The 61,761-nt window shown below is 45.4% G+C and overlaps 1 protein-coding gene, 1 non-coding gene and 1 pseudogene across 6 annotated transcripts; 2 read left to right on the top strand and 1 right to left on the bottom strand.

Moving 5' to 3' along the window:
• The first annotated feature begins 15,338 nt into the window (after positions 1-15,338).
• Positions 15,339-16,729, top strand: LOC121015231 (elongation factor 1-alpha 1-like; annotated as a pseudogene).
• A 4,163-nt stretch (positions 16,730-20,892) lies between these two features.
• Positions 20,893-20,965, bottom strand: TRNAR-CCG (transfer RNA arginine (anticodon CCG)). The gene has a single exon. It is a non-coding gene; the product is annotated as a tRNA-Arg (tRNA).
• A 4,360-nt stretch (positions 20,966-25,325) lies between these two features.
• KPNA2 (karyopherin subunit alpha 2) lies at positions 25,326-35,737 on the top strand. Of its 5 annotated transcripts, none has more exons than XM_040452141.1 (11): positions 25,326-25,438; positions 26,792-26,868; positions 27,022-27,159; positions 29,127-29,215; positions 30,018-30,286; positions 30,780-30,874; positions 30,971-31,234; positions 31,941-32,174; positions 32,434-32,616; positions 34,155-34,304; positions 35,387-35,737. In XM_040452141.1, the coding sequence occupies exons 2-11, from the start codon at positions 26,794-26,796 to the stop codon at positions 35,477-35,479; spliced, it is 1,590 nt and encodes a 529-aa protein (XP_040308075.1). In that variant the 5' UTR covers positions 25,326-25,438; positions 26,792-26,793; the 3' UTR covers positions 35,480-35,737. The 5 variants fall into 5 exon arrangements, with proteins under 5 accessions (XP_040308075.1, XP_040308072.1, XP_040308076.1 ...); XM_040452138.1 differs by having other exon boundaries at positions 25,328-25,442; XM_040452142.1 differs by having other exon boundaries at positions 25,330-25,442; positions 26,771-26,868.
• Positions 35,738-61,761: the final 26,024 nt, after the last annotated feature.

Below are 61,761 nucleotides of genomic sequence, written 5' to 3'. Positions count from 1 at the left end.
GGCCTCGGCTGCGCGCGGCCGCCGCGGGGCCTCAGGGACCGGCTGCGCCCGGGGCCCCGGCGTCTCCTCCGCGCTCGGGCCGCCGCCGGGGTCGGGCTTCCTGTTGTGGGGCGGCGAGGCTGTAGGGGAAAAAGAGGAGAGGCCGGGGAGGCCGTCAGGGGAGGAAAGGCCGGAAGGGGAGAGGAGACTCTGTGGGAAGGGGAGGAGAGGCCGAGTGGGGACGGGAGGGGAGGAGGGGGCCGAGAGGGGAGGGAGACCCAGTGGGAAGGGGTGGGGAGGCCGAGTGGGGAGGCCGGGGAGGTTGAGGGAGGTGGGAAGGCGGGCTGAGCGACGAGGCTGCGGAGGGGAGGAGAGGCCGATGGCGGGGGCGGGGGTGGGGGAGAAAGGGCCCTGGGGGAGGAGAGATGGGGGACCATAGAAACTTAGCAGGCACCTGCGAGAGGAGCGATGGGGAGGCCGGGAGCCCTGGAAGTGAAGGAGAGGGAACGCGAGGGGGAGACGAAGGCGCCCCTGTGATGAGGGGAGTGAAGCCTCCCCAGCTTCAGGTCCGAGCGGAGCACGGGTTTCCTAGGCCCCGCAGGAAGACCGAGGTGAGGGTCTTGCCCTCTGAGAACGAGGCCAACCAAGGAAGAAGTTCTCACCACATGGGAACATTGCATTTTGTTAGGGGACCTTTTCAAATCTATAGCTTTTAAAATTGCACCAACCTATCTGTTCTAAGGACTAAACACAACTGACGGCTGTGGTTAACAAACTCTTTTTGCCGTTTAATATATATATATATATATATATATATATATATGTAAACATCCGCCTTTTTGCTATGTACAGTTTGTTGAGAAAGTACCAAGAGCAAACCCCAGGGGGAAAGGTCTCATATTACAGGTTCTCCTAATTGTTTGAGCGCCCCTGACAACAGAACTATTTGGTTTTCCCATCCGTGTTTACACTGTCATCTTGGTCTCTGTGAGTGGATTTTTATCTGGCTTCTTGGACACCACATACTAGTAAACCACAGCTACGAAAGATTTTTAAAGCATGGCTGGGAGGCAGAGGTCCCTGGTTAAGTATAAAAGCACACACACATCACTTACATTCCCCACCCCCCCCCCACCTCCCCGCCCTGCCCTGGTGGAGGAAAACCGACAAACAAAAAAATATCTTCAATGATTATGGCATGAGAACAAATTTTTAGAATTATTAATGATTTCCCCCAGCTCTGCAGACAGGTTAGTGAGCAAACTTCAGCCAGCCTGGGAGCTGGGCAGCCTTCCATGCCCAGTTACACAATATCACCTCCCCGTTTGCCTGGGTCCCAGTGCCCCTCCAAAGGAGGCACAAGAACCAGTCTTTATTTTTCTTTTTCAGTTGTTTCAACGGCTGGTTTTTGGCATTTCTCTCCTCTTGCATTGAGGAGCTTGGTCTGCTGGTTCGCAGCTCTCGCAACACCTCATTTAAAGTGATTTATCTTGCCCAATTGACAATCTCCTTTAAAATCAGCTTTCACCCAGCAATAATAGCTGGTTACAGCTCATGTTTTGCAGAGAGGTTGATTCTGACTCATTATGGTCAACGCTGTGCCATACACAGCTGAATAAAGTTCTGGTAGATATCCAATTCCTGACTGTCAACTGTTGACCTCGCAACTGCTTCCCCATTGATATCACCATCTGTTGTCATGGGAAAGATTGTCTGATATTTGGGTTAAATGCCACTGAAGTCATTCAATTTCCATGTGGAAAAATAACCCAAAGTAAATTGCCCCCGTGAGGTGCGGAAGCTATTTTTCCCAGAGATAGTGAATCGAAGAGAACATCCAAATAAAAGCAAAACAAAAACCTCTCCCTGCAGAGAACCCCTGTTTCATACCCTCAGCAACTTATTTTTCATCTCATGCATGAACTTTTGTGTGTGTGTGTGTGTGTGTGTGTGTGTGTGTGTTTTAAAGACTCAGGTATCCCTGGGCCATTCGTTGGGGCTGCAGTGAGAGGGGAGAAATGCCCGATTTGGGCTCCCCGTCGCCCTCAGCCCCGGCGGGCGCACCCAGCGCCTCGGATCGCCCGCGGGACCCGGGCCCGGGCGCAGGGCGGACCCCGCGCTCCTCGGGGCGCCCGCCGCCCGCCGCGTCCTGCGAGCCCGGCCCGCACGGCGCCCGAAAGGCACGCCGCGACCCCTTTTGACACTTTCCCTCCTCTGCGATGGAGCAACTACTTAACATGCAAAGTTTTCTCCAGCCTGCCCGGCTCGCTCGAGATCATTTCAGTAGCTGAACTGGCTTCTTTCCGAAAAGGCTGCCAGGACACACAAAATCCTGGGGACACATTTTGCTCCTTTCGAACACGAACGCGGACCGGGAGTCCCCTCTCCTGCAAACTCTGACCCCTTTCTCGTCCCGCCCTTCAGCGCGCCCTCTCCCCAGTCCCCCCACCCCCCACCCCACCCCTGCTCCTCTCCCAGGACTCAGCATTTCACCGATCTTACCTTTTCTCTCCGCCACTGGGGCTTCGGGAGATGATCCAACGATCAAACAGAGGAGCCAGAAAGCTCTAGCTGTCATTTTCGTAGACACGGTTCCCAGGCTCTAAAACGGAGCCTGGGCTTCTGCTCTTTCTCTCCCCCCACCCCTTCTCCACACCCCCACCCCCGTTCATGCTAATGAGGGGCAGCCTTTGGGGAAACGGGAATCACTCACTGAACAGACCATTGGAACAAAACCGAGCTGCAGGGATTTCTCCCACTTCCTAAGGGGGGACGAGCACATGGCCTCTCAAAGTTGTCCCTGCGAATGTCCGTGGGCAGTGACAACATCAAATCCTAAACCTGAAACCCGTGTGGGTTTGCGGACTGGGGTGGGGGGTGGGGAGAGGGTGGGGTGGCAAGTGGAGGGAATAAGGGTGTTGAGGGGCTAAGGGACAGGGTGGGGGGGGGGAGAATGAGTGATAGGAAGTTTTTGCCAGATTAAGTCAACAAATAGGCAAATTAGTGCTGAAGACAACTTGGGCTTGTGGCAAGGGATTCAAGATGACAGGGAGGAATTCATCCGGGAATGTGTCAGGGATTCTAAGAGAAACCAAACCTAGGTTTGCTTAAACTATTTTACTATATATGCCATTTTTATATTCTAGAACCAGAAGGAAAAACAGCCTTAAGCAAGATAGCTTTTCTTCTCCTTTCCTTTGCTTCCTTCCTTCCTTTCTTTCTCTCTCTCTCTCTCTCTCTCTCTCTCTCTCTCTCTCTTTTTTTCCTTCTCTCTCAATTGAAATTGGTATCTCCTTGGCTACATTCATCAAGCCCATGCTGAGTGCCTTTTACCCAACCAGGTGCTAGGAGATAAAAATGAGGAAAACACCTTCCCAGGTCTCTAACGATGGCTCCTCTCCCCGAGAAAGGTAGGTCGGTTTCTCTCTCTCTTTCTCTCTCTAAGAAAAATATACTCATTCACAGCTTAGGTCTGAATTCTCAGAACAGCTCTACATATCAGTCCTGAGCTAAGGACCCTCTTCCTCAGACTGAACAGAAACAGCATTCACCAAAGGGGGCGCTCCCCAAAGGGGGACCTTCCCCAAAGGTAAGCCTACAACCTTGCCACTGTGTATCTCATTCCAACAGCTTCAAATCCAAAAGGAAGGGGAAATGCACTGAGATGAATGCATTTCAACTGGAGCGTACGAGCCAGCAGTGAGATGTAGCTGCTAAAAGAAATAACAAACTTTTGCTGCACCCGTATCTCATGTCTCAAAAATAATAGTGCTCGCGGGCTGACCAGATTCAGGGGGGATCACGTTTTCCAGAAAGATCCTGGGAGGCCGGGAGAACAACAGGGGAGTGAGAAGGCTTGATTCCACCACCAAGTTCCTTCACAGGAACTGAGGCTAAGCAGCTGAGGGACGCAAAAACATCTGTGATATTTTGTGAAAGGACCGGTAGGCAAAAGTTGTAAGGTGACAGGCTTCATTCTACTTTAAGAAAAGATATCCTTAAGATCCTTGAGGATCAAAAGATCCTCAGGATCCCACCCAAGATCTCCTAGAAAGCAGACCGCTTTGAAGGGTTGTGAGACCACGGAACCACGGGAGGCATCCAAAGAGAATGTGATTCAAGGATACCGTAGAACAGGGACACCTGGCTGGCTCAGTCAGAAGAGCACGCAAATCTTGATTTCCAGGTGTGAATTTGAGCCCCATGTTGGGTGTAGAGATCACCAAAAATAAATAAACTTTTTTTTTTTTAAAGGGATACTGTGGAACAGTTTCCTGAATTCCGCTTATTGTGGTTTGAGGGAGACAGTGAGGTAAATACGTTCATCTAGAGAGGAGCTGGCCGGCTAGTCACAGGCTGACAATATGTTGGAGGGGATCACTATCTTCTGCCGTCCGATCCTCAACTTTCCTCAGCTTGAAACTCACTTATGTCAATGCATCAGATTTGTAGGACTGACTCACATTAACCAAACTCATAAAAAGAAGATGTATAAACCAGAATGTCATTTACTAATTTGCAATGGAGAGGATACAGTAAAGAGGATTCAGAGATCTAATTACTAACCACAAGTTTTCTTGTTGAGCGCAACACTGAAATGCAGCTCATGGTGGGCTAATCTTCCTCATTCGGGTTTTAGAGGGGTGAGTTCTCTATTTCCTCCAAAAGAGCAAATCTCTCCAGTTACTGCAAGGCCTGTGTATACCAGCGTCAATGTCTCCAGCCTCTGGCCAGGACCGGATAAACACTGTGAAATTTGTGTTCTCGAGGTCCAGTTTACAGGTGTCCTCAGATCCCCCTTCTTTCACGTGTTCTTTCTTTAAGTCAAGTGGAATAAAATTAATTAGGCTTAAGCTTTCTCAGTTACAACCACATCTCAGACATACCTGCTTGCATGAGATTATATTCAAGTCTCCCAGATCCAATTTGGGGTGTTCCCGAAACTCTTCTGTTGCAGGAATGTTGTGAATGCCCTGAAGCCCCACACCCTGAAATGTAGAGGCAGAGAGACCTGGCTGGCTGGCTCCCACGGGCTCCTAGAGGCTGCTGGGGTGGCACCAGCCTGGAAGAACTTGCCAGAGTCCAGGGTTGGGTCTGGGGCGGCATCTGACTCAGAAACCACACGAATGGTGCAGGGCACACAGAACTCAAAGAGACTGATCCGTGTAAGCCAGGATGCCACTTAATTAATTTCCAAGGACAAATCAACTCGGGCAGACACACACTGTCATGTCAGCCTGGCTAGCATTGTCTTCCTATAAACAAGTCACATGAGAAGTCAAATTATCATCAGGGTACTCGATAATAGAAACCAGAACAGGGGGAGTTTGTCATAAGATTGGAATGTTTAACGGTATTGGGTTTTTTTGTAGCCTAATGTGTCCGTCTTCGTAATAGGTATATACACTTGTCAGGTGGCAGAGTCTAAGAGCCTAACTGCCTTTCTCTCCCCTGCCAATTTCAGGTATGTTTAGTGTATCTTTCCACTTAGCAAATATTTATTGAGCGTCTACTGTGTGTTGTATAATGAAGAATTTGTGCCAGGTTCCTGGCGTGGAGCTTCTAAACCCCTTGGAATTTCCCAAGCGATAGAAGTGTCTTAGTTATTCATAAGCTTCCTGGAGCACACCTAAGTTTATCCTAATGAGGTGACTCTTGGAGGGCCCCTTGAGAGCTCCAGGATGGGAGCTATCACCAGCTTTCACCAGAAAGGCCAACCCTGCCATTTAGAGGGTCAGGATTTTGAGCCAGCCTGACCTCCAAGGGAGGGAAGAGAGGCTACAGATTGGGTTCAGTTCGATGACCAATGATTTATTCCACCCAGCCTGTTTAATGAGACCCCAAAGAAAATCCATTGGAGCTTCCTGGTTGGTGACCACACCCATGTGCCGGGAGGGTGACGCTCCCTAATCCTTGGAAAGAGAACACTGAAGCTACACATGTGGGACCCTTCCAGGTCTCACCCTCTGTGTCTCGTCATTTAGCTGGTCCTGATTTGTACCCTGTATAATAAAATTGCAGTCATAAGTATAGTGCTTTCCTGAGTTCTGCGAGTTGTAGAAAATGATCGCACCTGAGGGAGATCATGAGCGCCCCGAGATCTGTAGCCAGTTGGTCTGAATTAGCAGCCGTCTTGCTGTGGACCGTGCCCTTTAAATAGTGGGGTCTGCACTAACTCTGGGTGGTCAGTGCCGGAATCAAATTACAGACCACTGGTTGTTATCAAAATACTTTGTTCCAGACACTGTTTTAGAAGCCAGAAATACCAGTCATAATCATTCTTCAAAAAGAGTACATAAAATATTTGCTTTAGTTTCCATTAGGTAAATTACGGTCATGTTCTAGTTCTTTGATTTCAGGACCATCTTGTTGGAGACCGGGGTCTCCCCAGATTCGTCAGATTTTCAAAGACAACTGCTAGGTTTACTCCCCCCGGGGATTAGGCTAGGTCCTGGGATATTAGGGCATAAATCCTCCCTTCACATGGCTCACAGGCGCTTGTGGAAAAATAACATTCAGTTATAGTGTTAAATGCAATATTAAAAAGCTGTACCCGTTAGAGAGAAAGGAGTGGTTGGTAATGTGGAGGGCAAGTTAGGGTGGCTGGGGACACCACATAAACTCTGGTTTGAAGAATGACTGGTTGGGGGTGGGGCGCCTGGGCGGCTCAGCCCGTTAAGTGTCTGACTCTCTATTTCGGCTCAGGTCATGATCTTGCGGTTCGTGAGTTTGAGCCCCGTGTCGGGCTCTGTGCTGACAGCTCGGAGCCTGGAACCTGTTTTGGATTCTGTGTCTCCCTCTCCCTCTGCCCTTCCCCTGCTTGGGCTCTGTCTCTCTGTCTCTCTCTCTCTCTCAAAAATAAATAAACAGTAAAAAAAAAAAAAAAAGATTTTTTTATTTTCAGGGCACCTGAGTGACTCAGTTGGTTAAGTGTTCGACTCTTGATAACTGGCTCAGCTCATGACCTCATGGTCATAAGATCGAGCCCTGCATCAGGCTCTGAGCTGAGCATGGAGCCTGCTTGGGACTCTCTTTCCCTCTCTCTGTCCCTCCTCCCCTCAAAATAAATAAATAAACTTTTAAAAAAAAGATTTTTTATTTTCAATTTTATTTTGTTTTGAGTAGGCTCCATGCCCAATGGGGGTTCGAACTCATGACCCTGAGATCAAGAGTCACATGCTCTGCCCATTGAGCCAGCCAGGCACCACTAAAGATTTTTAAAGAATGTCTACACCCAACGTGGGGCTCAAACTCACAACTCCAAGATCAAAAGTTGCATGTTCTTCCAACTGAGCCAGCCAGGTGCCCCCATGGTCATTTTTAATGACTGAATTCCTAGGCATTGTATTGCTGAGTCGAAAGATACGATAATTTCAATATTTTTGCCACATATTGCTGAAATGTCCCCCAAATATTTTGTACCAGTTTACGCTGACCGACAATCAGGGTAGGTAGGTAATAATGACTATTTCTCCTCATTGGGACATCAAATCATCATTATTTGATATCCTTGCTGTTTTAAAGAGTTGTTTTTTAAAGGGCTTCTTTCTGGGGCACCTGGCTGGCTCAGTTGGTATGGCATGTGACTCTTGATCTTGGGGTTGTGAGTTTGACCCCGTGTTGCATATGGAGATTACTTAAAAGTAAAACCTTTAAAAATAAAAAAACAAATAAAAAGGTTTCTTTTTGTTTTAATTTGTATTCCTTTGAGTGCTGGTGATATTGTATGTCTTTTCATGGATTTATGGGCCATTTGGATTTCTTCTTTGATTAAGTGCCTGTTCTTATTATTTGTCTCTTTATTAGGATTTCTTTTATGACTTTTAAGAGCTATTTCTAGCCCAAGAATTTTAACCCTTTGTCCAGTATATATATATTGCAAATATTTCTTCGCAGAATTTTCGTGATTTCTAACCTGTTAGTGATTTTTTTGCCATCAAACTTTTAAATTTTGTACGGTAAAATACATCGGTCTTTTGTTTAACGATGTCTGTAGTGTCTTTTATATCATACTTAGACTTAGAAATATATATATATATATATGTATATATATGTATGTTTTTTTCTAGTGCTTATAGTTAAACCTTGATTCCATCTGGAATTTATTTGGATATGTAGTATGAGGTAAGAATCTAATTTATTTTTTTCTAAAATAACTAGAAAGTTGTCTCACTCAATTGGCCAATAAATCCATCCTTTCCTAAATCTGAGATGTCACCTTTAACATAGAGAGTATTAACATCTAATAAATTTGAGTCTACTTCTAGATTTTCTACTCTGTTCTGTTACTCCCTCTACTCTCGTGCCTATATGCCCACATCAGGACATTGTTATAATGTTATGATATTGTGATATTATAATATGTTTTTCTTTTCAAAAATTGTCTATCACTGTGTTTTGTTTTCCAAATTGTACTCTGCTAAATTTTTAAAATTTTGTTGGATTTTTTTCGAATTTGCTTTAAAATTTTTTTTTTATTTGACGTTTATTTATTTTTGAGACATAGAGAGACAGAGCATGAACGGGGGAGGGTCAGAGAGAGAGGGAGACACAGAATCGGAAACAGGCTCCAAGCTGTCAGCACAGAGCCCTATGCGGGGCTTGAACTCACGGACTGTGAGATCATGACCTGAGCCAAAGTCAGTCGCCCAACCAACTGAGTCACCCAGGCGCCCCTTGAATTTGCTTTAAATGGATAGATTCATTTGTAAAGGAAGTATAGGACAACTGTCCTATATTGTCCGTTGTCCATGAAAATGGCGTATCTCTATATTTGAGCCTTTTTTTCCCTCTGTTAGAACATTATCATTTTCTTCTTCTGCGCTCTAAACATACCTTGTTAAATTTATTTCCTGGATATTTTGTATTTTTGATGTAATACGGAAAAGATCTTTTTGTCTTCTACATATTTTTTTAATGTTTATTTATTTTTGAGAGACAGAAAGAGTGTGAGTGGGGGAGGGGCAGGGAGAAAGGGAGAATCCGAAGCAGGCTCCAGGCTCTGAGCTGTCAGCACAGAGCCCGACTCAGGGCTCGAGCCCATGAACTGTGAGATCATGACCTGAGCCAAAGTCAGACGCTTAACTGACTGAGCCACCCAGGCACCCCTGTCTTTTGCATTTTCTAACTAGTTTTGGTAGATGTATAGAAAAGCTACAATTTGTATGCCCATATATTTTGTATATCCCAATTTGTGTATATCCAAAAATATTCCAAACTAGTCTCAACTGATTCCCTTGGGTTTTCCCAAAGAAACCATGTAATCTATAAAAAATATTTCGCCTCCTCTTCTCAAATTTTATGTTAACTTTTTTATTGCATTAATGAGAACTTTCAAAACCTTGTTGAATACTATCGATCATAGTCCTCCTCTTTGTTCTACTGATATTCACCATGTCCAGGGGCACCTGGGTGGCTCAGTCGGTTAAGCATCCGGCTCCGGTTCAGGTCATGATCTCACAGCTCATGAGTTTGAGCCCCGTGTCCAGCTCTGTGCTGACAGCTCAGAGCCTGGAGCCTGTTTCAGATTCGTCTCCCTCTCTCTGTACCCCTCCCCTGCTCGCGCTCTGCCTCTCTCTCTCTCTCTCTCTGAAAAATTTAAAAAAAGTAAAAAAAATATATTTTTTAAAGATATTCACCATTTCTGAACAACACTTCAAATGTTTCTCTTTCAAGTGGCTAAAAACTTGATTTTGCTTCAGGTGCATTGAGCTGTTTTTATCTGTACACCTACACCATTTTCACCTTAAGAATCTGCCAAATATTCCTACTGTCTTGTTAGTATTTTAATATTGATCTTCTTTGTAAGTTCTGTGCCCAACTCGGGCGCAACCCCACAATAGAGAGCACATGCTCTTCCGCTGACAGCCAGGCGCCCCTTAATAGTGCTCTTCTGATCATGTCTTCTGCATATTTTATCTTCTCGGGGCACCTGGCTGAGTCAGTTGATAGAGCCTGTGACTCTTAATTTCAGGGTTGTAAGTTCAAGCCCCACAGTGGGTGTAGAGATTACTTAAAAATAAATAAATAAATTGATTGATTAATTAATTTTGTCTTCTCTATCATCATTTTTATCTCTTTATCTTTTTCCTTTCTGTTCTAGGAGACTTGCTTGAATCTGCACGTCATGTCACTGATTTCACATTCAGTATTATCTACTCTGCCTTTGGCTCCTTCCAATATGGATTTTAAGGTTAGAGAATTCTCAGTTGGTTTCTTTTTTGGTCCATCCTATTGTTTTTTCATCTCAATCTACTGCCTTCTTGTAATTTCCTGATTACAAGGATCATGTATGTCTTGTCATACTTTCCTGAGAATGCGTAACTGTTTCTTAAAATTGTCTTCAGAGTTCTGTCATCATTATTTGAGGTAATGCTCTTCCCCTGCACATTTTTAAGGGAAGAGCTATATATATTTTAATGTTTATTTACTTTTGAGACAGAGACAGACAGACAGAGCATGAGCAGGGGTTTGGGGTCAGGGAGAGAGGGAGACCCAGAATCTGAAGCAGGCTCCAGGCTCGGAGCGGTCAGCACAGAGCCTGACACGGGGCTCGAACCCACAAACTGCAAGATCATGACCTGAGCAGAAATCGGAAGCTCAACTGACTGAGCCACCCAGGTGCCCCTAGGGAAGATATTTTTTATTGTTATTGAAATATTGATATTGAAATATTACACGTATTTAGAAAGTTATTGAGAATAATACAGTGAATATTCGCATATACATGACCCAATGTTGTCAAATCATAACAATTTTTTTCCATACTGGCTTCATATTTTCTTAGTATTAAAAAATTACTCTCCTTTTCCATTATTCCAAGAATTTTAATGTCCAAAGCGAGGTCTAAGTAAAAAAGAAACTACTGGTTAGTTAATACAATTTAGGTATCATAATTTCAGAGTAAACATTTAATTTTTAAAAATTATAAATAGGGGCGCCTGGGTGGCTCAGTCAGTTCAGCGTCCGACTTCAACTGAGGTCATGATCTCAGAGTTCATGGGTTCAAGACCTGCATCGGGCTCTCTCCTGTCAGCACAGAGCCTACTTTGGATCCTCTGTCTCCCTCTCTCTCTCTCTGCCCCTCCCCCAGTCACACTGTCTCTCTCTCTCCCTCTATCAAAAATAAATAAACACTAAAAAATTATAAATATAGTTGGTGGTAGTCAGTCTCCAAGATAGCTGGCCCCCAGTGATACCCACCTCCTGGTATTCACACCCTGAGTAGTCCCTCTCACATTGTAGCAGGACTGGCCTAAGTCACCGACAGCATTTGGAAGAAGTGATAATATACACTACCAAGATTAAGTTACGGAAAGTCTGAACTCTTATCTTGGGTGTGCATTCTCTCCTTCTTTTAGATCATTTACTCTGGGGAAATCCACTGCTATGTTGGGAGGGCACTCAGGCAGTCTTTGACAGGCTCATGGGATAAGGAACTGACAGCTTTGGCCAATAGCCAGTTAGAAACTGAGGCCTGCTAACAGCCAATAAGTGAGCTTGAAAGCAGATCCTGTCCCAGTTGAGTCTTCAGATGAGACTGCAGCCACAACCTACAACTTGACTGAAGTCTTTGAGAGACCTGAGCAGAATCACCCAGCAAAACCACTTCCAGATTCCAGGGCCACAGAAAGCGTGATTAATAGTGTTTATTATTTTAAGCTGCTAAATTTGGGGGTAAGAATTTATTTTTGCAGCAGTAGGTAACTAATACACAGTTGAAGCCCCTTATATCCTTCCTAATCCAATTTCCTTTCCTTCCTAGAGGTAATCATTATGCTCAACTTGGGGTTTCTACCATTCTCTTGGATGCTTTCTCCTATCATGACTATACCAACTACTATTGTAAAAATAAATAAATAAATAAATAAATAATTTTGAAGGTTAAAAAAAATTCTGATTCCAAATTTTTGGAACACCCTATATAAACATATACTTGTAGTTCAATAAATAATCTTTTTAAAAAGTAGGCCCCATGCCCAGCATGGAGCCCAATGCAGGCCTTGAACTCATGACCCTGAGATCAAGACCTGAACTGACTGAGATCAAGAGTCAATTGTTTAACTGACTGAGCCACCCAGGTGCCCCTCAAGAAATAATCTTTTATTTTATTTTTTTAAATTCTTTTAAATGTTTATTTATTTTTGAGAGACAGAGGGAGACCGTGTGTGAGCAGGGGAGGGGCAGAGAGAGAGGGAGACACAGAATCCAAAGTAGGCTCCAGGCTCTGAGCTGTCAGCACAGAGCCCAACCCAGGGCTCGAACTCACAAACTGTGAGATCATGACCTGAACCGAAGTCTGATACCTAACCGACTAAGCCGCCCAAGTGCCCCAATAAATAACCCTTTAAATTAATGATAATAAAATTGAGAAAAGTGTCCTTTCTTAATTTGAGGACTTCCTTGTCTAATGTTACAATGAAATAAAAAAGAACATCTATTGTTAATAATGATTGTTAATAATGATGATTATTTTTAATTAAAAAATGTTTAATGTTTATTTTTTGAGGAGAGAGAGAAAGAGTCGCCATCCTTATGACCTCCTCTAAATCAAATTACTTCCCAAAGGCCCTCCTCCTAATACCATAACATTGTGGGTTAGGGCTTCAACATACAGATTTTGGGGTAACATAAACATTCAGTCCGTAACAGTGACCCCTTTGTCTGTGTATGATTCAGCAGCGTGAGGAATCCTTAATGGCCAAGGGGCAGTCTCAGCTTCCAAATGAATGGACCAGTGACGGTGTTTCTTGGTCTGAACATTTCCCCCTTGGGCACTAGGACCTCTAGACCCACTGAGTCCCAGATTACTGGCCAGGAAAGCAAACAGTTCTTCAGCAAGTATTTAGGGGTCATAATAGGAGGGGCCACTCCCATCTCTCCTTGGTTCCTGGACTAGTGGGTCCTGGCAATGTGTAAGTCCAGGAATGGTGGTGCGAGCGGACACACGGCAGGCAGGGAAGGCAAACCTATACCCAGAACATGGATCTGTCCCTATGAGGACGAGTCGCTGTCCACACACCCCAGTCTTGTCATTGCAAACAAGGGATTATTGTTTTGCTTCTCGGGTTGTGACCCTCCCTTTGGAGAAGCGCCCTCTGCTGGCCTTTCCTAACATCTGCGGCCATGAGCATCCTGTAATCTGTTCCTCACTGCTTTTGGTAGCCCTTTCTCCTTTTACTTGAGGGGTTTCAGATGTCTCCTCCTAGTTTCACTGATGATGTTGCATGTGGTTCTTCTTCTCCTTCCTCTTGTTGCTTTTGTGAGGCTTCTGAGAAGAGTAGAGAAAAATGTTAACTTTACTGTAGTTTTAATACTGGAATCTGGTAAATTTCAAAGTATGATAATTCCGAATATTAATATTACTGGATTGCATTTTAATATGAACTCTGGTCCTTGTTCTGACATTCCTAAATGAATTTTGAAAATTCAGACTGATACAATACTAACAAATAGCTGTGCTTAATAAAATCTTTAAAAATTTTAAATTCCAAAGCGATCCAGTACAAAAAGAGGCACAACTAACCAAGGCTGTTAGAAATAAGGCTACTGGTCACCCTGGAGGAGGTAGTGATTGGAAGGGGTCAAGGGGAGGGGGGCTTCTGCAGTGAGTAATATCCCCTTTCTTGATCTGGGTGCTGGTTATACAAGTGTGCTCAGTTTGTGAACATGGTTGAACTGCATGCTTACGATACATGACTTTTCTGTTTGTAAGTTATATGTTGGTAGCAATTATGTTTTTAACCCCCAAATAGAACAGCCTATAATTTAAAATAAATCAGGATGCCTGGCTGGCTCAGCTGGTGGAGCATGCGACTCTTGATCTCAGGGTCATGAGTTTGAGCCCCACATTGGGGGTAGAGATCAAAAAGTCATGATCCAGGGGCATCTGGGTGGCTCAGTCGGTTAAGCGTCCAACTTCGGCTCAGGTCACGATCTCACGGTCCGTGAGTTCGAGCCTCGCGTCGGGCTCTGTGCTGACTGCTCAGAGCCTGGAGCCTGTTTCAGATTCTGTGTCTCCCTCTCTCTCTGACCCTCCCCCGTTCATGCTCTGTCTCTCTCTGTCTCAAAAATAATAAATAAATGTTAAAAAAAAAAAAAGTCATGATCCTGGCGAAAGGCTGGTATTTGTCTAACTCAATTAAAAGGAAAGGGAGAATTTTATGCAAAAAGTTCAGATATCTGAATTTTGCCATATTCTTCCATTTATTAAGGAGGCTATTGTAGATTCTAGGTATAATATATCTTTTCCATGGGGAACATGGATTTCTCTAAATAACTGGGCCCACAGTAATATAATGCCAGTGGGTACAAACATCCCCGCTTATGTACTACACAACAAATTCCAGCATTTTTGGGTTCTGCCATTGTTGCCTCGCATGCCAGCCTGCCTCCCATGGTGATGCTGGGGCTGTACAATCAGGCACTAGACTCAGCAAGGGCCTCAGCAAGGGCAGCTTCCTACCAAGCTTACTCTGAGCACCCCCAGATGCCTATTTGGAAACACCGTTGACCAACTCCTCAGTTTGTCCCTGAGACTGTTTGGGGACAAAGGAAAAATGATAGGAAATGGGACAATTGGTGAAGCCCTGAAGTGTTTTTTTCGTAAGTAACACCAGTAACATATTCAGACCATCCCTGTTTGTCAAGCCTCTAGGAGAGTTCTTAGATTTGGGCAATATTAGGGGCCAGATTATTCTTTGTATAATGTCAAGGACACACACCTTATATTCTGAAACGTAATGAGAGTCTGTGATCTTTAAAAATTCACAATCTAGTGGGTTTTTTTTTGGGGGGGGGGGGCAAAAGTTTACTGCCAGGAAACAGGTGTCCTGAAATCCACCACTAAATCTAAGCCAAAACGGGAAAGGAAAAGACTTCCATCGATATCACCATGATCGGACGTGTAGATTTGGGCAGGTGATTCACTCCTGGGCCATTGAAAACTTTGAGAGGGAGTCTGCTGAGACGGGAAAGGACTCCTTCAACTATGCCTGGGTCTTGGATAAACCGAAAGCTGAGTGTGGTATCGCCATTGAAAGCAGCAAGTATTAGGGGTGCTCTAATATGGGGGGGCTCAGTCAGTTAAGTGTCTGACTTTCGGCTCAGGTCATGATCTCATGGTCCGTGAGTTCGAGCCCCGCGTCGGGGTCTGTGCTGACAGTGAGGAGCCTGCTTGGGATTCCCTCTTTCTCTCCCTCTCGTTCTCCCTGGCTCCTGCTCATGCTGTCTCTGTCTCTCTCAAAATAAATAAATAGATTGTAAAAAAAAAAAAAAAAAAAAAAACCCAACAACCAGAAAACAGCAAGTATTAGGTTACCATCGTTAATGCCCCAGGGCACAGAGACTTTATCAAAAACATGATCACAGGCCTATCGCGGGCTGACTGTGCTGCCCTGATTGTTGCTGCCAGTGCTGGTGAATTTGAAGCAGGTGCCTCCAAGAATGGGCAGACCGGTGAGCATGCTCGTCTGGATTACACCCGGGGTGCAAAACAACTAACTGTGGTGTTAGCAGAGGGGGCCTACAGGACCCTCCCTACAGCCAGAAGAGATATGAGAGCATTAAGGAAATCTACACCTACATTAAGAAAATTGGCTCCAAGCCTGACAGTGGCATTTGTGCCAACTTCTGGTTGGAATGCTGACAGCACGGTGGAGCCAGGTGCTAACGGCTTGGTTCGGGGGGTAGAAAGTCCCCCATAACAGGGCAGTGCAGGGGAACCTCATCGCCTGAAGCTCTGGGTCGCCTCCTGTCACCAGCTCGTCCAACTGACAAGCCCTGGCATCACCCCGTCTACATCTGCAGGACTCGTGGTATTGATACTGTCCCTGTGGGCCATGTGGAGGTTGGTGTTTTCGAAGCCGGCCCGGCAGGCACCTTTGCTCCCGTCAATGCTATGACTGAAGTACGGATAAGTAAAGTAAAAGAGTAAACCGTTGAAATGTACCATGAAGCTTTGAGTGAAGCTCTTCCTGGGGACAACGTAGGCTTCAATGTCAGGAACATGTCTGCCAGGGGCGCTTGGGTGGCTCAGTCGGTTGAGCGTCTGACTTTGGGCTCAGGTCATGATCTCGCGGTTAGTGAGTTCGAGGCCCGCGTCGGGGTCTGTGCTGACAGCTCAGAGCCTGGAGCCTGCTTCCGATTCTGTGTCTCCCTCTCTCTCTGCCCGTCCCCTGCTCGTGCTCTGTCTCTCTCAAAAATGTGTCTCCCAAAGATGTCCATCACGCCAAAGTGGCTGGCAACAGCAAAAATGATCCACCAGTGGAAGCAGCGTGGCTTCATGGCTCAGGTGATTATCCGGAACCATCCGGGTTCACCTGTGTGCATAGGCACCCGGTGCACGTTGCTTGTACATTTGCCCAGCTGAAGGAGAAGGTGGATTGTCTTTCTTGGAAAAAACTGGAAGGTGGCCGCAAATTCTGGAAATCTGGGGATGCTGCCGTCACTGATACGGTTCCTGGCAAGCCCGTGTGTGTTGAGAGCTTCTGTGACTATCCCTGTCCAGGTCGTTTTGCTGTCCGTGACGGGAGACAAACGGTTGCTGTGAGTGTCATCAAAGCAGCGGACAGGAAGGAGGCTGGCAAGGTCTCAAGTCTGCCCAGAGGGCTCAGAAGGCTAAGTAGATATTATCCCCAATACCTGCCACCCCAATCTTAATCAGCAGTGGAAGAGTGGTCTCAGAACTCTTTGTCTCAATTGTCCATTTCCGTGTCATAGCAAAAGACTAGTTGCAGATAATGATGCATCAGAAAACCTTCAGAAGGAAAGGTGTGGACCATTTGTGTGTGTGTGTGTGTGTGTGTGTGTGTGTGTGTGTGTGTGGCAGTTTTAAGTTACTAGGGATTTTTTTTTAGTGTTTATTTTATTTATTTATTTATTTATTTATGATTCTTAACAAGTGGCAATTTTTTTTTTAAATGCTCATTTACTTTTGAGAGAGAGAAACAGACAGAGCTCGAGCAGGGGAGGGGCAGAGAGACAGGGAGCCATAGAGTCCGAAGCAGGCTCCAAGCCCTGGACTGTCAGCACAGAGCCCCACATGGGGCTTGAACTCACAAACTGCAGATCATGACCTGAGCTGAAGTCAGACATTCAACCGACTGAGCCACTCAGGTATCCCTATTTATTTTTGAGAGAGAGAGAGAGAGAGAGAGAGAGAGAGAGAGAGAGAGAGAGAATCAGACAGGCAGAGATGGGGAGAGAGAACCCTGTGCAGGTTCCACACTGTCAGCGCAGAGTCTGACGCAGGGCTCAAACTCACGAACCGTGAGATCATGACCTGAGCCGAAATCAAGGGTTGGGTACTTAACGGACTGAGCCACCCAGATGCCCCAAGTTACTAGTTTTTAGAATCAGCAATTTTTAATGGAAAGGAGTTGCCCAAAAATCTGTCTCAGAATTTTGAAACCCATTAAGACAAAGTTCAATGAGAAAAAAAAAAAAAAAAAATCCTGGTCTACGTCACCTAACATCAGCAGTAGTGATAGACCAATTAATATGGATTACTAAAATCGAAATGTACAAATTTCATGCTGAGGAGAGGTCGAGGGGCTTCAATGGCTAGCCAGCACCCGTGCCTCTTTTTCCTTGTAAGGAGTTACCTCTTTGCCTTAACGGATGACTTGGTGGGAGGGTAATTCCCCTGTGGTAATTCCTCCGGCAGGAGGAAGATCCATGCCCCGAGCTGGGCCCCAAGCACTTGGCCGGAACCTGGATTCTGGAGCAGGTGGCCGTAGGATGAGACTTATCACAGCTCTAGCCAAGTGACAAGTGCCAATGATGACAGCAGTGGCGGCCTCCTGACCCGGTGCTTCTGGCTCTGAGAGTCGCTGTGCTTTCAGCTTCTTACTTTTTGGGGGGCCGTTCGTGTGTCTTTGATTCTTGCCGGCCCCCAAGCGGGGTGGTCCAGCTTTGCCCCGCTATTTAGCGAGCACCTCTCTTCCCCCATGTCTTTCCCAAGAATTATCATTTGCTTGGCTTGGGTTGAGCTGGTTGGTTTCCCTTGTTGGCACCTAGAGGGAACTGGCAAAGGAGCCTGAGAAGTTGTTTGGGAAACTGAAGAAATGGGATTTCCTGGAAGTCTGGGGAAAGAATGTGTTTCCAGAAGGAAGGACTGGTCAGGGCTCCTGGTTGGCTCAGTTGGTAGAACATGCCAAGGTCGTGAATTCAAGCCCCACGTTGGGCACATAGCTTACTTATAAAGAAAAAAAGAATCATATTAAAAAAAAAAAGGAAGGATTGGTCAAGAACTTCAAACTTGGGGGTAAAGTTAAGGAAGATAAGAATTGGAAAGGTGTTTTTTTTTTTTAAATTTTAAGTTTATTTATTGAGAAAGAGGGTGGGTGGGGGAGAGGCAGAGGGAGACTCCCATGCAGGCTCCGTGTGGTCAGTGCAGAGCCCTAGGAGGGGCTTGATCTCAGGAACCACGAGATCAGGATTTAAGCTGAAATCTAGAGTTGGACGTGTAACTGTAGTCAGACGCGTTATCCATTGCGCCACTGGCCCTGTAGAGTTGGACGTGTAACCGACTGAGCCACCCGGGCACCCCAGGAAAGGTGTTTCTTAAATTTGCCGATTAAAAGGTCACCTTCGAGATGACCTGGATGATTCAGTTGGTTAAGCATCCAACTTCGGCTCAGGTCATGACCTCACGGTTGGCGGGTTTGAGCCCCACACTGGGCTCTGTGCTGACAGCTCAGAGCCTGGAGCCTGCTTCAGATTGTGTCTCCCTCTCTCTTTGCCTCTCTCTCTCTCTCTCTCTCTCTCTCAAAAATAAACATACATTAAAAATTAAAAAATAATAAATGTTTAAAAGAGATCACCTTCAAGGAGTTTGCCCATCAGCAGGAGAGTGAGGAGAGCATGGCAGGTGGGGTAAAAGGGGACACTGGGCACGTGGGGACTGCCAACGAAGCCCCCAGGCTGCACAGAGGGAGCACCCCAGGACTTGCGCAAGATGCCCAGGACCAAGGGTGAGCTTTTAAGGAATGGAGAAACTGGAGAGTGTTTCTGGGCTCAGTGGAAAGAGCCAGTAATGGGGCAAGCTAAAGGCATAAGCAAGAGGGACGTTAATGGGCTACTACCTTTTGAGGGTCCACTGAGTGCCAGACACGTTTCCTAAGGAGGGAGGGGATGGGTTCAGCACAAGGTCAGAAAGGGATTGGGCTGTGACTGGAGGAGGACAAGTCTGCATCTAACACGGGAAAGGGAAGAAACGGAGGAGATGACAGCAGTGAGGGGAGAGGAAAGTGTGGAATTTGCATTAAGTGACCTGGGTCTGGGGGTTTCAGTAGCCACTCAATGTTTGCTAACTTGAGCTAGATGAACCGTGGTGAGGGAGCCACAAAACATTTACCTTAGAGAAGGAGCTAGGCTGAGAAGGAGGTTGAAGGAGAGGAATGGTGTGGGAGAGTCAGGTGAGCACTCTGGAAGCCTAAGCAGGCCAGTCAAAAGTCGGAAGGACAGAGAACCAGTGAGGAGTTTGTCCTGCCCAGTCCTTGGGGATGGGTATTCTGTTAGGAGAGCCATCTTGCCTTTGGGAACCCGGGAGGCATTGTCACTGTCCAATGTCCCCAGAGGCTGAAATTTATCTGATCTTTATCAATGAGTTCTGGTTTAAAAATTCACCACTACATTCCTAATCTTAAAAAGGGGGTAAAGATATCAGTTACATTTCTCCATCGTTTGTTGAGCTCTTAATAAAATTTTAACTTTAGGGGCGCCTGGGTGGCGCAGTCGGTTAAGCGTCCGACTTCAGCCAGGTCACGATCTCGCGGTCCGTGAGTTCGAGCCCCGCGTCGGGCTCTGGGCTGATGGCTCGGAGCCTGGAGCCTGTTTCCGATTCTGTGTCTCCCTCTCTCTGCCCCTCGCCTGTTCATGCTCTGTCTCTCTGTGTCCCAAAAATAAATGTTGAAAAAAAAATTAAAAAAAGATAATAAAATAAAATAAAATAAAATTTTAACTTTGGAATAATGTCAGATTTACACAGAAGTTGCAAAGGTAGAACAGCGGGCTCGCGTATACCGTTCACCCAGTTTCCTCTAATGTTAACGTCTTATATTACCATGTACATTTGACATAATGAAGAAATCAACATTGGTACATTACTGTTTTTCCCACTAACATCCTTTTCCTGTTTCAGGTTGAAATCCAGGATGGCACACCGCATTTAGTATTTAGTTGTTTTTAAAGAGTAGGAATTAACTCAGTGATACTCCTCTTGTACAAGTTTTGCAAGAAGAGTTTAAAATTTTCAAGCTGGTCAACTGAACCGGTCTGAAAAGATTAAACTCTGTATTTCTTTTACTACATTAATTTGCAAACCAAACACACACACACACACACACACACACACACACACACACCCCTACACATACCCCAAAAACATAGGTCCTAACTACAATTTGTTGTTCATAACGCTTCAGGATAGAAACCGTAAAATGTTTACTGTATTTGTCCGTTGCAACAGCACTGTTGCTTCTCAATAAATTCTCCTTGGTACTGAAAATAAATCCGTTTGGAGCCAGCACGGTTGGATTTACTCACCCTATCCCTTTGGATTAGGATGGGGAGGTTTTGGATGTGTGGCTGTCCATGCTACGCTTGAAACGGTAGACAAAAAGAGGTAATGCCATGTGTCTAGTTCGTGCTTTCTAATGATTTTTTTCTTTTAATAAGAAACCATTATAATCTAAGCAGAAGTTAAGCGCTCCTCTTTTGGCCCCCATCTCACCCTTCATTCGCAAGGTCCCAACTGCGGTATTTTTAAAGCGCGGGCATACATTTCCTAACTTGTAAATTCAGTTGTTTTGGAGATCGCTGTAGAGACGTGAAGTGACCACAATTCAAAATCTACTTCACTGCCGTCAGTGCCCATCACCGCCTTTCTCTCCACCAAAACTAATCTCCGTGCGACCCAGATGGGACTCGAACCCACAATCCCCAGCTCCGGAGGCTGATGCCTTATCCATTAGGCCACTGGGTCACCACAGGATCCGGGTTCTCACACCGTCTCCTTACGCGATGCCATCATCGCGCCCCGCCCCGAGCTCCGCGGCCTCGAGACGGGCGCCGTACGATTTGGGAGCCGCCCCCAGCGGCGGCCCCGCGCGCCTGCGCCCCCCTGCGCTGAGCCCGGCCCGTCGCCCGCGGCCCCGTGCGCCTGCGCGTGGCCTTGCCTACCCCACAGCCCCCGGGACTGCGTGGCCGGCACGCGGGCAGCTCCGGGCGGCCTCCTACCTGTACGGTTCTTGTCGGAAGGTCGTCTGTCCTGGCTGCGCATTCCGCGCTCTTGGGGAAGTTTAAACGAAATTCCAATGCCTGTCCTCCCTCCGTTCTGATTCCCTGGCTGGGCCCGGGCGTCTGCATTTTACAAAGTTCCCTGGGACCGCCTAGTGCCGCCTGTCGCAGAGCCTGAGGTCCTTCCTCACCTACACACCCGCAACCTTCCCGTCCCTTGTAGCTTCTCCTCCCTTTTCTTTCCCGCAGTTATTCTACATACAGCATTGTGATAAACTATTATCACAATGTGATAATAGTTGGGGGGGTTCCAGGGTGAACAGGCTTTTTTTTCCTCTCCCAAATCTGCCCTTCTCCCTTACTCATTTACATCCATTTTCCTCCCTCGTCTCTTCTTTCCCTCCGGATTAAAGGGAAAATGGATTTAACAACGTCCGTCAATAAAAGAATAATACGGATTTTGTTTTTATCCCATCCTAGGTCTTGGATAAAGACTTAGAGACTTTGTTTCCACGCCCAGTATGTCCATGCGTGTTGCATGTAAAGATGCTGCATTCGTGGTTTTTAAAAATAGACAATTTCGTTTTCTCCTTAGACACCTAACGCCTGTTAGTTGTAAACTTGTATAAAGTATGCGTAAACCAAATGAAGAAAACTGAAATTGACTATGATTCTATCATTTGGAGCTTACCACTGTTAACATATTGGTATGTATCTTTCAAATTTTATGTGTCTGTGTGTCAGTATGTCACTTTTATTACCTGTGGACCCTGAGTCGTTCAGGAAATGCTTTTAATGAAAACTAGGACGCTATTTAGTAAATAACAATTCACTCATCATGTAGCACTGGTGGTGCAGAAGTGATAGTGGGTAAAATTCACATCTCAGTGAACCACGGCAGTGGAACCAAAGTAGTAATCGTCATCCTTCATGTTTGTGCCCTGGCAAAGGTGGGGGTGGAGGTAGCCAGCTTCACTTAAGAATATCCTTGATGATTGTAAGAATTGTCAATTGTATTAAATCCCCACACTTGAGTGCACACCTTTTTAATATTTTGTGTGACAAAATATGCATAAATCATTTCTACCACATACCAAAATACAATGGTTGACTCTTTTTTTTGCACTTTTTTTATTTTAAAAAATGTTTTTTTAATGTTTGTTCTTGGGAGAGAGAGCACGAACAGGGGAGGGGCAGAGAGAGAGGGAGACACAGAATCTGAAACAGGCTCCAGGCTCTGAGCTGTCAGCACAGAGCCCAACGCAGGGCGCTAACTCATGACCTGAGCTGACGTTGGACACTTAACCCACTGAGCCACCCAGGTGCCCCTGCACTTTTTTTTTTTTTTTTAAAACATTTCATTTGTGAGCAATCTCCAACCTCAGCTGGGGCTCGAACTCACAACCCCCGAGGTCAAGAGTTGCTGGCTCTAGGAACTAAGCCAGCCAAGCACCCCACAATGGTTCTCTCTTGAAGAAAAAACAATTGTGTGGTGTTTGAGTTGCAGGCTAAACTAACTTTTTCAGTGGAACATAGTTTTTACTTGAAAGAACAATTTGACGAACTAATTATTCAGACTTGGGCACACTGGGGTTTGCTTCCCTGAAAGCAGTTTCCAGCTATACTATTAGCACACACAGTCCTGTAGAAGAGAGAGGATATCTCACACTCAAAGGCCTCCGTAGACATTTTATTGCACTATGCTGCATCGTTATCACCAAACGAATTCCTGTGTCTGGGGAAGGAAGGTACTGATTGGTCCTGGCCAGACAAGGCTCTCTCCTGAATCTCCATCCAAACTAGAAGAGCTAAGAGGGAAGGTCTATGGTTACCCCAGGGGAACGTTGTATCTTTCAAAGGCAACTCTCTCAGATTCCACATTGTATTTCTGTTTCAGGTTGTTTTCAGGTGAGGGTATAGAATAGTGGTTGAGAGCCTGGCAGCCTGGGTTGGAATCCCGTCTGCCATTTACTGACTGTGTGAAACAGGACAAGCTACTTAACCACTCACGATTCAGTCTTCTCTTCTGTGAAATGGTACAGGTAATAATAATGCTACAACACAGAGTTGTGAAGATTAGATGTATTAATATATGTAAAACATTTAGAACAGCTTTGGGCACATAGTACTCCGTATTTTGAAGCAAAAGAAAACCTGATATAACCAGCTTAAACAACCAAGAAAGTGTGTCGGATGACAAAATTGCAAAGTTATATAATTGCAACCTTCAGAGGTAGGGCAGGCTGTTGATCAGAGCTTTCATAGTTTCTCTACAACTGTCCTATTCAGATGTCTAGGCCTCACACCCCCCAGTTCAGAAGAACAGAGCCTGCTTTCCTACCTCCAGTCATTAAACAAAAGGCATAGGCTTCCCAACTGAATGAATTTAGGTCACATGCCTGCCTCTAAACCATTCACAGTAGCCAAGAGAATCCCTTGCAGTGACCGGTTTCGGGGTGAATTCCTTTCACATTTTTGCACTTAGGGGGATGGGATCATGCTGCTTGAGTAGGTGGGAGTAGAATAAACCGTCTATGAATCCCATGGCTGCGACACAATGAGTGAGGCTGGCAAAATGCCTTCAACAATAGATGAATTTATTTATCGTAAATAATTTGTAGTGAATTTATTAATATTAAAAAATAAACCAGAACAACATTTCTAAAAACACCCTTTTAAGAATACAAAAAAAAAAATTCGAAAAAGAAAACCAAAAAGATTTAATTCTGATGCTCTGATAACCATTCGTGATGCTTTAAAAAAAAGTACAAGGCAAGAGAATGCAAACGTGTTATTCAGAAATGTGTAAAATACCACATAGAACATATTGGAACAATTGTCAAAACTTGAACACAGACTATATAATAAATGATAGCGTCAAAGTTCAGTTGTCCTGGGGTCCCTGGCTGGCTTAGCCAGGATAGCATGGGACTCTTGATCTCCAGGCCATGAGTTTGAGCCCCACATTGGGTGTAGAGATTACTAAAAAAAAAAAAAAAAAAAAAAAAAAAAAAAATTCATTTGTCCTGAATTTGATGACTGTGATGTGGTCATATAAGAGAATGTCATTAGAAGATACGTACTGAAGGGGGACGTGGGTGCCTCAGAAGGTTAAGCAACTGACTCGATCTCGGCTCAGATCATGATCTCATGGTTTGTGAGATTGAGTCCCAAGTCGGGGGTCTGTGTTGATGGTGTGGAGTCTGCTTGGGATTCTCTCTCCTTCTCTCTCTGCCCCTCCCCCTCTTGTGCTCTCAAAATAAATAAACTTAAAAAAAAAGAAGATACACACTTAAGTATTTGGAGTATTTGGACATGATATCTGAAAGTTACTCTCAAATGGTTTGGAAAGTAAATGTAAAAGCCATACATGTATTATACACACATGCACGTGTGTGTACATAGAGAAATAGCAAAGGTGGCAAAATGTTAAAATTTGGCAAATCTGCATAAAGATTTGTAATTCTTCTGTATTTGAAATTATTTAAAAATAAATGAGTGTCTGAAGAAAAAGCCATAAAAAGCCTTTTGTTAGCATATTTGTGGCTTCTATGCAGTCTTTTACGACACAAGCTAAAAAAAATTAAAACTAAAAAATGTAACACAAGCCTGCCTTATCCCTTCTCTCCATAATGGTCAGAACCCCCTGCCAAGTTCCTTCTGTGTCCTAGCAGGGAAAAAACGCATAGCGGTATGTTTCTATATCAATATATATATTTTTTAATCTACCTCCTCTATGTCAAGGTTTTTAAAGGGAATCATTTTGGAAACCATTTGTGGTGTTTTGGTTGAAGCAGCCGCCCAGGCAAACGAGCAGCGAGCGACGTCACTTGCATAATCTCCCTGCAAAGACCCGAGGTTCGGGCCAAAGCAGGGCGGAGAACTTGCCCGCTGCATGCTGGGATCTGGAGTCTTTCCTCTCCGAACTGCAAAGTGCTCTGGGATTGCCCGGCCGCTCCCATATCTCGCGATGCTATCCTCGCTTCTTCTTGGCCCTATGACCAACCCCCCTAACGTGTTTTTCAAATCCGCCAATGGGCACACGGCGTAGACTCGAACCAGCCAATCGGAATGCGGGGACACCGGGAAATTTAAATCGCGCCGGCCGGCAGCACGAGCCACACCGTCTTTGGGCTGAGCCGTGGTGGACGTTTTCAGGGCGGCTGACCTGCACCCTGCGCGCCTCGCACCGCCTCTTGTGGAATCCTGAGCCGGCCGTGTAGGTACGAACTCGGGCCGGAGTCCGGCCGGAGCGTAACGGCAGGCCTGCGGGCTGCGGGCCGCGCTCCGCTTGCGGGTGGCGGGAGGGGAGGGCCCGAGTACACGCCCGACCTGGCTTTGGCCTCCCTCGTTGACGAGGCCTCGGGGGCGTCGTTCGTTGACGAAGCGGCTGTTTTGCGATGCGAGTGCTTGGGCTTTAGGGCGCCGCGGCTGTGCGAACCGCAGCGGAGAGCCCTTGCGCATCGCGGCCCGGCAAATCGGTGAGGCCCGAGGGCTAGAGTCCGGGGAGGCGGCCCGGCCCCCTCCTCCGCCCGTTCCCCGCTGCGTCTTCCCGGGTGGAGGGCAGGGGCAGGGCCTGGCGATGGGGGTGGCAGTTGGAAGAACTCTCTCTTAATACGCAGGCCCAGGGCGGGCTGTGACACCGTTTCGTCAAAGAACACGGAATGAAAGCTAACAAATTGTAAGGGGGACTTGTACTTGGCACTTTTTGGCGATTGCTCTTAAAGATCTCAGTCTGAATGAAGCACAGTTGAGATCCGCCTAATTAAGTGCATTCACTCGAAATTCCTGGAAATGAAATGAGATGCTGAAGGTGGACAACTGCGTCTCAAGTTTTCAGTGTGGACAGGAAATGTTAGGGAAGGTTCCGTAGTGTAATGAGGAGCCAGGTTTCTCCTTAATTTCCAAGTGTGGAGAATGTACCTATTTTGGCCACTTAAAAACAGTAGATAGAGCCTCCAGAGGATGGATATTGGATTTATTTCCCCTAGGACATTGATTTTAACTGTGAGCTCAGTTCTCCTACTTTGTCTTCAATTAACTATTTAATTGAAATAGTCCAGTTGCACTGCCCAGTGTGGTAGCCAGCCAACCCAAGTGGCTGGTCCAAATTGGGATATGCTGTAAGCTTAAAGTACGCACAGGATTTCAAGGTTTCGGAGGATTAGTATGAAGAAAGTGTAAAATATCTCAATGACTCGAAATATTATAACATGTTGGAATGAGAATATATTGGGTGTGTTGGGCTAAATAAGACGTTAAAATTAATTTCATTTGTTGCTTTTTGAAAAATGCAGACCTGGAAATTGAAATTTATACAGCTTGCACTCTATTTCTGATGGACAGCCCTGCTCCAGGAAGTCTCGGCCCTTGGGAGGGGAGGGGACTACTACAGTTTGGCCAATTCAGTGCTTCGTAGTGCTGAAGGCAGAAATTGCTCCTCTAATAGACAAGTGTGGATGCAATACATGCCTGATGATTCTGTTAGTGCTCCTCTTACTGACAAAGCAAAATGATGAAGGAGAAATCTTACCTTTCCTCTGTCTTCTAGCTTTCTCCCTTTGTTTCACAGCCATGTCCACCAACGAGAATGCTAATTCACCAGCTGCCCGCCTTAACAGATTCAAGAACAAGGGGAAAGACAGTACAGTGAGTACCTTCTGTTGCTTTCCTGTGCTATTTTTTTCTTTTAATGCAAAGACACTTGGGAAGGGGTCAAAACTTGGAGGAAATTTGAAATAAGTGCTCTCACTTGGCCAGAAAAACTGATAAGATAGGTGAAGTGGTGTGTCTTTTTTCAAGGAAATGAGGCGCCGCCGAATAGAAGTTAACGTGGAGCTGAGGAAAGCTAAGAAGGATGACCAGATGCTGAAAAGGAGAAACGTAAGCTCGTTTCCTGATGACGCAACTTCCCCACTGCAGGAAAACCGCAACAACCAGGTAAATATGTAGTAGGTTATGAGTTATGGTCGATTCAGAAGATCAATATGGTGCTTTTCTTAGGAATTTAAATAACGTTCCTAGCCTAATGGTTTTAACTATCAACTTTGCGAAGATCTTTTTTTCTGTCCCCAATCAGTAATTCTAATGAGTTGTCTTCTTTCTTGCCCACTCTCCATAACTGATTCCAAGGTCTCCTTTAGCTCTAAACCCCCTTGAGGTTTCCTTGCATTTCTAGCCACCAGTTCGGTACCTTGACTGGCCATCCCAGTGTTAACTGAAAGTTAGTGTGTCCAGAACCAATCATTTTCCAATTTTTTGGATGTTCTCTATTTTTTTGTATTTTCCACCATCTTTGTTCAGATGTTTTTCCTCCTGAGATATTTAAAAGAAAACTTTTTTTAATGTTTATTTTTGAAAGAGAGAGAGAGAGAGACAGAGCATGAGCAGGGGAGGGGCAGAGAGAGAGAGAGACAGAACTGAAGCAGGTTCCAGGCTCTGAGCTGTCAACACAGAGCCCAATGAGGGGCTTGAATTCACGAACCACGAGATCATGACCTGAGCCGAAGTCCGGCACTTAACTGACTCAGCCACCCAGGTGCCCCTCTCCTGCAATATTTTCAGTGATCTTCTAATTTATCTTTTCCTTCATTCTATGCCACACACTATATACCTAAAAATATTCTTGAAATACTGTTTAGACTTCTTATTTCTCTGCTGAAAAAACTTTGGTAGGTTTTTTTTTTAACGTTTATTTTGAGAGAGAGAGCGAGCGCACATGCACTTGTGGGAGAGACATGGAGGAAGAGAGGGAAGCCCAAGCAACTCCGTGCTATCAGTGCAGAACCTGATGAGGGCTTGATCTCCCCAAGTGTGAGATCATGACCTGAACCTAAATCGTTTTGGATGCTTAACCTGAGTCACCCACACACCTCAAAAACTTTGGTAGTTTTAAATCCATATTCTTGGAAGTTTTATTTTAAGATTTTATTTTTGAGTAATTTCCACACCCAACGTGGGGCTCCAACTCACAACCCCGAGATCAAGAGTTGCATGCTCCGCTAACAGAGCCAGCCAGGTGCCCCTGGAAGGTTTATTTTTGTAAATCGATCCATCTTAGACTTTCAGATTATCTTTTTTTTTATCTTTAAAAGATACTGGGAACTGTCCTGCTTTTTTTACATTATGCTTTCCTTTAGAGCTCCAAATATTTTTTTTTTTTTTTCATGAAATAGTACCTATGTGCTATCTGTAGAGTACTATATTCAAATCCTATCTTCTTACAGCACTCCTTGATCAACCTGGTAGGAAAAATGTCCCCTTTTCAGAATTCGCGTAGCTCCCCAGCTGTGCATCACAAATGGAGAGTGAATGTGTGTATATTTGCCACTTATTTTGTGGTGTCTATTTTTCACATTTCCCTTATTAAGTTGTAAGCTCTTATGGAAAAAGGGGCACTGTCTTTTTGAGTTAACTGTAGTACTGGTTCTCAAGCTCTTCTGTGGTGTTCACAACATGAGACATTTCTGTAGCACTGTACTGTGGAAATGCATAGATTATAAGCTTCGATGTGAAAATTCCTAGCACGTTGCCTATATAACTGCATCCTTTTCTCCCTGACAGCGTATCTGAATGTGGGTGATTGAGACTAATGTAGAACAACGTCCAAACTGCTCTAATTTAATTTACTAGATTGTTCACAGTCTCCTCTTTTAGTGACAAAATGCTTTAATACTCCATAATTTGAGATTCCAGGGATTCATAATACCAAGTTTGAGTGCTCTTCTACATCTAAAATAATGGATATTTAGTTAACAGCCACAATTCCGCAGAAGTCTAAACTTACAGTAACTGATTTTAAGAAGGTCTTCACAGAAAAGGTCTTCACAGTGCCAGGTAGAGATTTTATTGTTTATATTTAATCTTAAAAATGATAATTTGCAAAATTGATCCCATTGTCCTTGCAGGGCACTGTCAATTGGTCTGTTGATGACATTGTCAAAGGCATAAATAGCAACAATTTGGAAAGCCAGCTCCAGGCTACTCAAGCTGCTAGGTAAGTCTTTTCGGCTATAGCATGAATGACATCAGTAAGATACCAGCCTTTTTAGATTTTTGTTGTTGTTATTGGGAAAGAGACAGATGGCATGGGTAAGATAAAGGTTAATTTGGCCAAAAGCCTGATTTCATTAGAGTCTTTCCGTAGGTGAAACTGTAATTTTGTGATTGCCTCAAGTCCCACCCACCCCCAGTGATAATCACCGTCAACCTTTTGGTATACCTTTTAAGTAAATTACAAAGTTTTGTCAAAGTGGCATTTCAAAGTGGTGTCAGAGAAAGGAATCAGTAAGTGGGATTGGCACATGCAGTTAGAATGGTGCATTTACTCAGTTTCCATCAAACGCAAATATTTTGTGACATTTGTAACAAAGAATAATTTCTATAATTTGACAGTGTGCTCAAAAATCCGAGTGACAAATGATGAAGGAAAAGATGTTTAACCTCACCAGTAGTTAGGGAAACACAGGTCACCCCACTGGTAGTGTAATTCTGTCAGACTGCCGAAATTTTAAAGTGACAAGATCTAAAGTAGTTTCCGCGGATGCAGTGAAGAGGCTAATTTCCGTTACCGGTAATTCTTCAATTTTGGATAAGAGGTAGTTAAAGACACCACCTGGGTAGCACCATTGCAACCAGTCTGTTAATCTCCTCTTAAATTACATGATATCTCAACATTATTGCATGACTTTAAAAGGTTATCTATAGTTCGAAACTCTTGAATTCCATTTTAAATCGATTTTTACACAAACTTTTGTTATTCCTCCTCAACTTTCATTTTTCTTTTTGCTTACCCTTAGGAAACTGCTTTCTAGGGAAAAACAGCCTCCCATAGACAACATAATCCGAGCTGGTTTGATTCCAAAATTTGTGTCCTTCTTGGGCAGAACTGATTGTAGCCCCATTCAGTTCGAATCTGCTTGGGCCCTCACTAACATTGCTTCCGGTACATCAGAACAGACCAAGGCTGTGGTAGATGGAGGTGCTATCCCAGCATTCATTTCTCTGTTGGCCTCTTCCCATGCCCACATCAGTGAGCAAGCTGTATGGGCTCTAGGAAACATTGCAGGTACTTGGATTTAAAACGGATTTTTTTAAGAGAGTTTTTTGTTTTTGTTTTTAATGTTTATTTGTTTATTTTTGAGGGAGCGTGAGTGGGGGAGGGGGAGAGAGAGGGAGACACAGAATCTGAAACAGGCTCCAGGCTCTGAGGTGTCAGCACAGAGCCCAAGGCAAGGCTCGAACTCTCTGACTTTGAGATCGTGACCTGAACCGAAGTTGGATGCTTAACCAACTGAGCCACCTGGGCGCCCCAGATTTAAAATTCTCTTGACTGATTGTTTCTAATCCTACTGAGGTTGGAAGAAGTGGCTTATCATAAGTAATAGTGACCTGCGTGTTAAGATTTAAGTTTGTTTTCTTCCCATGCTTATCAGGGGTGAAAGTGGTGGCTAAGTAAGTTAGGGATTTCCCAGTGTTGTCTTTGTGTTAAGACCCATTCAGTCACTGTACACTAATGGTGCTAGAAAAATAGTTTACAAATTAACCTTGCCTTTGTTTAGGTGATGGTTCAGTTTTCCGAGACTTGGTTATCAAGTATGGTGCAGTTGACCCGCTGTTGGCGCTCCTTGCTGTTCCTGATATGTCATCTTTAGCAGTAAGTTATAAGTCCGGTTACTCGCTTCTTGATTCCAGTTTTTCTCATCTCCTCAAAATACAGAGGACCTCTCATTGCATTTTTCTTTCCCCTCAGTGTGGTTACTTACGGAACCTTACTTGGACACTTTCGAACCTTTGTCGCAACAAGAATCCTGCACCCCCATTAGATGCTGTTGAGCAGATTCTTCCTACCTTAGTTCGTCTTCTGCATCATGATGATCCAGAAGTATTAGCGGATACCTGCTGGGCCATTTCCTACCTTACTGATGGTCCAAATGAACGGATTGAAATGGTCGTGAAAACAGGAGTTGTGCCCCAACTTGTGAAGCTTCTAGGAGCTACTGAATTGCCCATTGTGGTAAGTTGTTAACTTTATCATTTTTTTATTTATTTAGTTAGTTAGTTGGTTGGTTGTTTAGCTTAGTTTAGTTTAGTTTAGTTTAGTTTAGTTTAGTTAGTTTGAGAGAGCTTGACCAGGGGAAAGGGGCAGAGGGAGAGAATTCCTAAGTAGCCTCCACGCGCCATGGGGAGCTAGATGGGGGGCTTGATCCCATGACACTTGGATCATGACCTGAGCTGAAATCAAGATTTGGACAGTCAGCCAGCTGAGCCACCCAGGTGCCCCAGTTGTTAACATTAAGTTTTTTTTAATGTTTATTTTTCAGAGGGAGAGAGTGTTTATTTTATGTTTGAGAGTGTGGGTGGTAAAGGGGCAGAGAGAGTGGAAGACACAGAATCCGAAGCAGGCTCCAAGTTGTCAGCACAGAGCCCAACGTGGGCCTTGAACTCACGAACCATGAGATCATGACCTGAGCTGAAGTCGGATGCTTAACTGACTGTGACTGAGCTACCCAGGCACCTCCCCACCCCACGCCCCCACCCCAGCTGTTAACTTTTAGATGAGAATAGAAAACATAAGCATGGTCAATTAATAAACCGATACTGACATATTACCTATTTTAGGGCCATGATGAGGCTCTGACTTGACAAAACCTTTGGGGTAGACTTTTGGAGCAGTGCTGAAAAAAAAAAGTTAACAGCTGGCATCTACATTTCCTTTTCAGACTCCTGCGCTAAGAGCCATAGGAAATATTGTCACTGGGACAGATGAACAGACTCAGGTTGTAATAGATGCGGGAGCACTTGCTGTCTTTCCCAGCCTACTAACGAACCCCAAAACTAATATTCAGAAGGAAGCTACGTGGACAATGTCAAACATCACGGCTGGTCGCCAGGACCAGATACAGCAAGTTGTGAATCATGGATTAGTTCCATTCCTCGTTGGTGTTCTCTCTAAGGTGATGAAGTCTTAACTTAATCGAAGGATGTTAGTATTTATGGATGGACACTTGGTAGAGCTGTGCTTGATAAGATTCTTGATGTGCCAGTGCTGGTTCTACTTGTAGTTCTTTGCTAAATAGTAGCCAGTGACCTCTTACGTTTAAGGTTGGATGGAATCAGTTGGTAGTTTGTGTCCTTGTTTTTCTAAAACAATACTTTTGGAACTTTAGTTTTACAATCGTTTCTGAAGTAAACTTGTTTCCTTATGTTTATTAGGCAGACTTTAAGACACAAAAGGAAGCTGTGTGGGCTGTGACCAACTATACGAGTGGCGGAACAGTTGAGCAGATTGTATACCTCGTTCACTGTGGCATAATAGAACCATTGATGAACCTCTTAACTGCAAAAGATACCAAAATCATTCTGGTTATTCTGGATGCCATTTCGAACATCTTTCAGGTCGGTGTTAAGGTAGCATTGGAATTTGGGCTTGATGATAAGTGATTTAAACTCAGGGTAGGGCAGCTAAGTTTACTTAGTAGGCCACAGAATTAGAAAGGCTATTTTAATGTGGGCCACACTCTTGGTAAGACGTGACAAGGGATTGTAAGAGATCTAAGTGGATGACCTGAATTGAAATCAAATCCGTATGTGGACACTGTTCATTCGCATCTAAATTGTCAAGAATCTTTAATTCTCCAATATCCTACTGAATTTTGGTGAAATTAGATTTTGATGACTTAGTTATCTAATTGTTTTTTTTTCTGATTCCATTCCTAATTGACCTAGCGTGTGGCACTTAGTCACAGTGGTTGGTGGGAGGTAGGTCCTACCTAACGACTTCTGATTATGGAAATTTTACCTACAAAGAGTTGAGTCTAGAATGATGATGCTTGGTGTATTCATCATCCAGCATAAATAATTTGTCAACATTTGGCCTGTTTTCCTACTTTCCCTTACCCAAGCCCTCTCTAAGTTATTTTGAAGAAAGTTATTTCATCTGTAAATATTTATCTTCTAATTTGAGGACTTTAAAAAAGGCCATAATATCATTTTTATACTAATAAATTCTTGATGTCAGCAAATAATCCATTCAGGGAAATTTGTTTTTATGCAGCATAGGCCATCTTTGCCCTTAGATGGTGGTTCTCCACCTTGACTACACTTTGGTGTTATCTGAGGTGCTTTTATGAAACAGTAATTTTCTGTTCCCATCAAAGATCAATTGAACCTGGATGTAGTGGGTTTTTTGGTTTTTTTTTTAATGTTTGTTTTTGAGAGAGCAAGAGAGAGACCGAGTACAAGGGGCAGGGAGGGGCAGAGAGAAGAGCGGGGTACACAGAATCCACAGCAGGCTCCAGGCTCTGAGCTGTTAACACAGAGCCTGACGCGGGGCTCGAACCCACGAACCAGGAGATCATGACCTGAGCTGAAGTCGAACGCTTAACCTACCGAGCCACCCAGGCAACCCGATATGGTGTCATTTTTAAATTTGTCCGGATGATTTTGATGCATAGAAATTGCTGAGAACTACTTGGAAGATCTCTGAGATCTCCAAAAGTAGCTGCTGAGAGCAAGTACAGATCTCATCACCTTAAATTTAAAAAAAAGATCTTTTTAAAATGTTTATTTATTTTTGAGAGAGAGAGACACAGCGTGAGAGGGGTAGGGGCAGAGAGAGGGAGACAGAGATGCAAAGCAGGCTCCAGGCCCTGAGCTGTCCGCACAGAGCCTGATGCCAGGCTGGAACTCACAAGCCATGAGATCATGACCTGAGCCGAAGTTGGATGCTCAACAGACTGAGCCACCGAGGTGCACCTGATCACCTTGAATTTTTAAAAAAATGTAAACTGGAGATAAAATGATCTCATAGGGTTATTGGCAGGAACTTCCAAGTGTATGTCTGATACATATTATCAACAGCCAAACATAAACTTTGTTTTTATCACTAAAATGGAACATTCAGTAAATTCAAGTAAACTGAGAATGTTTTTTAGGCTGCTGAGAAACTAGGTGAAACTGAGAAACTCAGTATAATGATTGAAGAATGCGGAGGTTTGGACAAAATTGAAGCTCTACAAAACCATGAAAATGAGTCTGTGTACAAAGCTTCATTAAACTTGATTGAGAAGTATTTCTCTGTAGAGGTGAGTAACAGGGTAGTGTTAACAGAAGTTGGAAAATACACAAAGTCAAGCCCATAAGATTTTTTCCTTACACTTTTTTTTAAACATTTATTCATTTTTTGATAGAGACAGAGCATGAGTGGGGGATGGGGGTGGGCAGAGAGAGAGAGAGAGGGAGACACAGAATCTCGGGAGCAGGCTCCAGGCTATGAACTGACAGCATAGAGCCCGACATGGGGCTCGCACTCACAGACCGTGAGACCATGGCCTGAGCTGAAGTCAGATGCTTAACTAACTGAGCCACCCAGGCGCCCCTCCTTAGACTTTAAAAATTTTTTTTTTTCAACGTTTGTTTATTTTTGGGATAGAGAGAGACAGAGCATGAACGGGGGAGGGGCAGAGAGAGAGGGAGACACAGAATCTGAAACAGGCTCCAGGCTCCGAGCCATCAGCCCAGAGCCCGACGCGGGGCTCGAACTCACGGACCGCGAGATCGTGACCTGGCTGAAGTCGGACGCTTAACCGACTGCGCCACCTAGGCGCCCCTCCTTAGACTTTGTAAATGAGCCTCGTGACCTTGTTAAATTTAGCAAAATATCACTGTGAGTAGGACATAATGTATATGTTTGCTCCTCAAATATTTGGCTTGATGATCATATCTTGAGAGATTTAAAAAAATTTTTTTAAATCACCACTGTACTTTCAAATGAATAGCTTTATAGGGATTTTAGAATGTCTGGAGAGTAAGTTTGTGTAGGAGTTGATGGAGGAGGGGCCCAACCCCATCACCACACTCAGGAGTTAATAAACCTTTTCATTTCCTACTGGAAAGTGGCCGGTGGGGAAGAAAATCTTTTTTTTGTTCTTGTGGTAGCATTCCTGAATCCATTCAGAATCTTCTCCCAGGCACTCCTGAATTGGCAAGTTTTCAGCAGCTCTGCGATCACTATTTGAAATACTGAAATATGTTATAGGATTGATTAGAGGGGTAACATAGGTGAAGACCTTAGGAGTAAATACAGACTTCTAGGCAGGCTGCTGCTTAGAAATGTGCCATACTTGCGGGATTATATTGATTGGTTTTGTTTTTTTAATACTTCCAGGAAGAAGAAGATCAAAATGTTGTGCCAGAAACTACCTCTGAAAGCTACACATTCCAAGTTCAGGATGGCACTCCCGGGACCTTTAACTTCTAGATTGTACAGCTGAGGCATAAAGTTGTTTGTTGTGTACTATGTTTGGTATAAGTTTGTCTTACTGTTTTCTCTACTAAGAACTCTTTTTAAATGTGTTTTGTTATTGTAGCACTTTTTACAATGGAAACTATACTTGAACAGTTCTGAACTGTACAAACTGTATGAAGCTTCTCCTCTCGGTGGGTTTCTTATTTCTCTGTGGAATCTCATATCTTGCAGTGTCCTGTAAATAAAGATTAAATTCCACCCTTTTCCTTACTTCACCGTTTCTGTGTACTGCTTTCTAATTTGGGGTCCTTAAGCTTGCAGATGAAGGGTGACCCAGCCAAACCAATGTGACGAACCAGAGGTGTGGTTCTGGTTGGAGACGTTGCCTGGTGTGAGGTTTGTGATGTCATCAAGGACATAGGGGTGATCACTTTTTCCCCGCCCACTTCTGAGTTCCCACTTTGTTCTAGGCTGCGGCTTTGTAAATAATGGCTGTTGGCGCTTCCAGACTTCATATCCTCTACACACCAGCTAGAAAAGAATTTTTCAGAAGTTCTCAGAAAAATGAACAAAATTTCCCAGAAGCCCTCAGCCAGTATCTCCTTAAATCTCACTGGCCAGGGAGATGGGATTAAAAACAATAAATTTAGGCGCGCCTGTGTGGCTCAGTCGGTTAATTGACTGACTAGCTCAGGTTGTGATCTCCCGGTTCGTGAGTTTGAGCCCCGCGTCCGGCTCTGTGCTGACAGCTCAGAGCTTGGAGCTTGCTTCAGATTCTGTGTCCCCCTCTCTTAGCCCCTGCCATGTTCATGCTCTGTCTCCCAATAATAAACGTTAAAAAAAAAATCACAAGTATCTCAGAGCAAGAAGTGGAATTCACTCCTCCCAAACTTCAGGGCTGAACATGGTTTCAAAGCTGTGCCTTGGGGCGCCTGGGTGGCTCAGTCGATTAAGCATCTGACTTAGGCTCAGGTCATGATCTCACGGTCTGTGAGTTCGAGCCCCGCCTCGGGCTCTGTGCTGACAGCTTGGAGCCTGGAGCCTGCCTCCGATTCTGTGTCTCCCTTTCTCTGACCCTCTGCTGTTCATGCTCTGTCTCTCTCTGTCTCAAAAATAAACATTAAAAAAAAAAAAAAAAAAAAGCTGTGCCTTGACGTCACCTGGGAAAGTTTACCCAGAAGTTGTGTTTAATTGGTAAGGAGTGGGCGTCTAAATGTCCTCTTTTGAATTTGATTCCCATATACTCCCATACAGTCTGGATTGAAAGCCACCATAAGGATTAGTTATGCTATTAGCAGTGTAGGAAATGGATTTGGGGGAGGGAGGGAAGGTTGACTACAGGCCCCAAAAGTCTTAGGACAAATGAAATAACATAAGCACTTCTGTCTGTTGCCCCTTTGGTGGAAACATACTGAGCCAAGTCTCCACTGCTGATAATCAAACAGCTTTGCCTGTTTGTTTTCCCACGGAAGGTCAGGAGCTGTGGTGGTGGAGGTGGGCATTTGGGTTGAAGACTAAAAAACGAGTTAGGACCACAAAGGGCACTGTAGTCAGAAAAATAAGACAATTTTTCAAGTCAGTAGTGTAATGCAACAGATACCCACTTACCTTCTCTTGGTGGGTACACACGTAAGGATACTCTTCCTCTGCCCCTCCTCCCCCTCTCCCCCACCCAGTTCATCCATCAACCTACACGTGAATTCATTTTGCCCTTTGCAGATAACAGACTCTTGAAGTTCCCGCTATGAAAAAGAATATTTAGTGTTTGGGTGTAGAAATAGAGAATGCTAGAATATTTAGCGCTTGTTTGGGTGTAGAGATAGAGAATGCTAGAATATTTAGTGCTTTGTTTGGGTGTAGAAATCGAGAACACTTTGGCTAATGCTTATGTGAAGCACTTGCAGCTGGGGTTTTCATCTGGAATGCTAAGCTGCGTTACATGGGGTCCTCCTAAGCTTAGGGCCTCTTGTTGGGAGCCCTGGCCATTTCCTCGGTTTTCTCTGTACAAAGCCTTCCCTAGAGAGGAGGCAGGAAAGAAGTCACAAAACCGCACAGACTTCCCTCCCTGTCCCACCTACTTGCTCCACTGCAAGTCCCTTAGATGCTGGGTCCAGAAGTCTTGAAGGTGAGAAAAGATAATGTGGAAGTAAACCTGGACACAGTAGGTTTATGTTTTAAGGTAGGTGGAGCCTAGTGGGCTTAGAGGGACCGGTGTAATGCACACTAGTAAAAAGTGTAAGGTCTGTAGGTTTTCGAGTGAGAGCATAACGCGATAGTGAAGGAATGGGCAGGAGACAGCTGATTGCCAGGAATACATTTTCATATTCTAGGTAACATTTTTAGCATGTTAGTTTCCTTGGAGTTCAAATCCACGGAGGCGTTTGTATGTTGTTATTGAACTTAACTGGATAAAATTTTCTATCTCTTGAGAATGAGTTTTCATGTTCAGCTTGAGTTTTAAAAGTCCAGTAAAATGCTATGTAGCCACCGACCTTTTTCTCTTTCAGAGTGTTAATGTCTAAACTGCTTTTGTTAATGCACAACATTTTGTAGCTCCTATCAATTTTAAACCCCATTTGAGGCTTTAATAAATTATATCTCTTTGCCCATTACTGTTTCCCTTTTGTAGTAGTTGTATTTAAATTTTCATGAGGCAAGTATCAAAGAAAAAACTAACACTTTGCTTGTTGCAAAAATCTTCAAAGAGTTACCTTGTGGTTAGAGGTTGAACATCGATTATTGTTAAACATTGCACCAAGTGTTGATTCTTTTTGTTGCTACATTGTATCAGCTTCAAATATCCTATCAAGCTACTATTTTTTTTTTTTTAAGTTTACTTATTTTTGAGAGAGAGAGCCAGGGAGGGGCAGAGAGACAGGGAGGGAGAGAGAATCTCAAGCAGGCTCCATGCTGTCAGTGCAAAGCCCGACACGGGGCCCGATCCCATGAACCGTGAGATCATGACCTGAGCCGAAATCAAGAGTCAGATGCTCAACAAACCGAGTCACCCAGGTGCCCCACAAGCTACTATTTTTGGACCAAAGTAGGGAATAAATATTTCATTTTTTTTTTAATGTTTACTTTTTCAGAGAGAGAGAGAGAGAGAGAGAGAGAGAGAGACAGTGTGAGCAGGGAGGGGCAGAGACAGAGAGGGAGACACAGAATCCGAAGCAGGCTCCAGGCTCAGAGCTGTCAGCATGAGCCTGATGCAGAGGGCTCATATCTGCGAACTGCGAGATCATGACCTGAGTCAAAGTTGGACACTAAACCAACTGAGCCACCCAGGCGCCCCTAAACATTCCATTTCTTAAGGTTGTCGGATTATTCCCTCTTCTTCAACCCTTCTGTGACTGCATCATTACTGAAATGATAAAAGCTGTGGATAATTTGTTATAGTAGATCCTCAGTGTTAGCTAGGATTTTGCGTTAGCATTTGGCCTCAAATTGCTGCTGCTTCTTCTTTTTTTTTTTTTTTTTGCCTCTGAGAACCAGGTCAATTAAACCAAAATGGCGGTATGTTCTTTTTTCCCCTACCAATAATAGTTCTAGGAGCAAAAGCTTCAGTTTGTTGGGCAGTTGGAAACCTTGTAGGGTTGCAGTACCCCAGGTTCAGAAGGCCGTTAAGGAGAGTGTAGCTGGCTACTCCTTGCCTCCCTCCGCCCTGCTGAAGTTTGTCAGAACCCAGCTGGCTGATTTTGGAAAGCCCTTTGAAACATGTCATTAATGGCGCTTTCTTCTGAGATTGGGCTGTTGACCCAATTTGTGATGAACAAAACCTGGCCAAATCCTGAAGCACCCCCCCACCCCCTCTCCCCCAAGAGAAAGTGTAGTGAAAAGTGTTTAGTAACATCACTGATGTAAAACCTCATAACCCCTGCTAATAAAGATGATAAAAAACACTCAAGCTATCAAGGAGGGTTTGGGGGAGGGCAGAGGAGTCATTTAATTTTGAGCATTTGTATGTTAAATGGCATGTTGCTGGCCTAGTTTGAAAGCATAATTCTGGTGTCTTATAAACGCCCAGTTCCTCCTAGATATTTGGGACAGTTTCATAACGCTGTGCAGGAGGGGAGTTGTGCGCACCAAACCCTATCCTAACAATCACTTTGTGCATCCCGTCCAGGCTTTTCACAACCAGGAATGTCCTCCCATCCTAGCTCTGGGATGTGCAGTGGGAAGGACTAGCAATTAGGAGCCAGATCTGCTTGAGTTCAAATGCTGCCTCTTCTGAAGGTTAGTGAATGGCCTTTGGGCCATCAAAGTAGCACGATCTCTGGCATAAAATAAGTTCTCTACAGACAGTCAATACTATGTGATATTGAGAGCTCAGGCTGTAGTGTTACCACAGAACAGATTTTACCTTCTAGGCTGTTTACTATTACAGTGGAACCTTCGGTTGCGGGTAACTTGTTCTGCAAGTGTTCCGCGAGACGAGCAAACCTTTCTAATCCATTTTAACTTGATAAACAAACGATGTCTTGCGATATGAATAGTACGTGACCCCAAACGTCACACGATCACAACTGAGCCAATGGTTCTCCTCTCACTCTCTCTCTCTCTCTCTTACTACAGGATTGTGGGTAATCGTCTCCCATGCTTGGACGCTTTGTCTCAGGCTGTGGTGTTTGGCAGGAATCAGTGATTTGTCAGGATGTCGGAAGGTGCCCACAACTGGCACAGTGTATTTTTTTGTCACTTCAAAGCACCTGCGGACACTCCTTTGCTTTTCCATAGAGGAATAAGCTTACGAATGCTTTGGTTCATCCTAGGTCAGGCTGCCTGCAGATAGAGACCCTTTCCTCTGCTGCCTGATTGCCAGTTACCTTAAATACAGTATAGGACAAGAGTTTCTTAATACTGTAGTCTGGTCAGCATCGGTGCCAGTGTATGCAATGGTCCCCATTCAGAAGAAGATTCCATGGAGCCAATAGATAGCAGTGATTCCATTAGTGATAGCGAAAGTCGTCCTGCACAATAACCCTCCTCTCTCTTGTCTCCCTCACACCAGCCAGGAAGGTTTACAAAGGTACGTGAAGGTTAATTTGTTTATTTTTCTTTATATTTTGTATTTTCTTTATTATTTTGTATTATATTACAGTATTTAAACAAAATTTTTAAATATTTATTTCTGAGACAGAGAGACAGAGTCAGGGTGTGAATGGGGGAGGGGTAGAGAGAGAGAGGGAGACACGGAATCTGAAGCAGGCTCCAGGCTCTGAGCTGTCAGCACAGAGCCCGACCCGGGGCTCAAACCCATGATCCTCAAGATCATGCCCTGAGCCTAAGTCAGACGCTTAACCGACTGAGCCGCCCAGGAGCCCCTATATTACAGTATTGTAATCATTTTGATATGAATATTTTTGGGTTGTGGAACAAATCATCTGAGTTTCCCTTATTTCTTATGGGGAAATTCGCTTTGATAGGCAAGTGCTTTGGGTTACAAGCACGTTTCCAGAAGGAATTATGCTTGCAAACCAAGGTTTTACTGTACTTTTTTTTAAGGTTTTATTTTAAGGAGTGCCTTGATGGCACTCAGTTAAACATCCGACTCTTGATTTTGCCTCAGGTTATAATGTCACGGTTTGTGAGCTCGAGCCCCGCATCGGGCTCTGTGCTGACAGCTCGGAGCCTGGAGCCTGCTTCGGATTCTGTATCTCCCTCTCTGCCCCTCTCCCATTTGCACTCTGTCTCTTAAAAATAAATAAGCACTTCAAAAAAGCACATACCTTTTTTTTTTTTTTTTTTTTTTTTTTTGCACAACTCTTGGAATACAGGAGAGATGTGGGGAAACATGTAGAAAAAGAAGCTCTTTTCAAACTCTTTGACTCAGACCACAGTTCTAGGTGACTCGTGACCATCCTGCACCCTTCTCACCCGGCCTCTCAACCACTTGTCTCTGTCACCGTGAGGAAACCTTCATTTACTGAGTCTGAAGTTTTTGCCTTTTCTTTAGACTTTTTGGTAAGTTTGTAAAATAATGTTTCCAGGTTATGGAAGTAATACCAATTTTAGAAATTTAAAAATTCGGAACACCCTAAAAATTAAAAGAATAGCCTAAAGTCCCGCCATTAGGTTGTACCTTTTTTCGTAGATGGGAATCCTTAACCCGAGTAACCTGAGACTCAGGGTAGGCCTTCATGGGGCCCACGAGTCCCCGAAATTGTATGCAAGGTATTGAGAAACACGTGTCCATGAGCTTTTCCAGAAAAGGGGCTCCTAGCCTGATGGAAATTAGATTCTCAAAGGGGCAGCCACCTTCAAAACAGTACAAACTTCAGGTCTAGATCTTTCCAATTTATTTTCTGCACATTTGTAGTGCACTTTTTTGTTGTTGTTAATGTCACCATCTGAGCTCACTTCCTGCCGTAATGTTCCCCCCCCCCCTCGCCTTAATCTTTACACCCAAAGTGGGGCTCAAATTCATGAGCCTGAGATCACGGCTCTACTGACTGAGCCAGCTGGGTGCCCAGATTCATACAAGTAGTTTAAGACCTCAAACCAATGACTTTAGCTATAATTGGACGGAAGGAGTCTGGTTGAACAGGAGTTTTCACTGCTGTCCCTAAGAGACGGCGTTTGGTTGACACAGTAAGAATGTGGTGCCTCTGTCCCCGGAAAGAGAAGATGGCAGGGGTCTGTCTTTCTCCGTCTGGCCTCCGGTTCAGCTTCCCTTGCAGGCCCCAGAGGGTGGGCAGTATAAACTGTACTCGTCTGGCTTCTCACCCTCCTGCTGACAGCCAGGTCTCTGAAAGGCAAATCGCACACTTCCCGAGCGTTGTTGGATCCCGGGCCGCGCTACCACTGGGGAAACGGCTCCTAACTGATACTAGGAAGCAGGGAACTTGCCTGGCCTTCACCAGCATAATCGGATCTGTCATTCTCTTCAGGAATTGGCTTCCTTCCTCGGCCTCCTTCCTTGCTCTGGAGGTAACAACTGTCATTCTCCTCTGGTGTTTCTGCCGCTCCCTTCTCACAGGAGACCAGGGGGAACTTGCTAGCCAAAGTCACAGCTGGCTCCCAGATGGCTCTCGTACCGTGACCCCACCAACGTCCTGCGGTTGATGGGCTCGGGCGGCTTAAACTCGGCCTGCTGGGGCAGGATGCCTATAGACCCCCACCCTGGGAGATGTATGGGCTCAGGCTTTGGAGAGAGCAAATCTCCAGAGGTGGGACGGGGCTCATCAGTTTCCTTTGGTTGCACGTTCTAGAATGATGCTTGAAACAGAAGAGGTTGACCTCATCCTTACCCCGCCCAAAGATTAAGTGAGGATAAGTAGATAACGCGCAAGCTGTCACTGACGTTGCTAAATTACCTGGCAGAGAAAGTTTTCATATTCCTATTCCTATTCCTCTCTCTCCACACACACACACACACACACACACACACACACACACACACGCACACACACGAAGAGTTCTCTTTCAGGCCGTGTTCTTTACAATACTGAATATGACGTCAAAACGACCTAAAAAAGATCATTGTCTTCACCCCCCCAGAGCAGACATGCCTCCCGTTCAGGTGAGAGTGGGCAGCGGCACCCGAATAGTTCCTTGTGGCAAAGAAATTCTTCAGCGTCTATTTCCTGGAGATAATGTAGAGGACGCTAGCACGTTTCTAACATACTTCAGCTGTTCAGGAAATACTTTACATAATTGCCTGCTCTAGAGAATAGGAGGAGGCCCAGAGAGTTGGAAAGTATTACCCTCTTTCTTTACGGTCTCAAATGTGCTTCACAAGGCCTCCTTCACTATTCAACACACACGCTCCTTCCTATAAGCTCTTTTTGTGGCTCTCCCAGCCCTTTCGGGCGGGAATGTTCTTTTTAAGAGTGTGGCGAGAACCCGAGTGACTTGGGCTTCCCATAGCATCCTGGCCTGAGCTTCCTAAGGAACTTTACAAATAAGAACTAATTAAGCTTGGAAAGCCCCCGAGAGTCCTTGCAGCCGTTTCTGAAATGCAGCCAGCTCTGAGGTTTTGGCCCTACCCGGCCCGCTCGGCAAGAATGCAAACAGTGGAGAGCGAGGGAAGCGGACTGCCTGATGTCACTGAGCCTGCAAGGAAAAAGCAAGTGAGACACCATGTCATTAACTGCCTTTTGATTTGCTTTTTGCCACAATCAGTGGCAGGGTTCAGATACTGCTTTTGCAGTTGGGTCTTTTAGACTTCTGAGCAAGATTTCAGGTAATTGCAAAAAAAAAAAAAAATTAACAAGTCTAAGATTTTTTTTTTAAAGTTTTATTTATTTATTTTTTAGAGAGAAAGAGAGAGAGAGAGTGTGATTGGGGAAGGGGCAGAGAGAGAGAGGGAGAGAGAGAACCCCAAGCAGGCTCGATGATGTCACGGGCTGTCAGCACAGAGCCTGACATGGGGCTCCATCCCACGAACTGTGAGATCATGACCTGAGCCGAAATCAAGCTTCAGATGCTTAACCCACTGAGCCACCCAGGCACCCCTAAGATTAATTTTTTTAATGTTTATTTATTTTTGAGAGAGAGGGAGAGAGAGACAGAAGGCGAGTGGGGGAGGGGCAGAGAGAGAGAGAGAGAGAGAGAGAGGGAGAGAGAGAGAGAGGGAGAAGGAGACACAGAATCTGAAGCAGGCTCCAGTCTCTGAGCTGTCAGCACAGAACCTGACTCGGGGCTCGAACTCATGAACCATGAGATCATGACCTGAGCTGAAGTTGGATGCTTCACCGACTTAGCCACTCAGGCTCTCCTAAGATTAATTTTTATCTAAAGTAATAGTTCTCAGTCAACGGCAATTTTTGCCCCCTAAGAGAACATTTGACTGTCTGGAGACATTCTTGATTGTCTCATCTTGGAGAGAGGGATGTTCCTGGCATCTAAGTGAGTACAGGTCAGGGATGCTGCAGGAAAGACCCCCACAATAAAGGATTATTTGGTCCAGGGGCACCTGGGTGGCTCAGTTGGTTGAGGGTCTGACTTCAGCTCAGGTCATGATCTCCCGGATCGTGAGTTTGAGCCCCACGTTGGGCTCTCTGCTGACAGCTCAGAGCCCAGAGCCTGCTTCAGATTGTGCCTCCATCTCTCTGCTCCACACCCGCTTGTGCTCTCTCTTTGTCTTTCAAAAATGAATACACATAAATTTTTTTTTAATTAAAAAAAAAAAAAAGAATTATCTGGTCCAAAATGTCAATAGCGATGAGGTGGGAAAACCCTGGTCTAAGGTTTCAAAGTGATTTGCCGTTGGCTTGTGTCCTCTCTCAGCCCGAAATCCTGTGTTGGTGATCTTTTAGCCCGTGCAAATTAGGATCCAAGCTCCTGGGAGCACCCTGGGCTCCTGGCTCAGCCCTGCTGTAGATGCATCTGCAGTGACGACATTCTCCAAAGCCATGGGGTGTTGGAGACACCTCTCACCACACCATACATCCCCTGGGAATCAGACACATCGTGCATCTAGGGAGTGCTCTTTCTGAAAAAGGAACACTTTTGCATCGTTCCTCGTTGGGCCCCAGAGCTTTGAGGTCCTGTTTTCCCTTCAGTGAAGAGAGCGAGGTACTCCTTTTCTCCCACAGGGCCTATTCAGGGAGCAGCTATTTATTTCCTTCCTCCTCAAGGCCTTACTGCCAGGGAGACCTCGGGCTGTCCCTTGCTGTTTGTCCAGCCGTCAGCAGGAGGCAGCCACAGGGATATTGGGCCCATAGAAAGATATTGGGGAACTTCATTTCTAAACCTCCCCCCCCAAATATTTATTTATTTTTGAGAGAGAGAGAGAGACAGAGACAGAGCGTGAATGGGGACGGGCAGAGAGAGAGGGAGACACAGAATCCAAAGCAGGCTCCAGGCTCCCAGCTGTCAGCACAGAGCCCCACGTGGGGCTCGAACTCACCAACCATGAGACCGTGACCTGAGCTACAGTTGGACACTTGCCCTACTGAGCCACCCAAGTGCCTCTCAATTGTCCCTTTTTATAAGTACACCGGTCATATTGGACTAGTGCCCACTCTAATGACCTCACTTTAACTTATTTCTGTAAGACCTTATCTCCAAATAAAGACACATTCTGAGGTCCTGGGGTTAGGACTTCAACATAACTTTTTGAAGGAGGAACAATTCAACCCATAACAACAACTAAATGCAGTCCATGATCTGGGATTGGATTCTTGACTGAGAAAAAAAATGACATTAATAAGATTATAAGGGCAATTAGTAAAATTTGAATATGAACTCTATGTTAGATATTATCATTATATCAATGTTACATCTCTTGTTTGGAAATTGTACTGTGGTTGTACAGAAAAGGCTTCCCTGCCCTTAGATGGTAACCCAGAAGTGTTTAGCCGTAAAGGAGTATGGATCTCGCACACTAAAATAATTCAGAGGGAAAAAATGTTAAAAATTATGAATATATATAGGGGTGCCTGGCTGGCTCTGTCGGTGGAGCATGTGACTCTTGATCTCGGGGTTGTAAGTTCCAGCCCCATGTTGAGTGTAGAGATTACTTAAAAAAAATTAAAGAGGTGCCTGAGTGGTTCAGTCATTTAAGCATTTGACTCTTGACTTCGGCTCAGGTCAGAATCTCACAGTTGGGGCGCCTGGGTGGCTCAGTCGGTTGAGCATCTGACTTCGGCTCAGGTCATGATCTCACAGTTTGTGAGTTCCAGCCCTGCATGGGGCTCTGTGCTGACAGCTCAGAGCCTGGAGCCTGCTTTGGATTCTGTGTCTCCCTCTCTCTCTGCCCCTCTCCCACTCATGCTCTCTCTCTCTGTATCAAAAATAAATAAAAACATTAAAAAAAAAAAAAAGAATCTCACAGTTGGTGAGTTCGAGCCCTGCATCGAGCTCTGAGCTGTCACAGCATGGAGCCTCCACAGGATTCTTTGTCTCCCTCTCTCTGCCCCTCCCTCGTGTGCACGTGTGTGCTCTCTCTCTCAAAAATAAACATTAAAAAAATTAAAAATCTTTAGAAAGTTATACATAGAAACATAAATTATATATTCATATACTGTATAAAGCATACATATACTGTATCTATTATGTATAGTATATAAAATTATATATATATAAATCATGTACATAGAAAAGAGAGAGAATGTGCACCAAAGTGACAAAATGGTCTTCATGTTATTCTTTAAATTTTTTAAACATTTATTCATTTTTGAGAGACAGAGACAGAGCATGAGTGGGGGAGGGGCAGAGAGAGAAGGAGACAAAGAATCCGAAGCAGGCTCCAGGCCCTGAGCTGTCAGCACAGAGCCCGACGTGGGGCTCGAGCTCACAGACCGTGAGATCATGACCTGAGCTGAAGTCGGATGCTTAACTGACTGAGCCACCCAGATGCCCCCCAGAGGGATCTTTTTAAAGCACAAACCCTATCCTCTGTTTCATACTTTCCAATGGCTCCCCATCAACCTGGGGTAAAATTCACTGTAGTCTATAAGGCCTTCCATGAACTGGCCCCCATCTGGCGCCCACATCTCTGACCTCTTCTCTCATACCTTCCCAAGCTCACTGTGCTCTAGCTAGACTGGCCTTGTTTCTAGTCCTCATACTATCCAACCTTGTTGCCGCCACAGGACCTTAGCTCATGCTGTTCCCTATTCCTGCAGGAGTCTCTGCACATATCTTCATATGGCTCCTTTCTTCTCATCATTAGGTCTTGGCTCAAATGTTACCTCCTCCAAAGGCCTTCCAAGACATCACCCCTTTCCCTAATCTCTACCCCTTTATTTTGTTTCATTTTGCAATAATACTATTTCTTATTGGAAAAAGCCTTGTTTATAGGCCAAACTTAAAAATCTCAGTGGCTTAACACAAAAGGATTAGTTCTTGCTCATATCACATTCTGTTCTTTTTTAGGTTTATTTATTTATTTTGAGAGAGGGAGAGAGAAAGAGAATGCAAGTGGGGGATGGGCAGAGAAAGAGGGAGAGAGAGAATCCCAAGCAGGCTCCATGCTGCCAGTGCTGAGCCCAGTGCGGGGCTCGAACTCAGGAACTGTGAGATCATGACCTGAGCAGAAATCAAGAGTCGGACACTTACTGAGCCACCCAAGGGCCCCCGCATTCTTTTTTTTTAAGTTTAATTATTGATTTATTTTGAGAGAGAGAGAGAGCACAAGTGACAGAGGGGCAGAGAGGGAGAGAGAGAGAGAAAGAGAGAGAGAGAGAATCCCAAGCAGGCTCCAGCTCACAAACCTGCGAGATCATGACCTGAGCCCAAGTCGGATGCTTAACCGACCGAGCCACCCAGGCACCCCACTCATATCACATTCTGATGCAGGTTGGAGTGTGTGTGTGTGTGTGTGTGTGTGTGTGTGTGTGTAGGGGAGTTCCGTTCTACAAGCTCATTCAGGGAATTAGTCTTCTTCCATCCACTGGCTCCATCATTCTCTGGAGGTCTCTGCCCCTGATTAACCAAACAAAGAGAGAAAGAGCTCGGGTGACCACAGGCAGGTTCTGATGGACCAGGCCCGGCGGTCCCATTCATCACTTCTGGCCACATGTCACTGGCCAGAACTCAATTCCACGGTCCCGTGTAACTTCCCAGGAGTGTGGGAAGTGTCGTTGAGTGACGTGTCCAGGAAGAGAACACAGATATTTGCACACACAGCGTTTTACTTCGTACTCACCCCCATACCTCCAACAGTTCCAGGCACGTGATATGCACAAAATAATCACTCACCGCTAAACACCCCCCTCCCCCCGCCCCCCACACGATGTTGTCCATGAAAACTCAGAAACCCATTTTTGTCAACTCATTTTGGGAGTAATGAAGAGAAGGTACGGATTGGTCCTGGGACCTGCAAGGGAGAAGTTGCCAACATTGGCATCTGGCGGCGTGGAGGGTAGCATGTCTGGTGTAGAAGCATCTGCCCCAGCTTAGTCACCCACTTGCTGTGATGTTGGGACGTTACTTAACCTCTTGGTCCTCACTCTCCTCACCTGTTAACACGGCCAGCAGTCCTCGCCTCAGGGGGTTGTTGTGAGGGTCACTGCGTAGGAGGGGATTAGCCCATTAGCCCAGGGGAGGGTGCCCATTGAGTGCCCAATAAAGCTCAGCCATTATCACTGTCATCAGGTGGTCTTTGCCTGAGGGGCCTGCCAGACGTTCTCAGCAAAGTTCACGCTGAAAGAAAGCTTGGATTCGGAGGCAGACGTGTTTGCAAAAGGTAAAGGAAACAAATGTCTGTATCCTTTTAATCATTTTATTTTCCCTATTTGCAAACCCTCTTGCCCTTGTCCTGACGCGTGTTCTGGGCCTCAGATTCCCATCAGTGGGTCTCCCCAACTCTCTCTTCCACCTTCTTCTTGAACTGTTTTCTGTCACCGTTCACCCTCCACACCATGTGGTAAGGAAGCAAATGCCTAATCAGGCCTCAATTCAACCCATCCCACCCAGACCCCATGGGCTCTGTTCTTTCTTTCTTTCTTTTTTAAAAAGTTTATTTATTTATTGAGAGGGAGAGAGAATGAGTAGGGGAAGGGGAGAGAGAGGGGGACAGAGGATCTGAAGCAGGCTCTGTGCCAACACCAGAGAGCCAGGAGAGAGCCCGATGCGGGGCTTGAACTCATGAAGCATGAGATCACGACCTGAGCCAAAGTCCGACCCTTAACCGACTGAGCCACCCAGGTGCCCCCACTGTGGGCTCTGTTCTAATCTTCGAATTAAGGGGGCCACATTTGTTCCTTCCTCATCCCATCAGAGGGCTCAAACCTCTCCCCCAGTCAGGACCCTCCCCCTCCGGTGACCAGGCCTCACCTGCCACGCTCCGAAACCAGCCTCTGAGGCCAAAAACGTAAACTTTGAGCTTTGAAGGTTTTAACAGGAAAAAATAACCCCTCCTCCCTACCACCCGAGGTAGCTAAAACACCGATGTGAATTAAAAAGAAGTTTCTAAAGCTTTGGACACTAACCTACTCCGGTGTTCCAGATCCAGGTGTCGAAATGACACAGTCACCCAAACTGGGCCACGTGTCACCACACTCCTCCTAATGGACTCAACCCCCAGGACTTCTAAACAGCTTCCAAAACATACCGTGAGTTGACCATGAATTCTTTTGGTCTTACATAGGAAATGAAAAAAAAACCGCTTTCCTATCATGGTCTAAAATCAGAGAAAGTAGAAGTTATTGGTTAAAAAAGAAAGAAATGTGTTGTTTTTTTTTTTTTCTCATGGTGGGTTAACGTTTTGCCTGTTGAAAATGTGAATACAGGGTGTGGGGTTTGCTGTGCCAAACAACATGGGAGCTGCTTTGTTCTGGGTGTTATAGCATAGGGAGGGATCGAGAAAGGTGCTGACGGCTTCCCAACTGGAAAAACCACCACAAGGAGGCAGTAGAGCTTAGTGGTTAGTAACATGGGCTCAAATCAGACAGATTTGAGTCTGAATTCTGATTCTAGCACTTAATAGCTGTGTGACCTCTGGAAAGTTACTTAACTGCTCTGTGCCTCACTTCTAACTCAGCAAAATGGGATGAAGCTACTATCTAACTCCTAAGGATGTTTTAAGGAGGAATGGACTAAAGAGCTCAACAAGTAAGCTGTCAATTAGTGTTAGTTGAAAAGACAGGAGTTTAAGGCAGGGGCAAAAAATGTCAGATAGATGCTTAGATAGGGGTTTGTTTTATTTTGGAGGGTGTAATGTTTTTTAAAGTTTACTTTGTGGGGGGAGGGGCAGAGAGAGACTCGCAAGCAGGCTCCGTCCTGTCAGGGCAGAGTCCGATGCGGGCTCGAACTCACACACAGAGAGATCATGACCCAAGCAGAAATCAAGAGTGCTAGGCTTAACCGACTGAGCCACCCAGGCGCTCTGAGGGTGCAATATTTTGAAAGCTGTACAGAACGATTTAACCCCCAAATCTCTAAGCAGTTACTCAGCCTGTCCTCAATCCTCATCTATGATCACATTCTTTTCCGGTCATGAAGTCGATTTCAACAGCGGCTTCAGAGAAGCCATGACCCTACGTAACGTGATTCTCCTAGCTTTCTCGTCATGCAAAGTTTGTATAATTTGTTCCATTTCACTCTTGAGTGTGACAAGCATTCTCTTAGCCCTGGTTGAGTGTACACACATACACACACACACACACACAGAAATAATTTCTATAATTATCTTGTTATATGTAATAGTTATAATTATATATCAAATTTATCCTTTTTTAATCTAGGATTTCACAGAGGTGGGGAAAGGCTATTTTTTCTGTTTTGTTTTGTTTGCTGTTGTTGTTGTTTATGTTTTCAAAGAAAGCGCTTAAAGTGAAAGCTTGCAATTTTGTGTGTTGGTTACACTGAGCTGTGTCCCAGCGGAGGCAGGGGTGGGGCTGGTAGTTAAGTGAGTGATTGGGGGATTGATAAAATTTGGGGAAAAGGAGAGGGTTAAATATGTGTGGCGGGATCTGAGCGATCAGAGGAGAGGAATTAAGACTTAATTACCTGCCTGGATCCTGGTTCCATCTGCGGATTGGCTGGTTTAGAGGAGTAGATTAGATGTTGGTGGAATACTGGATTTCTCACTTGTGAATGGAAGCGAGAGAAAGCAAGTGACAGATTCTCTCTCTCTCTCTCTCCCCCAGTAGCCTGGGTAAATCAGAGCTTGAATCCTGGCAACTTCTGAGCTGCTTCGCAGGAATTATTTAGGGCTGGAGAGATTCCAAACGAGAGCTAATATTCGTAATGGCGAGCATTCGCTAAACACTTATTATGTGCCAGGTACTGCCCTAAGTATGCCCTTATATACCCGAACCTCTCAGGAAAACCTCATCACACTCTGTAAGGTGGGTAGCGTCCATTTTTACAGGTGTGAAAACTAAGGCACAAGGAAGTCAAATGACTTGCCAAGGTGCAGCCAGCTTTTCTGGCCTCGCCTTCCTCTCCTAAGCACCAAGGTGGTGTCCCCGAACCCAGACTGCTTTGCTTTGCAGGCCTGGCTCCTGGTCAGGGCCCTGCAATGGACACGCGTGTCCACTTCAGCCGTGTGGCGCCCCCTGAGCTCCCAGGAGGGCACTGGGGAAGAGCAAGCTGGTTCCATGCGGTAGAGAAGCAATGTCCTTTCTTAGGTTGGAGGACAACAAGAGGTGAGGCCGGGATGGGAAGCAGAGGGGTGCCGGCCGGGATGCTGAGCCCCAGTGCTCATCCCAGAATGAATCAGCAGTCTTCTGGCTGCTGCTGATTTTTGAGGAGGCTAATGCTGGGCAGAGAAAGGGCCAGAGCCAGACGGTTTTTAAAAGATGCTTCCCTGATGTGCGTCCCTTCAATCCAACACTTTTCTGAGCTTTTTAAGTGACTCTGGGAAGGAAAATATATACTATATTTTATACTATAGACCATCCCCTGACAGGCATTTACCTTGTCAATTCCTGCCAACCCCAGGGAGGCGGGGGAAGGGTTCCACCTCAACAGAGAAAGAAATGGAGTCTCAGAGAGGTTAAGGAAGCTTGCTAGAGTCACACAGCCACCAAATCGCAAAACTGGAAAGTGAACTGGCATCTGTCTGCCCCCTGCCTGATACGGCCATGGAAGGTACTTGGGGCATAAAGCCTAGAATACAAAGTCCTACTTTTCCCCGAAAACATTTACTACCCAACAGAAGAGATAAGATTGCTATCCAAATGACCAATGGGAATGGCAAACACTGATGGAGGACTTTCTGGCGCCATGACTATGCCTTACATGCAGTGACTTTAATAGGTTAACCGTGGCCCCACGAAGAAGGAACCATCATTCCCATTATACAGATGAGGAAACGGTCTCAGAGAAGTTAAGACAGTTGCTCAAGATTCCCCAGCGAGCAGTTGCCTCTTCCCAGCCAAGGGAGGCACCATGACAAGAACAAACAATCCCTGTGGGTGGAGGTGGTTACATTTGGTGCGTGTGCAACTCCAGCCTCATTCCCGGCCTGAAATGAGTCATGTGCACGTCACAGAACCAGCCCCTCTGGACCCATGGCTGTTTTGTACATTAGGCAGAGCTGGTCCTGGATAACGTGGTTCTAAGCAGAGAAGATGGCCTCCTTCCAACCACGTCCTCTCTGTAGGCCCTTGGGAGCTGGCCAGGCCCGGTGACCCATGGAAGAGGTGATGCTGTGCCCTGGTGTCCAAGCAGCATGGCTTGGCCAAGTCTTCTGGGCTCCTTCCAGCTCAGAAACCCATTTGCTTTTACCCTTCAATGTGAACCAGATGTGGGGCACCTCCAGTCAGCAGGGCAGAGGCCGCTCCCAGAGGCCCCTTACCACCCCCCCCCCCGGCCCCTCAGCACCTGGGGAGGGGGTTCGCTGCAAGCAGCGGTTGGTGGCCCAGCCCCCTTCCCTCTCTCCTGCTCCCCTCCCCCCGCCCCACACGCCATTCCTCATGGCACCCCTGTATCTTTCTTCCCTACCAACAGGAAATAACACTGGACAGATCTCAAAAGTCCATATGCCTTGGACAGTCTCTCTAGGAATTTTCTGGGCCTCTAGTTTGCTCTATGTGTCATGTCCTTTCCACTCAGCATTTAAAAACAAAATAGGAAAAAGGAGAATGAGAGTGAGCGTCCTTCTTCCCCCAAGTGCCACCTGACCTCCTCTCCATCTCGGCAAGAGACGGAAGGTCTGCGTGCACTCTCAGCTTCAGTGGGTTATAATCTGTTACTCTCATTACTTATTTTGATCATTATTCCCCGTTTGGCCACTGGGAGCCCACTCAAACTAATTGCTGGGTCCTTCTGCCAGGCCTGTCACTCTTTGAGCTTTCTAGCACAAGATGTTCTAGGCTCATCTCGCATTTTTCCTGTCCCGGCCCTGGGAAATCAGTCATTTCTCCAAGGACCCTGGTTCATCTCAGTGCGAATGGTGTTTAGAAGTCAAGATCTGGCTGCTGGGTGTGCTCATTGCTACCAGGGTGAGGCTTCCCTGGCCCTCTCAGGGGAGAACACTTGTGAATGTAGGTGTGTATACACATCTGCACACACAGCAGAGCACATACAACATGACATGCACACAAACACAACCATTTGTGTCTACATCTACTTATTAGTTTATTGATTAAAAACATTTTTTTTTTTAGTTTATTTATTTTTTGAGAGAGAGAGGGAGAGAAAGAATCCCAAGCAGGTGCCACACTGTCAGCACAGAGCCTGCCATGGGGCTCGAACTCACACACCGTGAGATCACGACCTGAGCCAAAATTAAGAGTCGGGCGCTTAACCCACTGAGCCACCCAGGCACCCCTACTTACTATTTTTAAAAATTAGGGTGAAGCACATATAACATAAGATTTACCGTCTTAACCATTTTGAGGTGTACGTTTCAACGGCATTACGTGCACTCACATTGTACAACCCTCACCACCATCCATTCACAGAACTCTTCATCTTTTTTATTTTTTTATTTTTTTTAAAAAAAAAATTTTTTTTTTTTTATGTTTATTTATTTTTGGGACAGAGAGAGACAGAGCATGAATGGGGGAGGGGCAGAGAGAGAGGGAGACACAGAATCGGAAACAGGCTCCAGGCTCTGAGCCATCAGCCCAGAGCCCGACGCGGGGCTCGAACTCCCGGACCGCGAGATCGTGACCTGGCTGAAGTCGGATGCTTAACCGACTGCGCCACCCAGGCGCCCCCAGAACTCTTCATCTTGCAAAACTGAAACTCTATTAAATACTCATCTCTATAATTACTTTTATGTCCCTATGTATGGAAAGAGTTCACACCAATATGAGTTCACACCAATACGTCCAATTCCTATCCAACACCACAGGGTTTGTCCCGGGCTTCTCTTTTTCCATATTTGCAATTCTGTTCTCCGAGAGTGATGCTTTCTCCTCCGTGCGTGGGCTCTGACTGCCCACTCCAGGCCATGTCCTGCGTGGACACTCTTCCTACCCTGCTCAGGCTCTGAATCTCATGTCAGGGCGCCCACACTCTGTGGCGAAGCCCGCTCTGCGTCACCGCAGCTCCCCACCCCCTTCCGCCGCAGATGCCTACCTTGCTGTCTCACCTACATTTTAGGATTGAATTGTTCCAGAAGGGAAGAGGAAGAGCTATTAGTCCCATGATTTAAAAAAATTTTTTTTTAATGTTTGTTTATTTTTGAGAGAGAGAGAGAGAGAGAGGGAGACGCAGAATCTGAAGCAGGCTCCAGGCTCTGAGCCGTCAGCACAGAGCCCAACGTGGGGTCTGACCCCACGAACCACGAGATCGTGACCTGAGTCGAAGTCGGACGCTCAACCGACCGAGCCACCCAGGCGCCCGGTCCCATGATTTTTAAACTCAACTGCAGAGACCTCACTCAGTTCTCACTAGTTGTTCTACTTGTGGCTTTTTTCCATCCTGGGATCAATCCAGGATACCATGTTGCATTGCATCGTCTGGTCCGTTTCTCAGTCTATCCTTGTTTTTCTTTACCTTGATACTTGGGAAGAGTATACTCAGCTATTTTGTATAATGTTCCTCAATTTGAGCTCCTCTGATGCTTTCTCAGGCTCAGGCTGGGGATATAGATTTGGGAGAAGAAGACCACAGAGCTGAAACGCCCTTTTTACTGTAGCGTATGAAGGGGTGCCTGATACCAGCACGTGTTGGTTACATTTTAAAGATGGAGAAACTGAACTTCCGAAGCTGTCACCTGCCTAGACTCACACAGCCGGCAGATGGTCGAAGGAGGGCTAGAAGCTGGGTGAGTCTGAGCATTGTGATTTCCTGAGTTTGAGAGGAAGGACTGGCCAGTGAAGGAGATGGCAAGAGGCCGCTGGTGTTAAAGTGAAGGGTGGGAGGTGGGGAGACTTTACCTCCATATTAGGTCCTCAGACCAGGGCTGATTCACCACCCGTGGCCTCTTCCCCAGGGCCCTGTCCAGTCTTGTCTTAAATTCCCTCTGTCTTGTGCAAATAACAATGAGGGCTCCTCTTTAAATAGATCTGGCAAGACCATCTTTTGTCCATTAGATGGGATTGTCTGGTCTTTGTGCCTCTAGCACTGGGATGAAAATAGTCTGATAATTCAAAAAAGATGCATTTTTCATGAGGGTTCAAGTTATACAAGAATCCTACAACCAAACCAGCTAGCAGTCATGTGGTCATCTGCGCCCCCCCCCCCCTTTTCCCCCCCCCCCTTTTCCGAGTTCCTGCCTGTTCTTTGGGCCTCTCCCAGTGGTTTGCTTACAGAAGAAGCCATCGAAGGGAATTGGCTTATGGATGTCGATGACACTGGCTTTCCTTTGCCTGCTCTTGAACTCTTTGCCTAGCAGTATATCGGCGAAATCACTGCATCAGAAACTCTGAAACATCCTGAAGTCTCAGAGTGGATGTTCCAGACGTCCTCTGGGCAGTGGTCAACCAGCATATGTGTTTTGTTTGGCCCTCACCTAATTTCAAAAAGTTTAAAATGAGTTCACAACATGGAAATATCAGGAGCTCATCATAAAAGCCTGGATTTTGGCTCCTCTCAAAAAATCAGATGTGGCAATAGATGATCCACATTCCCACACGGAGGCAAATGACCATGGCTGAGTAGCGGCTGCCCCTTTAGAGGCGGCACATGGGCTCCAGTGTCTTCCCTGTCATTCCCTCCGTTACCATCCCCAACCCCGTTCATTTGTATCGTCTGCCTGGCCTTGCAAGGCATTTGAGTCCACAGTCCTGGGCTAGATTCTTGCGGTTCATTCATCCACTCAACACTCACTGAGCCCCAACCCAGGCCACGGTCTATGCTGGGCTCCGAGATCAACAACAGCTTATACACTGGTGATTCTAGAACTGTATGGAAAGTCCCCGAGAAGACAAATCGTGCTGATCTGGGAGCACTGAAGTTTGGCCGGTAGCTCAGCCTGGAGGGAGCCAGGGGAGGCATCCTGCAAGGGGTGGGGGTGGGGGGGGGGACATCCTTGAAAATTCCATCGTCATCTAAATTCAAGTGAGCTTGAGGGAAAGCTGCTCCCTTGACTCTGGGCCCCCTGACCCCGGGCTGAGCCATCTGCCTGTCTGGACTTGTCCTGTAGTTTGCTTTTAATGGCTTCATCTCTCTGCTAATTTTTCCAGCCTCTCCACAGCAGCCTCTCCTTTTCTGTGTTTATCTCGGGCCCCCGCCACAGCTGTGAGGAGTTCCAGAGAGGGACAAGTGCAAGATACTCAGCTGTGGTGTGAGATGACATCAGGGCTACAATGCCCTGTTGTGGGATCGGGGGAGGTTCCATGCTGTTGATTTTTATTTACGCATTGAGTTTATTTATGGATTAAGAGGTTTCATGAGGCAGGGAAGGGGCAGAAGACTTGGAGTCAGATTTGGCGGAAGTCCTGGCTTTGCCACTTACCTGCCGGGTGAGCGTGTATAGCTGATGACACTCTCCAAGTGTCTGTTTGCTCCCCCTTCAAATGGGGGCTATAGTTTTTACTCACCAGGTTGCTGTCAGTAGCCTGTGTAATGTACGTGAAGTTCTAAGACTGTGTTTGGAACATGGTACTTAGCAAACAGTCATCAATTTCTTTCTAAACGTTCTTTTTTTTTTTTTTTCGTGTATGGTTCTATGACATTTTATCGCATGGGCAGGCAGATTCGAGTGACTATTGCCACAATCTGGATACAGAACTGTTCCATCACTGCTAAGAAACTCCTCTGCATTACCCTCTCCCTCTCCCTCTCCCTCTCTCTCTGCCCCTCCCCTATTTGCGCTTTCTCTCTCTCTCAAAATAAATAAAATTAAATTTAAAAAAATCAAATGGTATGTAACCATTTTTAATAATCAACATATTATTATCTCAAAAAAGGAGTTATTTAATTTTTTTTTTAATGTTTATTCATTTTTGAGCGAGACAGAGTGCGAGCAGAGGAGGAGCAGAGAGAGAGAGAGAGAGACAGATTCTGAAGCAGGCTCCAGGCTCTGAGCTGTGAGTACAGAGCCCGATGCGGGGCTCAAACCCATAAACTGTGAGATCATGACCTGAGTTGAAGTCAGACATTTAACCAGCTGAGCCACCCAGGTGCCCCCCAGAAAAGGAGTTATTTTAAAAATGTGTACCTATACCAAGCAAAAAGGAGCAAAAACAGCTTTATGGGCAAGGTCTAATCTTTTTTCTTCCCTACCTCCCACCCAGCTTTATAGAAGTATGATTAAAAAATAAAAATTGTAGGGGTGCCTGGGTGGCTCAGTCGGTTAAGCGTCCGACTTCAGCTCAGGCCACGATCTTGTGGTCCGTCAGTTCGAGCCCCGCGTCGGGCTCTGGGCTGATGGCTCAGAGCCTGGAGCCTCTTCTGATTCTGTGTCTCCCTCTCTCTGCCCCTCCCCCGTTCATGCTCTGTCTCTCTCTGTCTCAAAAATAAATAAACATTTAAAAAAATTAAAAAATAAAAATAAAAAATAAAAATTGTATATATTAAGGCCTACAATGTGATGATTTGATACATGTATACATTGTGAGATGATTACCAAGATCAAATCAACATATCCATCACCTCCTTGTAATCTTTTGAGATTGGCTTTTCTCACTCAGCATAAAGCCCTGACATCCCCTCAGGTTGTTCCATGTAACAATAGCTCATTTCTTTTTATTGCTGAGTGATATTTATTGCTGAGTGATATGGATATACCACAGTTAGTTTATCCATCCACCTCCTGAAGGACATTTGATTTGTTTCCAGGTTTTGACTTGTGACGGTTAATTTTATATGTCAACTTGACTGGGCCACAGATTGCCCAGGTAGTTGGTAAAACGTTATCCTGGATTTTTCTGAGGATATTTTTGGATGAGTTTAAAGTTTATATATTATTTTTAAGTAATCTCTACATCCAACACAGGCCTCGAACCCATGAACTGTGAGATCATGACCCGAGCTGAAGTTGGACGCTTACCCAACTGCGCTACCCAGGCGCCCCTCCTACTGTTCATCATTTTTATGATTTTACTACATTGGTTAAGTCAGTGAAATGAGCAGACGTTTCGAGGGCTGCTCGCACGGGGGTTTTTGCCCACTTGTATTCTAATCATGGCTGTTACACGCATCCTTGTTTTAACTTTCATATTTATTAGCCAAATACAGGGGTCTGCGGGGTTAGAGATTTGAAATAACAAACGTGGCTGCCTCAGATTTTCTTGGCTGGCACTGGGTCTTGCCAGGCCTTTGAATGAGCTGGGTGCAGGGAAGGGTCACCAGGAAACCCAGGCTGCTGGACTCAACAGGAAGCGTGGGACGAAACTTACTCTGGGTCTGGCTCGTGGTCAGGCCGGCTGGGGCCTGAGGCTTCCAGGCCTCCTCAGTGTGCACCGTCAGGAAACAGCTGAGGCTCTTCAATAAAATAAAGACAAATTCATAAACAAGGAAGCTCTGAGCTCCTTCCTTTGAGAAATATCATCTTCTAGCCTGAAAGAAAATCTGTTTGCAGAGCAGTTCTGACCATGTGTTCCTTGGGGTCTATATACCCATAAGTCAACGACAGGTGGCTCTGAGGCTTTTTTTTTTTTTTCCTTTTTCTTCTGGAGAAGACTATCGTGGAATTGCTCACCGACGCTTAATACCATGACCTTCTCCAGTCCACCCTCCCTGCACGCCTCCCCCAGAGTTAACATGTACAGAAGTATTTGTCTTGTCTGTGGTTATTACCTAACGCTATAATTTTAACACATTGCATTTTAGTGTTGGTGAATAGATTCGATCAGACACCACAACTGAATGAACGTTTCTAGTTTTATGTTATTTGCCAAAGGCTAGCAATAACCTTTACTGTACAAGCAGGTGGACTGTGAACTCTATTTTATCAGGAATTTCCCAGGAGTCTGAGGGAAATTCCTAACTATTGAGGCACTTTCCATAGTTCCCGCGGCTGTAAGTGGGGTCGCTGGGCCGGGAAGCCAGAGGTCTGAGTGCTGGTTCAGGGCCTCGCCCCTCCTTCTAGCCCACCGCCATCCAGTACAAAAACCATGAGCCATGTGTGGCCACGGAGCCTGGAGCCCAAGCTGAGATATGCTGCTAGTGGAAAATACACATTGGCTTTTGATGACTTAGCATAAAAAAATAATGAACGGAGAATATCTCATTAATGATTATATAGATATATATTTAAATTTTTTAATGTTTATTTTTGAGGAAAGGAGAGCGAGTGTATGTGAGTGGGGGAGGGGCAGAGAGAGAGGGAGACACTGAATCCGAAGCAGACTCCGGGCTCCGAGCTGTCAGCACAGAGCCCGACGCGGGGCTCGAACTCACGGACCGCGAGATCGTGACCTGAGCTGAAGTCGGACACTTAACCCACTGAGCCACCCAGGCGCCCCTATGATTTTTCATATTTTTTACAAGCCCAGATGATATTTTGGATATGTTGGGTTAAAAAGTTTTTACACAAATGAATCCCCTCATTTTTTTTTTTTTTTAACGTGACTACCAGCAACGTGAATTGCACGCGCCTCACACTGTGTTACTTCTGGACAGTGTTGCTGTAGATCCCACCACAGGCATTTTTTTAATAGAGGAGAGTTTTAAACATATGATTTCATTTTCTCGTAAAAGCATACCCATTCCCAAGTGTCTGCCTTTTTTTTTAACGTTTATTTATTTATTTATTTATTTATTTATTTATTTATTTTTAATTTTTTTTTTCAACGTTTTTTATTTATTTTGGGGACAGAGAGAGACAGAGCATGAACGGGGGAGGGGCAGAGAGAGGGAGACACAGAATCGGAAACAGGCTCCAGGCTCTGAGCCATCAGCCCAGAGCCCAACGCGGGGCTCGAACTCACGGACCGCGAGATCGTGACCTGGCTGAAGTCGGACGCTTAACCGACTGCGCCACCCAGGCGCCCCTAACGTTTATTTATTTTTGAGACAGAGAGAGACAGAGCATGAACGGGGGAGGGTCAGAGAGAGAGGGAGACACAGAATCCGAAACAGGCTCCAGGCTCCGAGCTGTCAGCACAGAGCCCGACGCGGGGCTTGAACTCAAGGACCGTGAGATCATGACCTGAGCTGAAGTCGGCTGCTTAACTGACTGAGCCACCCAGGCGCCCCAAGTGTCTGCCTTCTAGATGGCATTCTTGTGGGTTTCTTCTTGCCATCTTTTCTTTTCTTTTTTTTTTTACCTGTTTGTTCTGAGGGGCAGAGAGAAAGAGGCAGAGAGAGAATCTCAAGCAGTCTCCACACTCTGCAAAGAGCACGACTTGGGCTCGATCCCATGAACCGTGAGATCGTGACCTGAGCCAAAATCAAGAGTGGGACACTTAACTGACTGAGCCACCCAAGCACCCCTCCCTACCACCTTTATTTTTTTTGTAAATTTTTGAAAAATGTTTATTTATCTTTGAGAGAGAGAGAGAGAGAGAGAGAGCGAGCGAGCATGGGCAGGGTAGGGGCAGAGAGAGAGAGGGAGAGAGAGAATACCAAGCAGGCTCCGCACTGTCAGTGTAGAACCTGACACAGGGCTCAAATTCATGACCCTTGAGATCATGACCTGAGCAGAAATCAAGAGTTGGCCACTTAACAGACTGAGCCACCTAGGCACCCCTCCCTACCATTTTTAAATGTCACCCTTCCCTGATAAATTCGGGGAAAGGGAGCTTGTCTCCTGATTGTTCCTGAGTGCTTTCCTTCTCCTCCTCCTCCTTTCCCTCCTCTTCCTCTTCCTCCTCCCCCTCCTCCTTCTCCTCCCCCCTCCTGCTACCTCCTCCTCTTCCTCCCCCTCTTCCTTCTCCTCTCCTTCTTCTTTTTAGAATTTTTTTAAAGATTTTACTTTTAAGTAATCTCTACACCCATTATGGGGCTTGAACTCATGACCCTATGATCAAGAGTCACATGCTCCACTGACAGAGCCAGCCAGATGCCCCTGGAATTTTTTATTGTAGTTAATACACACCACATAATATTTACCATTTAAACTATTTTTAAATGTACAATTCATTGGCATTAAGTGCGTTCACAATATTGTACAATCATCACCAGCATTTCCAAAACTTTTTCATCATCCCAGACAGAAACTCTGTACCTATTTTTTTCAACGTTTTTTGTTTTTTTTTTTTAATTTATTTTTGGGACAGAGAGAGACAGAGCATGAACGGGGGAGGGGCAGAGAGAGAGGGAGACACAGAATCGGAAACAGGCTCCAGGCTCCGAGCCATCAGCCCAGAGCCTGACGCGGGGCTCGAACTCACGGACCGCGAGATCGTGACCTGGATGAAGTCGGACGCTTAACCGACTGCGCCACCCAGGCACCCCGAGAAACTCTGTACCTATTAAACACAACTCCTCATTCTCCTGCCCCGGCCCATGGTAATCTCTATCATATTTGTTGTTTCTATGAGTTCGCCTATTCTAGATACCTCATACAAGTAGAATCATATTTGTCCTATGGTGTCTGGTTCATTCCACTTAGCAGAGTG

Source organism: Herpailurus yagouaroundi, unplaced genomic scaffold (assembly GCF_014898765.1).
Source record: "Herpailurus yagouaroundi ecotype Mexico unplaced genomic scaffold, PumYag 206, whole genome shotgun sequence".
In the NCBI taxonomy this organism is placed as follows: domain Eukaryota; kingdom Metazoa; phylum Chordata; class Mammalia; order Carnivora; family Felidae; genus Herpailurus; species Herpailurus yagouaroundi.
This window is presented reverse-complemented; position numbering and strand designations above follow the sequence as displayed.

Excerpts from the sequence above, each read along its gene's own strand:
- KPNA2 (XM_040452141.1), top strand. The coding sequence starts at position 26,794 with ATGTCCACCAACGAGAATGCTAATTCACCAGCTGCCCGCCTTAACAGA. Across the intron at positions 32,175-32,433 it reads TCGTTGGTGTTCTCTCTAAG|GCAGACTTTAAGACACAAAA; the intron begins GTGATGAAGTCT and ends TATGTTTATTAG. Across the intron at positions 34,305-35,386 it reads AGAAGTATTTCTCTGTAGAG|GAAGAAGAAGATCAAAATGT; the intron begins GTGAGTAACAGG and ends TAATACTTCCAG.